This window comes from Rhinopithecus roxellana, chromosome 1, assembly GCF_007565055.1.
Source record: "Rhinopithecus roxellana isolate Shanxi Qingling chromosome 1, ASM756505v1, whole genome shotgun sequence".
NCBI lineage: Eukaryota > Metazoa > Chordata > Mammalia > Primates > Cercopithecidae > Rhinopithecus > Rhinopithecus roxellana.
The window spans coordinates 198,135,933-198,196,880 of NC_044549.1; the positions used below are offsets into that span (position 1 = coordinate 198,135,933).

Genomic DNA, 60,948 nt, shown 5'->3' on the forward strand with positions numbered 1-60,948 from the left:
CCCAGGTATGGCTTCCCTGTCCAGATAGGGTCAGATAATGGATCGGCCTTCATTGCTAAGGTAAGTCAGGATTTGGCTTCCATCCTTGGGGCAAATTGGAAACTACATTGCGCTTACAGTCCCCAGAGTTCAGGACAGGTAGAGAGGATGAATCGGACCTTAAAGGAGACCTTAACTAAATTGACTATGGAGACTGGTGCTAATTGGGTGGTCCTTCTCCCCTACGCTCTGTTCCGGGCCCGTAATACCCCTTACAGACTGGGCCTTACCCCTTATGAAATCATGTATGGCAGACCCCCATCCCTGGTTCCCAGCCTAAAAGATGATCTGCTCAAATCTGAAACAGAAAATGTCTCTGAACTCTTATTTTCCCTACAAGCCTTGCAGAAAATTCATCAGGAAGTCTGGCCCAAGCTGAAGGAACTATATGAGACCGGTCCCCCACCGACACCCCATCCATACCAGCCGGGAGACTGGGTCCTGGTTAAGCGACACCGACAAGAGACCTTAAAACCCAGGTGGAAAGGACCACTCCAGGTACTCCTAACCACACCCACCGCCCTGAAAGTAGAAGGCATCGCGTCGTGGATCCACTACACCCATGTCAAACCGGTGGACCCAACCTCCAACCTTCTTGGACCACTCACGGCAGCGACTGAAGCACCAACCACGTGGACTGTGGACAGAGCTAAGAACAACCCCTTAAAACTCACCCTGCGCCAGCAGCATAGCTCACTGCAAACATGCAGCTAAGCAGTCTAACCCTAGCGTTAGCCGCCCTAGTGGCCACTGGGGCAAACACAAAACCAGTTTCTAATCCCTTTGTCTGGAGATTCTGGCTTTATGAAAACCGAACCCACCCTGGGCAACCTCATAAACCCGGGAAATTATTAGCCAGTGCTGATTGTCCCCCCTCAGGGTGCAGTGACCCAATTTTGCTAAATTTTACTGGTTTTCAAATAGCCGAACCAAAGGTGCCAATAATATGTTTTGAGTTTGATCAGACTAAATACAATTGTAAACACTATTGGTGGCACCAAAATGCAGGCTGCCCCTACAATTACTGTAGAATGCATTCAGTCAGAGGGTGGCATGAGCGATCCGGGGGGAACTCTACCAACAGGGTAGAGGCGGCATCTATACTTGGGTAGTTAAAGACCCTTGGAACTCCCGCTGGACCAAGCCTCAACATGGAGCTGTATACTACTCCCCTTCCTCCACGTGGCCTAGCAGTCACCTCTATCTGTGGCGGGGCCTAGTTCAAGTACTGCCCCTGGTCCATGGGAATATCCAACGACAGGAAGACAGACTAACACAAGAGTTACGTCCTTTCTCCTGGTTAGAATTATTACGAGAAGGAGTAGAACTTGCTAACCTTACAGTACTTCATAGCTTGTCCGGTTGCTTTCTATGTGCCCCCCTAGGGCGCCCACCGCTAACCGCTGTCCCTCTGCCATGGGAATCCTCTACCCAAATTAACAACCTTCAGAATCTCACAAATGCCCCCATTCTTAATGTGCCACTGTACCTGAACCCCAATCAGGAGAAGTTTCCCTACTGTTTTTCAGGCACCAACTCCAGCCTCTGCAACATCACTGTAATGCCCCCCAACACCAACCTGAGGGCCCCGCCGGGCATATTCTTTTGGTGTAATGGAACATTATCTAAGAACCTATCTGGTCCCTCTGTAACTAACCAACTGTGTCTTCCCGTTACATTAGTTCCCCGGTTAACTCTCCTAACTGCCGGCGAGTTCTTGGGGTACACCGGTAACTGGACTAGTACTACTATTCACCCAGTCCCTAGACCGAGACCTGCACAAGCCATATTTCTCCCCCTCATTGCAGGAATCTCCCTCACATCATCCCTCATTGCGGCCGGACTGGCAGGGGGAGCCCTAGGTCACACCCTCATAGAAAATAACAAGTTGTACCAACAATTTGCTGTTGCTATGGAGGAGTCGGCTGAGTCCCTTGCCTCCCTCCAACAACAGCTTACATCCCTAGCTCAAGTAGCCTTGCAGAACCGGAGGGCCTTAGACTTGCTCACTGCTGAGAAAGGTGGTACATGCATGTTTCTGAAGGAAGATTGTTGTTTTTATAACAATGAATCAGGGCTTGTAGAGAACCGGGTCCAGCAGTTACGCAGGTTAAGCATAGAAATGAAAAAACAGCAGTTTGCCTCAGCTGCAAACCAATGGTGGAATTCCTCTATGTTTTCTCTGTTAGCCCCCTTCCTTGGACCCCTGCTAAGTCTGCTGTTTCTGCTTACCGTAGGACCTTGTGTTATAAACAGAATTTTGCGGTTTGTCAGGGAAAGGTTTGACACCATACAGCTCATGGTCCTCAGAGCTCAATACCAAACTGTGGACACTGAAATAGAGTCAGACCTATAGGACCCAAGATTGGCTCCAGAGGTACCTGAGAGAGGGGGAAATGAAAGAACACATTCCTCCATATATCACAGCCTTGAGCCCGACACATCACATCCCCCCATATGCCTCCACTTCCTGGGGCCGACACAAACACATTCCTCCATATATCACAGCCTTGAGCCCGACACATCACATCCCCCCCATATGCCTCCACTTCCTGGGCCCGACACAAACACATTCCTCCATATATCTCAACTTTAGAAAAAAAGCAACACCTGGAGAAGCTCCGATAAGGTTACCACCGTTTGTAAAAGCGCAGGAACCAATAAGAAGGCTGCTAAAAGTATAACTTAAAATGTAAACCAATTGTAATGCTGTAACCTAGAGAAATGCCTTGTTCCTCTGTAACCTGACAAGTCCTGTTTACCTCGAGCTATAAAAAGCAAGCGCACGCATTGTTCAGGGCCCTCTTGTATGTTATAGAACGGAGGGACCAAGTTCGAACTTGCATTAAAGATCCTTGCCTCTTGGCTTTGACTCTGGACTCTGGTGGTCTTCTTCGGGGAATAAACGGTCTGGGCATAGCATGAGATGAAATAGAATTCTAGTGATAGGGCTAGAAAAGTCCTAAAAGAAAGGATACAAAAAGTCTTTGGGGGCGTTTCTTTTAGAGAAGAGTTGTAGCATTTATCCTAGTGCAAAAAGCAAAGAGGAAACAAACCAAATTCCAATACACAACTGACCTTTTCACATAGAGTAGTTTCTACTAGAGCTTTACTCTCCAAGCCTTATTTTTCATCCCTCCCAGTAAACTTGATGCCAATGACTGAAAAATAAAAAACAAAAACAAAAACAAAAAAAAAAAACAGTCTCTTCTAATCTTAAACAATACTTAGGGAAATATCACAGAATTTTCTTCATGGTTATCACCTTTCCAAGTTCTGACAGCTTCTGGGGTGAAAGAAGCCAGAAATTACAGGGAATTAGGGTGAAAGGGGAACAGGCTTAACTCATTTCAGGTGAGCAACTGGGGCTAGGCTTATTCCAGGCCTTAGTAGTAGTAGGAAAAAGGAAACAATATTCCTGTCCACCTCTAATTGGGGAAAACCAGCCTGGCCCTCCAGAATGCCTACATTGAGGGAAGAGGAAACATCCCCTCACTTTGGGAGTTCTGCACACTTAATTTGTAGAAACATTAGTGTGTGGAGCATTGGTTATTGGGCATGGGGCAATCTTCTAGACACTATTAGAAGATATGGGCTTAGCCACAGAAGAGTTCTAAGGGCATATGGTGGCATCCTGGAGGGCTTATAGGTGAAGGGAATTTAAAAATTCACTAGGGTATCAGTTTCTACTTGGCTGTTGTCCACTGTTCAAGGAAGAATAATGAATGGGCCAGGGGCAGTGGCTCACGCCTGTAATCCCAACACTTCAGGAGGCCCAGGCGGGTGGGTCACCAAGTCAGGAGATTGAGACCAGCCTGATTAACACGGTGAAACCCCATCTCTACTAAAAATATACAAAATTAGCCAGGCGTGGTGGCAGGTGCCTGTAGTCCCAGCTACTTGGGAGGCTGAGGCAGGAGAATGGTGTGAACTTGGGAGGCAGAGCTTGCAGTGAGCGGAGATTGCACCACAGCACTCCAGCCTGGGTGATACAGAGAGACTGTCTCAAAAAAAAAAAAAAAAATGAATGAATGAATATAAGTATCACCTATTTTCTAAATCGATGGGAGAACCGGATCACCAGGGGACTTTATGGTGGCTTAAGGGCACACAAATTGTATGCATCTAGAGACAGAATCACTGTTTTTGTTAATTTTCTATAGCCTACAACAGGAAACAACTTGTGCTGAAATAATGACTCCCACCCCCACCCAGCAATTTGATCATGTTGTTCCCTCTGCCAAAAATGCTCTTCCCTCTTCCTCAAGGCCCAACTCAGTGCTATTTCCTTTTAAGCTGCCCCTGGATTAATCCCTTGTTTGGCTCTCTGAATTTATCTTATGTGGGGTGTCACATACCGACTTTGTTGGAGTCACTGGTATCTACCTGCCCTTGCCCTTGATATTTCCAAGGTCCAGAACTTACTGCCTTCTCCCTAGAATTCAAACAGTTTTTTGCATAGATGTCTTTGGTAAGTGATAATGTATAGGGCTTAATGTGTCAAGGCTCTCACCTTACCTCACTGAATCCTCCCAATTCTGAGAGGGTAGCAGGCATGGATATTTTTTCCATTTCACAAATAAAGAAACTTAAGACTCAGGGTGTATACATAACTTGCTCAAGGTCTCAATCCCAGGTGGGATGTGGCAGAGCTAGATTCTGCCATATTTACAGGCTGGAAAGAAACTCCAGTCTATGTTTGAGACCCTTCTGGAAGAATCTAGATTTCAAATCTGAGGTCTGACAAAACTCAGCAACTAATAGATTACAACCTATGATGTCAAGTTTATTATTTCCAAGAAAAAAAATCGTGTTTTTGGAGAATCAAACTCACAGAACTCTGGCCCAAAAAGAGACAAGGTCCCTACAGTGAGAGGCAGGAGACCTGGGTTCCTATCTCTCTATGTACCTGTTTCCCCACCTGTAAAATAGGAAGGTAGTGACTGGATTAGCAACTCTAAGGATTCTCCCTGCATGCATACTAACAACTGGTATATGGGAGCTGTGTGTAGGCTGACCTGAAAATGCTCCTTTCCCTTCACAGATTTGTACCAGGAAGGGCCAGAAGCTGAGCTCTAGGGCCAGTGGGGAGATTGGGAAAAGGACAACAGACCCCAGGACTGGGATTTAGTCAGGACAGAGTACCAGGAGTAGTATGGCTCAACCCTCCTCAACCCACCTCCAGAAGAACAATGTGTAGAACCCCCAGGAAGGAAGCACTTAGAGCAGGGGTGGTACTGGGTTAGGAGCCAGAGGCCTGTGGGGTCCCAAATGCCATTGTTACTGCACTGGGTCCCCAGCAGTTCGCCGCTGTTCTTTAGGCCTGTCTGTCCGCCTGTCATTGTGTCCAGAGTTGGTTCCTTCCAGTGGGTTCTTGGTCTTGCTGACTTTGAGAATGAAGCTGTGGACCTTTGTGGTCAGTGTTACAGCTCTTAAAGGTGGCATGGACCCAAAGAGTGAGCAGCAGCAAGATTTATTGTGAAGAGTGAAAGAACAAAGCTTCCACAGTGTGGAAGGTGACCCAAGCAGGTTGCCACTTCTGGCTGGGGTGGCCAGCTTTTATCCCCTTATTTGTCCCCACCCATGTCCTGCTGATTGGTCCATTTTACAGAGTGCTGATTGGCGCATTTACAATCCTCTAGCTAGACACAGAGCACTGGTGCGTTTTTACAGAGTGATGATTGGTGCATTTACAATCCTTTAGCTAGACACAGAGTGCTTACTGGTGCATTTACAATCCTCTAGCTAGACCGAAAAGTTCTCCGAGTCCCCACTCGACCCAGGAAGTCCAGATGGCTTCACTTCTCAATCCCCAACTCTAAACAGGATCCCCATCTGCTGTTGGCAATTGGGTGATGACCACTCTAGCTAATTCCTGCTGGATAGGGGTGAAGAAGGGGCTCTGCAGTGGTAGTGTCTCTAGGCCAGTAAGAGGGCCAGTGGGTCAATCCAGGGGTCCTCAGTAGAAGTTGTTAGTTGAGCTCATTTGGGGTTCCATTTGTAAGACCACCTGTAGCTTGATGGCCTCAATCCTGGAGGAAACAAATTTGACAAGGAGGTTAAAAATACAGGGCCAAAGGTGAGTAATAGCAAGATGACTGTCACGGAACCTAGAAAGGGGAGAAGCCATGTCGCCAAACTCCAGAGGTTGGTATAAGAGTTTGAAACGCTTTGCCTGATTTCAGAAGCCTTTTCCTGTAATGCCAGGCAGCATCTCATACTATCCTTGACTGGTTAGTGTAAAAGCAACACTCTTCTCCGAAGAAGGTGCGAAGTCCTCCTTTCTTAGCAGTGAGGAGGTCTAGGCCTTGGTGGTTTTGGAGAGTCACTGCTGCTAAAGAGTCTATTTGGGATTGTAGAGTAAGGATAGATTTTGTTATTTCTTGTAAACTGTCTGAGAAATCCTTTGAGAGTGTGTGGTAGTAGGATAATACGTGTTACACTGTTAACTTTTAGCAAACTTTACTTTTGTTGAAAACCTTGTAAGTTGACGATTTCAATTATTCCTTGGTATTAATAAAATCTTATTCAGTCCATATTGACTTAGAATTGGTATAGATGGCTCCTTCCTGATTCTGTAAGTACTTTAAGGTTTAACTGAGTGCAAACAGCTGGCATGTTTGAGCAGACCAATTACTAGGCAATTTTCCTAACTCTGCTTCTACAAGAGTTTCCTTATCACTTACTGAATACCCATTGTGTCTTTTTCCCTTAATCGCCCAGGAGGAACCATCTATGGTCCTGTCCTGAAGGGAGTTCCTTCTAGGTCTGCTCGGACCTTTGTATGATAATTAATTAAGATTTAGATCCCCTGTTAGAAAACCTGCTGGGTTAAGGATTTTTGATAGGAAGGCTATGGGTTGTCAGCGGCCTCAGTGCTTTCAGGCTACACGCTTGTTTACACTGACAAGGTGGTATTGGAGTGTTAAAGAGTTATGGAGAAGACCTTCAATTATAAATTATAGGTTTTACATTTACCCTGACTTTTAAAGGAATAGGGTACACTGTTTTTTCTTTACTACTTCTCTCTCTTTCTCTCTTTCTGTCTCTTCTCTTTCTCTTTTTCCTTCTCTCTTTGACTTTCTGTCTCTCTTTCTTTCTCTCTGACTCTCTTTGACTTTGTCTTCCCCCCGTCTCTTCCTCTCTCTCTCTCTGTCTCTGACTTTCTCTTTCTTTCTTTCTTTGATTTTCTGTCTCTATTTCTTTCCTTCTCTCTTTGACTTTGTCTGCCTCTGCCAGCTGCTTATGCTGCTGTTCTCCCCTCTCTTTCCCCTTTTAATGGCTTTGGCAGTGTAAGACTGCCACCTCCTTGGGTTTTTGCACTGTGTGCAATAACTCCATGATTTCCTTGTGGTATTTAATGGGGCTTCCACCATTAAAGGTTAGGTTTTCTATATTGCAGCATGGACATGTAGGATTAGATAAGCATACTTGCTATCTCTATACACATTTATTCTTTATCCCTTTCCCAGTTCTAAGGCTCAGGTAAGTGTCACTAGTTCTGCTGACTGGTCACTGGTCCCTGGGGGAAGAGGCTTACTTTCAAGTACTGTTACATCACTAACTGTGGCATAACCTGCCATTTGTATCCCATTCTCCACAAATGAACTTCCATTGGTATATAGGTTAAGGTCAGGATTAGCTAAGGGGACTTCTATGAAATCCTCTTGGGCAGCATAACTCTGGACTATAATTTGTTGGCAGTCATGCTTGATTGGTTCCCCATCCTCTGGGAGAAAAGTGGCAGGGTTGAGGGCCACACACATGCATATTTGAAGCACTGGTCCCTCAAGGAGTAGCACTTGGTATCTAAGCAGGCAGTTGTCTGAAAGCCATAAACTTCCTTTGACACTAGTATGCCATTTATGTCATGAGTAGTCCAGATGGTGAGATCCTTTCCTTGTATTATTTTGATAGCCTCTGACACCAAGACGGCCACCACTGCAACTACTCATAAACAGTGAGGCCAGCGTTTTGCTACTATATCAATTTCCTTACTTAGATATGCCACTGGCTGTGGGATTGTCCCACAAGTCTGAGTAAGAACTCCAAGAGCCATTCCTGCTCTCTCTGTGACATATAAAGAGAAGTTTTGTCCTGTGGGAAGGCTTAAGGCTGGAGCTTGTACTAGGGCCTGCTTTAAGGTTTTGAACACTGTTTCTGCTTCTGGTTTCCATTATACTACAAGAATATTTGCCCTCTGGGTCTCCTTGATTAGAGTATAGAGTGACCTATACTCCAGAGTATAGGTACTCACTCTATAGAGTGAGTGATCTTGCCATCTCACTGTATCTGGGGATCCATAGTTGGCAAAAGCCAGTGATTCCAAGGAACCCCTGCAATTGTTTTAATGTCTTAGCACAAGGATAAGCCAGTATAGGCTGTATTCATTCCTCACTGAAGGCCCTGGTTCCTCTGGCTAAGATTAGGCCTAGATATTTGACTTGTTGTCAAATATTTCCATGCCTTGTACCCTTGATTAGCTAGAAAGTTCAAGAGATCTAGAGTAGCCTGCTGGCATGAGGCTTCTGAACTGGTAGACAAAAGTAAATCATCCACCTACTGAAGGACCAGAGTGCTTGGACTTGAGAAGTGGCCTAGATCTTGGGCCAGTGCCTGACGAAACAGATGAGGGCTATCCCTAAACCCCTGGGGCAAGACCATCCACATAAGTTGGGACATGTGGTCTGTGCGATCCTCAAAGGCAAAGAGAACTGGGTGTCAGAGTGCAGGGGAATACAGAAGAAGGCATCCTTGAGGTCCAGAACCATGAACCATTCTGCTTCCTCTGGTATTTGAGACAGGAGGGTATTGGGGTTACATACAACTGGATATAGAGGAATTACCACCTCATTGATGAGTCTAAGATCTCGTACTAGTCTCCACTGACTGTTCGGTTTCTGGACTCCTAGAATTGGGGTGTTGCAGGGACTGCTGCATTTTCTTACTAAGCCTTGAGCTTTTAAATGTCTAATAATATCCTGTAATCCTTTATGAGCTTCAGGTCTTAAGAGATATTGCCTTTGATAAGGAAAAGTGGTGGAGTATTTTAGCCTGATTTGGACTGGGTGGGCATTTTTTGCCCTTCCGAATTATCCCTTCAATGCCCAGACTTCAGGGTTGATTCCCTCCTTAAGCAGGGGACAACAAATGAGTAACTTGTTCTCCATATTCACGTAGATAATAGCTCCAGCTTTGGCTAATATGTCCCTCCCTAATAAGGATATGGGACTTTCAGGCATAACAAGAAAGGCATTTGAAAAGAGCAAAGTCTCCCAATTACAACTGAGGAGGTGGGAGAAATACCTGGTTACAGGTTGTCCCAGGATTCCTTGGATGGTAATGGACCTGAGGACAGCTGTCTGGGACAGGAGATTAACACTGAGAAAGCCACGCCAGTGTTCAGGAGGAAGTCAATTTCCTGGCCCTCAATGGTTAAACGTACCCGGGACTCAGTGAGGGTGATGACATGAGCTGGTACTTGCCCTGGGCACCCTCAGTCCTGTTGTTGGATCATCTGGTTGGGGGCTTCTGACCCAGAGAATCTTTTTCTTCTGGGGCAGTGTACCTTCCAGTGATTGCCTCAGCATAGTGGACATGGGCAAGGGGGCAGCTTGTTTCTTGTTGGACAATCTTTATTAAAGTGTCCTTGCAAATCACGCTGATAAGAAGCCCTACTGGGTGATTGGCCTTCTCCATTTTCTGTCCTCTCTGAACCACCAAGGTTTGTTTCTCTGAGGGCCACAACTAAGGCTGCAGCCTTTCTCTGATCTTGCTTTTCCTTTTTGGCCTGTTCCTCTTGGTACCTATTATAGAACACCGAGGTTGCCAGGTTTAATAATGGTTCCAGATTTTGTTCAGGGCCCAGGGTTCACTTTTGGAGCTTTCTCCTGATATCTGGGGCTGAGTGGGTAATAAACTTATCTTTTAGGATCAACTGACCCTCGAGGGAGTCAGGTGACAGGGAAGTATATTTTCTTAAGGCCTCCTGTAGCTGCTGGAGGAAGGCGGTAGGATTTTTCTTCCTTTCCCTGAGTTATGGTGGACATCATTGAATAATTCATGTGTTTTTTCCTAATTCTCCTTAGTCTTTCTAGAACACAGGTCAGCAGATGTTTACGAGTCCAGTCCCCATGATCTGAGTCTAGGTCCCAGTAGGGATCCATACTGGGGACGGCTTGCTGACCAGTAGGGAATTTGTCCCTTTCTTCAGCTGTCATTCTATCATTTACTTGACTAAGATATCAGGTATCTCCAAACTCTCAGGCTGCAACTAAAGCCACATTCTTTTCATTAAAGGCCAGAGTTTGATCTAACAATAGCATGACATCTCTCCAAGTGAGGTCAAGGGTTTGCCGTAGACCCTGTAGGACATCTATGTACCTACCAGGATCATCTGAAAACTTCCCCAGATCTGCCTTTATCTGCTTTAAATCAGAGAGGGAGAAGGGGACATGTACCCGGGTTGGGCCAAATTCCCCTCTCCCTACAGCTTGAAGGGGACATAACTGATAGCCCGGGGTTTTTTGTGGTCCTTTGGAGATTTCTTTGCTTATTTCCTTCTGCGCTGGGGAGATTAGAGGAGGCTTATCGTTAATAGAAAGGGGAGCTATAGGGAGGCTAGGATATGGGGATAAGCTGAGAGGTCCTCTTGTGGGATGTAAATTGCAAGCTTTGCATAGTTGTGGATTCTCCTTCAATGAAAAGAAAGCTTGGACGTAAGGTATTTCACTTCATTTGCCTTCCTCTTACAGAAAAGGTCAAGCTGCAGGATAGGATAGTATTGTAATTTATACTTCCCTCAGGTGACCATTTTTCCCCATCAGAGAGAAAATATTGGGGCCAGGCCACAGTGCAGAAAAAAATAAGCCGTTTCTTTTTCAGGGTTTGTGGGTCAAATTGGTCCCAATGGCTTAGGATGCATTTCGAGGGTGAGCCTGTTGATGCCTGAGTGTTTCCCATGTGAAAGAAAAAAACTGCCCATGGTTTTGGTTTGTTTGTTCCCCCCACCCCCTCCCCAGCAAGAACCTGCAACAGTCCCTGGACCCTGCTGATTGGAAGAGTTGTGCTCACCAACGCAGCACCAGATCCCGCTCTTGACCAAGAACCCAAAATTGTCCCTGGACCCTGATGATCAGAATAGTTGTGCTTGGCCGGGTGCAGTGGCTCAAGCCTGTAATTCCAGGACTTTGGGAGGCCAAGACGGGCGGATCACGAGGTCAGGAGATCGAGACCATCCTGGCTAACACGGTGAAACCCCGTCTCTACTAAAAAATACAAAAAACTAGCCGGGCGAGGTGGCGGGCGCCTGTAGTCCCAGCTACTTGGGAGGCTGAGACAGGAGAATGGCGTGAACCCGGGAGGCGGAGCTTGCAGTGAGCTGAGATCCGGCCACTGCACTCCAGCCTGGGCGACAGAGTGAGACTCTGTCTCAAAAAAAAAAAAAAAAAAAAAAAAAAAAAAAAAAAAAAAAAAAAGAATAGTTGTGCTCACCAACACAGCAGCAGAAAAAATAGTTTTCCTCTTAGACCACAAAAAGGACCAAGGAAAGGCAGATTTAGTGGCCCTTACCAATGCATTCTCAAAAACCTGCACCTTGCCTGTCCTCTTAGACCACAAAGAGGACTGAGAAAAATCGGATTTAGTGGCCCTTATTGACGCATTCTTGAAAATTTGTCAGGTCTTCAGTGTTTTTTCCTGTTAGTATTGCGACCTTACTCTTGTCCCATAAAGATGTTATGCCTCAAAATGGAGTGGAGGGCCATATCCTGAGGGAGGGAAGGGATATCCAGGGTTGGAAGAGTGATACCTTTTGTCCTCAATTGTCATCATACAAATAAGAAGGATGTCATTTCTGAGGTTCCTCATATCCTAGCTTCAGGAATAGCTTTTGTTAGGCCTACTAATCTGAGGAGGGATCCTAAAATTCCAGATAGTCCCCCCCACCAATGGGACTTTGGGCAAAAATTATGTCTTTCTGATTGTTGAGCCCAGGTGCCTAAAGAAAGGAACAGAGTCCCGAAATTTATACTAGAAATCATTCTTATAGGAGAAACTAGAAAAGCACCAGAGACAGGGAATGGTTTTTAGAAGCAGGACTAGCCTTGGAGAAGAGAGGCAGGGGGAAGTTTGTCTGACAGGCAATAGAATGCAGGAGGCAAGGGTCGGGCTAGATAGGATAGATGGGCAAGTCTTGCTTGGGCTACGTGACTTTGAGAGCTCTGCTCATGGCTACAGGGTCAACCAACTTTCTGTCAGGACCCCAGAGCTGAATGGCTTTCCTCTCTGTTGACCCTCGGGCTCAGCCCAGAAGTACAGAAAAAGTGCAAGCTGGTTCCAGGCAAACCAATGCTCCCAACTCTGAAGAGTCAGGGGTTGTTAGCGAGTCCTTTCCCAGAAAGCCTGACACCCGTGTCTTTAGTCTGATGGCCACGCTAGTCACTTTTAACTGGCCAACAGGTGTCTGTTGTTTAGCCTCCGAATTCTAAAGAAAAATAGGATAGAATAGCAAGTGAAAGGGGCCCAATGGTACTCACCACTTGGCAATAGTCCCTTCGTGGTTGACAAGATGTGTCCGGAGTTGGTTCCTTCTGGTGGGTTCTTGGTCTCACTGACTTCAAGAATGAAGCTGTGGACCTTTGCCGTGAGTGTTACAGCTCTTAAAGGTGGCACGGACCCAAAGAGTGAGCAGCAGCAAGATTCATTGTGAAAAGCAAAAGAACAAAGCTTCCGCAGCATGGAAGGGGACCCGAGTGGGTTGCCGCTGCTGGCTGGGATGGCCAACTTTGATCCCCTTATTTGTCCCCGCCCATGTCCTACTGATTGGTCCATTTTACAGACTGCTATTTGGTCCATTTTACAGAGTGCTGATAGGTGCATTTACGATCCTCTAGCTAGACACAGAGCACTGATTGATGCATTTTTACAGGGCGCTGATTGGCGCATTTACAATCCTTTGGCTAGACACAGAGTGCCGATTGGTGCATTTACAATCCTCCAGCTAGACAGAAAAGTTCTCCAAGTCCCCACTTGACACAGGAAGTCCAGCTGGCTTCACCTCTCATCATGAGGGAGAAGCCATACCAGTGCCAATGACAAATGGGGGTAGCCTGGGGCCACAGCTCCCATGCTGGGGTTCTGGTAGGCTTGCCCACAGGCAATTGCCTGGGACAAGTCCTAAACTAAAGAGCACCAGAAGCAATTTGTATTAGTCCGTTCTCACACTGCTATAAAGAACTATCTAAGATGGGTAATTTATGAAGAAAAAAGGTTTAATCTCTTGTGGGAAGTCAGGGACCCCAAACAGAGGGACTGGCTGAAGCCACAGCAGAAGAACATAAATTGTGAAGATTTCACGGACATTTATTAGTTCCCCAGATTAATACTTTTATAATTTCTTATGTCTATCTTTACTGCAATCTCTGAACATAAATTGTGAAGATTTCATGGACACTTATCACTTCCCCAATCAACATCCTTGTGATTTCCTATGCCTGTCTTTACTTTCATCCCTTAATCCCATCATCTTTGTAAGCTGAGGAGGATGAATGTCACCTCAGGACCCTGTGATAATTGCATTAACTGCACAAATTGTTTGTAGAGCATGTGTGTTTGAACAATATGAAATCCGGGCACCTTGAAAAAAGAACAGGATAATAGCAATCTCAGGGAACAAGGGAGATAAGACTTGGAGTCTGACTGCCAGTGAGCCAGATGGAACAGAGCCATATTTCTCTTTTTTCAAAGGCAAATAGGAGAAATATTGCTGAATTCTTTTTCTCAGCAAGGAACATCCCTGAGAAAGAGAATGTGCCCTGAGGGTAGGTCTATAAATGGCCCCCCTTGAGGCGGCCACCTTTTACAGTCGAAGCCGAAGGGATGAAATAAGCCCTGGTCTCCTGTAGCGCTCCCAGGCTTATTAGGACGAGGAAATTCCCGCGTAATAAATTTTGGTCAGACAGGTTGTCTGCTCTCAAACCCTGTCTCCTATAGATAAGATGCTATCAATGACAGTGCATGCCCGAAACTTCATTAGCAATTTTAATTTTGCCCCATCCTGTGGTCCTATGATCTCGCCCTGTCTCCATTTTCTTTGTGATATTTTATTACCTTGTGAAGTATGTGATCTCTGTGACCCACACCCTATTTGTACACTACCTCCCCTTTTGAAAATCGCTAATAAAAACTTGCTGCTTTTACGGCTTGGAGATCATCATGGAACCTGTCGATGTGTGATGTCTCCCCCAGACCCCCAGCTTTAAAATTTCTCTCTCGTACTCTTTCCCTTTATTTCTCAAACCAGCCTAGATGCTTAGGGAAATAGAAAAGAACCCATGATAAATATCGGGGGTGGGGTTTCACCCAATATTAATCAACTTATAGTTCTGCAGGCTTAACAGGAAGCATGACTGGGAGGTCTCAGGAAATTTACAATCATGGCAGAATGCGAAGGGGAAGCAAGTACCTTCTTTATATGGTGGCAGGGGAGAGAGAGAGCAAAGGGGGAAGTGCTACACACTTCTAAATGATCAGATCTCATGAGACGTCACTCACTATCATGAGAACAGTAAGGGGGAAATCTGTCCCCATGATCCAATCACCTCCCACTGGGCCCCTCCTTCAATTTGACATGAGATTTGGGCAGGGACACAAATCCAAACCATATCACCACTCCCTCCATGGTCTTTGCACACTTGGAACAACTTCCATTTCCCTCTAGGAAGCTCAGAGGCCTGTGGGGTTTGGTGGTTCACTCGTGTGAAATCAGCTCCTCAAGGAAGTCCCTGAGACCCCAGCACCAAGAAAACCCTTCCTCTCACCAAATCACCCCCAAGGTGACCATCATTGACCCTCCCCACTCTCCTAACAGGGCCTGGCACATCGTTGGCAGGAAGAAGCCTGACAGGAATTAAAAAACAGGAATAAATGAAGGTCAGAGAAAGCATCTTGCAATAGAAAGAAGAGAAGGAGGAATGGTCTAAAGACCAGAAATCAAAGCCTAACTTACCCGTCTCAGCCAGTAAAATGTTACTCAGCTACTAGGCTGTTTGCCAAGCCTCAGGATCCTCATCTGCAAACCAATGATCCTGTGATACTGTTGTAGAGACACTGGGAGTGCAAAGCAGATAAGCAGCTATAAGGGATGTCCATGTCTCATTCCCTCCAAGCTCCTCAATATAGCCAGCCACCACAGGCAACTTTCTACAACCCAGACTGATCAGGTCATTCCCTGTTAAAAGCCTTCCACAGCAACCTGGATCACGGACACATTTCTTAGAAGCTAGATTGGACTTTGTTTGGATGCCATGAAAACAATGGTGGCCTGACCATAGGGCACTCACATCCAGCTAAGGGAACAGCCATGTCAAGAGTTAGTGTCAGGGGACTCAACTGTGAACCAGAGAGATATGGTGTCAGCCAAGATGGGGCTTACAGTACAGTAGGGAGGCCAGTAAGTAGACAGTGTTAATGCAGTATGTCCAATAGGGACCATAACCTATTGGTTATGGTAATAGCATAGCATGGCAGGCCACCACAGGAGCAAAAAGGAAGCCAGACCTAATCTAGGTGGAGTGCAGAAAAGACTTCCTGGAGAAAGGGCTTCTTGGCAGTGTTTTAAGGGATAAGTAGGAGTTTTTGAGGTGAAAGGAGGGTCTCTCCATTCTCTTAGTTAGGGCTTGGGCCCCATTCATTCCCATCACAGTGGACTGGGGTTTTCTTCCCATATCATGGTAGGTCCACCCACCCCATGTGTCTAGGGTCCCACCTTCTTTTCAGGGTGTGTAGGAGTGTTCTGGCTGTTGAAAAGGGACTATCCACACAGATGATGTCAGAACATCTGAGCAGTTTGGGGACAGAGACTCTCCAGACCTGTGCTCCTCTCTTTGTGGGGTTTTTTGTTTGTTTGTTTTTTGTTTTGTTTTGTTGTTTTTGACACGGTCTTGTCACCCAGGCTGGAGTGGCACAAACACTGCTCACTGCAGCCTTAACTTCCTGGGCTCAGATGATCCTCCCACCTCAGCCTCTGGAGTCGGTGGGACTACAGGCATGTGCCACCAAGCCCAGCTAAGTTTTAAATTTTTTGTAGAGACAGGGTTTCACCATGTTGCCCAGGCTGGTCTCAAACCCCTGGCTTCAAGTGATCCACCTGCCTTGGTCTCCCAGAGTGTTAGGATTACAGGTGTGAGCCACTGTGCCCAGCCTCTTTGTGGTCTGAAATCCAGGAAGTTCCTGGGGACACACTTCTCACAGCTGCCCTCACTCCAAGCAGGATTTAACACGGGAAGTGATAGTGATGATGCAGAGCAGCACAGTAATTGCTACAGATATTCTCTTTTTTAAATTATTACATATATATATAGGGCAAACGTGACAGGACTTAACATTAATATGAATACAGTGGTTAAACTGAGAGGAAACAAGGATAGTAAACACAATACTAGAAACACCTATAATACTTACAATGTGTCAGGCACCATTCTAAGTGCTTTATGTATTTTATCTCATCCAATCCTCATAACAACTCTACAATTCAAGTATATTATTATCCCCATTTTCCAAATAAGGAAGCTACCCACAGACAGGCTAAGTAACTTGTCCATGGTCACTCAGCTCATGGGATGACGCTCAGGGTTCTAGTTTGGGTCCCGGGGTTAATGATAATTTTCTTTTACAGTGATGGGAACATGGGTTGGAGCTTCAGGGCTGTGGATAGACAGTAAGTTTCCTTTCAGGCATGTAGAACTTGAGTTACCTATTTGTTAGCTCTCATACCAAAGCTTGGATGATGGTTTTTAAGAGAGATCGAGTTGGAGTACAGAATTCCTAAAGGCCTTCTGTGGTTGTCTTTAGCCCAAAGGTAGGTGTCCTAAGGTGCTATATTGAGGCATCATCGAGTGTCTTGCCCACTGGCACCCAACCCAGTCATGGTAGATCAGGCCAGGCCCACAGTGTTGGTCACAGAAGTGCCTCTGAAGTCTAAACACACTGCTCAGATGGGCCTGGTCCTTACAGCCAATGAAAGACAACTACTTGAGCATGAAACAGCTCTGAAGAATAAAAAAACCTCAATCTTGGTTTCCAAATCCTTGTGTCTCCTATACTAGTAAGCCAGGACTGCAAGACAACACATGGTTAAGGAGACCTGAAAATCAGGTCTGAGAGCATTTAGCATGGCCTTGGGAGATTTCCTCCTAAAGAATCCTAAGCTTCTGGGGCCTTGATTTGCCTTCCACCTCAAGAATCCTAAGCTTCTGAGGCCTTGATTTGCCAGTAGGCAATGTCTAGCATCAATGTCAGGCAGAGGCTGGGGTTCCTGGTTTTAAATAGCCAAAACCTCCTTGTGAGATATCCAAATGGAGAGGGGGACCTTGATGACGGAAAACCACCCATTAGGATCAATGGACAAAGATTGCTCCAAGACATTACTTTTAAGCTTGTGGAAACTCTGGAGCAGGACTTCTGGTGTCTTTGTTTCTATCTTGGCTCATGCAGATATATGAGGAATATATGTCAGGGCCAGGGTCAGGCCCAGGACACCTTTGAAATATTGCCATCCCTAGACAGTCCAAGAGACTGTTTACTTTGGGCCCTGTAAAGGACCTACCTCCTGCGCTATAATAAAGATACACAGTTAACCTTATCATACCCTTTGCCCTTCACCCATGGTCATTAGCACACAGGGTCTGCTCAATCGTGTTTGTAACAAGGACCTGTTCATATCCTACTTCTGTAGTAAACCATTCTTCAAAGTGAAGTTCACCTGGGTACCACCTGCCACCCAGAAGCTAGACAACTGCCTCCTAGGTTACAAACTGTCCCCACACCTTCTCAATTTATCTGCTCCTTGGTCTCCCTAGGAACCTCTACATGGACACCAGAATACTGGTGCTGTCTTAGGAAATATTAACTACATTTATGGGCCAAAATATCACAATTTCTAGACATGCTTCTTCATTTTTAAGATGGGAGATGCTTGCTGCTCCCTTCACTGAGACTTCAGATTGGGCATCACACATGGTATAACTGACTGCTCAGGATATGCCAGGCCTTTTGCTGTGTAGTGTCTGTTAACTCGTTCGGTGCTCCCAGCCCTGTGAGGTACGCATTATGCTCTGCATTTTTTCAAATGAGAAAACAGGCTTGGACGTTGGGTATATTTCCCAAGGACACCTGGAGGAGTGGGGGTAGAGCTGGGATGCGTCTGGATTCCCCGACTATGTCCTGAGAGCGGGATGTGAGTGACCTGAGCCCTCGCGAGACCCCGCCCCCGCCCGCGGCAGGTGGCCGGGCACAGCCGAGAAGAAAGCCCTGCCAGCTCTCCCGGGTGCGGGGACGCGCGCGCCCACCTTCGCGGAGACTTCCGGGATCCCGGAGGGGGCGGAAGTCGAGGCCTCTTTCGCTTCCGGCTCGGCCATTGTTTTTACTTTAACGGGCAGTAGAGGTGTCCGGCTTCGGTGCCCAGTGCCACTGCTAGTGGGCCGGGGCGCGGAGGGAGGCGCGGCCGGAGCTTGGGTGGCCGACGCTGGCCCGTACCGCGCTTCTTCCCGGAGGCAGGCGGCGCGGTCCCCGTGACTCTCAGAAGCCGCCCAATGTGGAGCCGCTTCTTTGTCCCATACCCCTGACCATTCGTGTGTGGCACGGAGCCGGGTATCTGCGGGTACAGCGATGAACAGGGCAGACGTGGCCAGGTGAGCGGCGCTGCTGAAGCCTGGTGTAACACGAAAGGTAGATCGCTGTTTTCCCAGCTCTTGCATTGGGAAACTGTATGAACCGTCAGATTTGGGTCAGACCCAGGCTCAGAATCGCAAACGTGGAGCGTGACTTGGAAATGCAAAAATCCAATTGAGGTTTTAAAGTGCTGAGCATTCGGAACACTGGGAAGTAGGAGAATGGCCTGAACTTTCTACACGTGTGGGATCTTAGAGCAGAGTTTACAGATTATTTTAAAGTCCTTCTTTGTCTTTTTAAAGAGATTGAGACAGGGATCTGGGACGCTTGGTGAATTGGAAGCACAGCACAGATGCCCTAGTTACCAATAAGGTGCTGATTTTCAAACGTTCAAAGTTTTCCTCCACTTCAGTGTCAGTTAAATGTATCATATTCATTCGTTTCCCGATTATGTGTGCCATGTACACATGTGGACAAAGATGACTGGAAGTTAGCTCTGCCCTTTGTATACTCTCAGAAAGCAGGGGAGACAGTCGTGTAAACCACAAACGATTACAGTGTGAGACGTGCTCTACTAGAGGTTTGAATGAAAAAGGTAGTTTGGGATCGCTGAGATGATAACCACCCGTCTAAGCCTAGCGTGATCAGGAAGGCTTTCTAGGGGAGGTGCATTGAGTAAAAAAAAGGTCTGGTATTTTCTGATTACGTTTGGTTCCTTTCCTTTGGTGGCCATCCAGCAGTTTGGAGGGTGAGAGTGGTGAGTTGTGCATAAACCATTTAAAGGGTTATAGTGAGAGGTACACAAAGGGAAGCTACCAGCACTCTTCCTGATGGGGCAATCAGAAAAACCAAGAAAAAATTGCCTTTGTTCATGATCTTGACAGACAAGTTTGTCAAAAGTTGAAGAAGAAAAATTCAAAGAAAGAGTATGTGTGGCTTCTAGCTGTGTCTCTAGAGCTCTAGCTCCAAAGTTTCTTTATTTTGCATTTCTATCAGAAGAGGTTTGATCACCTACTCCCTACATTGGTTTATTTGTAATTTAAACATGGGTACTACTATACAAATTGTAATGCACATTATAAAACATACATTAAATAGGAGTTAAATAACTTATATTTTCTCTTGCACCCTTTGGGGTATCCTGCATTTCCCACATTGGAGACCATTGCTGTCTTTCTTGCATGGGTACTTGGGGTGAGTGGTTGGGGGTGTGACTGGTTGTGAAGGGGGTAAGGCCAGGTGGTGAAGGGCTGTGAATGCGAGGCATAGACCTTTAGATTTTATCCTGTAGGTAATGGGAGCCACTGAAACTTTAAGAAGGGCATCATTTGGAGAGATGCTTAGCGAGAATGCCCAGTTGTGTTCTTTTTTCCTGGAACTTTGTTTTTTAACTCAGTAGAGGATTGTCATCAGCCTGGGGCTGAATATTCCAAGAACTCTGATTTCACTCTTGTTTCTGTAGGCAACACTACCATCACCCCTTTGTCCAACCCTGAAAAACAGCTCCTGAGACCTGAACTATAGACCATCATTTTAATCGGACCAATTGCAGCTGGAACAAGCTTCTCTTTGGGGTCACAATGACCACTTCAGGCAGGGGAAATTTAGGCCTTATCCCCAGGAGTGCTGCTTTCCAGAAGCAGGAGGGGCGCCTGACGGTGAAGCAGGAGCCAGCGAACCAGACCTGGGGGCAAGGCAGCAATCTCCAAAAGAACCATCCTCCTGTCTGTGAAATCTTCCGGCTACACTTCAGGCAATTATGTTACCACGAGATGTCTGGGCCGCAGGAAGCGTTGAGCCGGCTCCGGGAGCTCTGCCACTGGTGGCTCATGCCAGAGGTGCACACCAAGGAGCAGATCCTGGAGCTGCTGGTGCTCGAGCAGTTCCTGAGCATCCTCCCTGGGGAGCTCCGTACCTGGGTGCAGCTGCATCACCCTGAGAGTGGTGAGGAGGCTGTGGCTGTGGTGGAGGATTTCCAGAGACACCTCAGTGGACCAGAGGAGGTGAGCAGCTGGGTCTAGAATGGCGGCCTGATGCTTCTGTAATGCTTGGGTTAGCCTAGGCATGGACATTCTCCACTTCCCAGGCCCTAGGCCAGTTTGCCTTAAGGATTCCTGAACTTGTCGTGTGGATAGAGGGAAAACAGTTTTGTGCTCCAAGCCATAAATACAAATGCACATCCCAGCTAAGCTGTGTGATTCACCTTGTGAGATACTGTGTTCTGAGCCTAGCTTCATCCTGGGGATTTGCATGGTACTCCTGGCCGGCAGGGGATCTTCGTGCTGGTTAGAATAGGGTGATCAGGGAAGGCGGGCTTTTAGGTATGCTGATAATACGGGCCTTCATTTGAGACATTCTCTTTGCTCACTTCCTTGGACTTCTCAGAGTCAATTTTCTATTTTCCTGCCTCTTTGATTCCTTGAAAGGTGACATTTTGGGGCCTTGTAATTATTTATTCCTTTTGCTAGCTCTCCAAACCTAACTGGAATCTTTTTGCATTTTTAAATCTAATTTAAGTTTTCCCTATTGCCTGGAGTTCTCACAAATGTAATGGCAAGGTAATTTAAACCAGAGGGATAGTTGGGAAGAGTGAGCAGTAAGACACATTGGAAAATCTGGTTTCTAGGACCATAATGCCCTCTAGCTCTGTGATCATGTGTTTCAGTCAGGGTTCAGCCAGAGAGGCAGAATGAGTAGGAGAGAGGTGTGTGTGTGTGTGTGTATGTTTGTGTGTTTGTGCACGTGCATGTGCATGTGTAAAGAGATTTATTGCTGACTGGGCACGGTAGCTCATGCCTGTAATCCTGGCACTTTGGGAGGCCGAAGGGGGTGGATCACTTGAGGTCAGGAGTTTGAGACCAGCCTGGCCAACATGGCAAAGCCCAGTCTCTAACTAACAGTACAAAAATTGGCTAGGTATGGTGGCATGTACCTGTAATCTCAGCTACTGAGGAGGCTGAGGCAAGAGAATCACTTGAACCCAGGAGGCAGAGGTTGCAGTAAGCCAAGATCACGCCAGTACACTCCAGCCTGGGTGACAAAACGAGACTTCATCTCAAAAAAAAAAAAAAAAAGAGAGATTTATTGCTAGTAAGTGGCTTATGTAATTGTGAGGCTGGCCAGGCAAGTCTGAAACACATAGGCAGGCCATCGACAAGGGCAGCCCAAAACAGTGGCACAAGCTGAAGTTGCAGTGCACAGGTGGAGTTTCTTTCTTCTTTGTCCTTTCCTCTTTTGTCTCCTTTCTTCTTCCTCTTTTTCTTTTTTTTTTTTTTTTTTGAGGCAGGGTCTTGCTCTGTTGCCTAGGCCAGAATGCAGTGGCATGAACATGGTTCACTGCAAGCTCAGCCTCCCGGCTCAAGTGATCCTCCCACCTTAGCCTCCTGAGTAACTGGTACCACAGTCATATGCCATCACACCAGGCTAATTATTATTATTTTTTTTTTTTGTAGACATGCAGTCTTGGTATGTTGCCCAGGCTTGTTCTTGAATTCCTGGCTTCAAATCTTCTTGCCTTGGCCTCCCAAAGCACTGGGATTACAGACATGAGCTACCACACCTGGCCTGGAATTTCTTCTTCATGGAACTTTTAGCTCTGCTTTTAAGGGCTTACAATTGATTGAATCAGGCTCATGCATTCATTCATTATCTAGTATAATCTCCCTTACTTAAAGTAAACTTATTATGTACTTTAATCACATTTTTAAAATAGTGTACAGCAACACCTGGATTGATGTTTGATTAGTACCAAGTTGACACATCAAAAGATCATCACACCATGGATAAGTTAGTTCTTCCTAACGAGTTTTAAATTGTTCCCCTATAATAGAAGCAGGGTAGACTAGAGGTCCCTTCTACTTTATCCATTTGTACTTTATCAGGGGAAAACAGTACAGAAAATTTCCCAAGTTCCTAATATATCATTTTATTCAATGCTTTTTTTCCTGAGATAATCTCACCCTGTTGCCCAGACTGGAGTGTGGTGGCACAATCTTGGCTCAATGCAGCCTCTGCCTCCTGGGATCAAGTGATCCTCCCACCTCAGCTTCCTTAGTAGCTGGGATCATAGGTGTGAGCCACCACACCTGGCTAATTTTTGTATTTTTAGTAGAGATGGGGTTTCGCCATGTTGTCCAGGCTGGTCTTGAACTCCTGAACTCAAGAGAGCCACCTGCCTCATCCTCCCAAAGTGCTGGAATTACAGGTGTGAGCCACCACACCCAGCCTATTCAATGCTTTTTAAAAAATGATTACATATCACTAGGGAATCACTTCTAGTTGATCAGGATCCTGGGGCTAGACATTTTTCCAGGATTATCAGCAGTACACATTTGTCATTATCAACCATCATTTTCTTTGTGTAAACAAGTAAGCACATATGAGTAAATCAGCTGTCACAAGGGTCTAGAGAGCAGCTGAGCCAGCCATGGCAATGACAGGTGACTGAAGACATATTTAGAGAACCATTTAGTGAGGGTGGCAGAAGAAAATTTCCCTATTTCTTGCTTGGTTTTGCAAGTGAATGCTTCCTCCATTAAAATTTCCAGCTAGCCTCAGAAAAGGGTGACTGTTGAGTCACAACCCAAGAAAATGACTAACAGTTGACAGGTGAGGCAGCTGAATGCTCATGGCTCCAGCCTGGGAGTAGGGTCTTTGGAGTCCATTTCTTACTCTCCCACTACTGTCAGTGTTGTTTTCTGACATGAAGACATAAGGGCAGTACTGTCTTTCATCAGTAGGGGTTCAGAAAATGTTTATAGAATGGCTAAATGAATAAACAAAGCTTTTCCATGGAAGTTTGCCAAGAGGAGATAAAGGAGGGTCCAGGTAAATTGGAGTCATTTTGCTTATCAGGAGCAAGCCACTTTATTGCTGCAGAAGGAGCATGTACATGTGTGCACATTGTGGCTGGGAAAGGGTTGTACAGTGATCCCTACTGGGCTGTAGAGTCATACAACTTGCAGAATTCTTTTGTTTCCTGTATCTTTTTCTTTTTCTTTTTTTTTTTTTTTTTTTTTTTTTTTTTGAGACAGAGTCTTACTCTGTCACCCAGACTGGAGTGCAGTGGCACGATCTCAGCTCACTGCAAGCTCCGCCTCCTGTGTTCACACCATTCTCCTGCCTCAGCCTCCCGAGTAGCTGGGACTACAGGTGTCCACCACCACGCCCAGCTAATTTTGTGTAGTTTTAGTAGTGACAGGGTTTCACCGTGTTAGCCAGAATGGTCTCGATCTCCTGACCTTGTGATCCTCCCGCTTCGGCCTCCCAAAGTATTGGGATTACAGGTGTGAGCCACTGTGCCTGGCCTGTTTCCTGTATCTTTTTTCATCTCCTGCCAGGGTTACAAAACAGGCAGTGCAGTAATCATTATCTCCATTTGACAAGTGAAGTGAGCATTCCCTTGCCCAAAAGATTTAGCTGAAGTGTGGTTGTTTCTGATTACCATCAAATGTGAGGACCAGGATTTTCCATCTCCCTAGTTTCTAAGCCAACAGCTTTTCTCTAGGGTCTTGCTGTGGAATGCTGTATTAGAATGAGTTTTTCATGTTTTCAAGGAAAGGAAACCTATGATTCTGTATTAGTCTGTTTTCACACTGCTATAAAGAACTACCTGAAACTGAATAATTAAGAAGAAAAGAGGTTTAATTGGCCCACAGATCCACAGTCTTAACAGGAAGCATGACTGGGAGGTCTCAGGAAACTTACAATCATGGCAGAAGGCAAAGAGGAAGCAAGGACCTTCTTCACACTGTGGCAGAAGAGAATGCAGGGGGAAGTGACACGTACTTTTAAATGATCAGATCTCATGAGAACTCACAAGAACAGCAAGGGGAAATCCAACCCATGATCCATTCATCTCCCACCAGGCCCCTCCTCCAATTCGATGTGAGATTTGGGTGGGAACACAAATCTAAACCATTATTATTCTGCCCCTGGCCCCTCCCAAATCTCACGTTCTTCTCACATTGAAAAATACAATTATCCTTTCTCAACAGTCCCCCAGACTTAACTCATTTCAGCATTAACTCAAAAGTTCACAGTCCAAAGTCTCATCTGAGACAAGGTAAGTCCCTTCCACCTATTAGCCTGTAAAATCAAAAACTAGTTAGTTACTTCCCAGATGCAATGGGGATATAGGCATTGGGTAAATGCTCCCATTCCAAATGGGAGAAATTGGCCAAAACAAAGGGGCTACATGTCCCATGCAAGTCCAAAACTGAGCAGGGTAGTCATTAAGTCTTAAAGCTCCAAAATAATCACTTTTGACTCTATGTCTCATTTCCAGGGCATGCTGATGCAAGAGATCGGTTCCCAAGGCCTTGGGCATACTAGCCCTTGTGGCTCTGCATGGTATAGCCCCCATGACTGCATTCACCAACTGACATTGAGTGCCTGCGCCTTTTCCAGGCAGATGGTGCAAGCTGTTCGTGGATTTACCATTCTGGGGTCTGGAGGATGGTGGCTGTCTTCTCACAGCTCCACTAGGGAATGCCTCAGTGGGACTGTGTGGGGGCTCTAATCTTACATTTCCCCTTCACACTGCTTTAGTATAGGTTCCCCATGATAGTTCCACCCCTGCAGCAGACTTCTGGCTGGACATCCAGGTGTTTCCATACCTCCTCTGAAATCTAGGAGGAGGTTCCCAAACCTCAACTCTTGCCTTCTCCACACCCACAGGCCCAACAACATGTGAAAGCTGCCAAGGCTTGGAGCTTGCACCCTCTGAAGCCACAGCCTGAGCTATACCTTGGCCTCTTTTAGCCACAGCTGGAGCTGGAGTGGCTGGGACACAGGGGACCATGTCCTGAGGCTGCACAGAGCAGCTAGACCCTGGGCCTGGCCCATGAAACCACTGTTTTCTCCTAGACCTCCAGGTCTGTGATGGGAGGGACTGCCGTGAATGTCTCTAAAATGCCCTGGAGACACTTTCCCCATTGTCTTGGCCATTAAAATTTGGTTCCTCTTTACTTAAATTTCTGCAGCAGGCTTGAATTTCTCCTCAGAAAATGGGTGTTTCTTTTCTACCACATGGCCAGGCTGCAAATTTTCCAAATTTTTATGCTTTGCTTCCCTTTTAAATGTAAGTTCCAGTTTCAGATCTCTTTGTTCACAAATATGAGTGGACACTTTTAGAAACAGCCAGGTCACTTCTTGAATGCTTTGCTGCTTAGAAATTTCTTCTGCCAGATACCCTGAATCATCTCTCTCAAGTTCAAAGTTCCACAGATCTCTAGAGCAGGGGCAAAATGCTGCCAGTCTCTTTGCTAAAGCAGAGCAAGAATGACCTTTGTCCCAGTTCCCAATACGTTTCTCATCTCCATCTGAGACCACCTCAGCCTGGACTTCATTATCCATATCACTGTCAGCATTTTAGTCAAAACCATTCAACAAGTCTCTAGGAAGTTCCAAACTTTCCCACATCTTCCTGTCTTCTTTTCAGCCCTCCAGACTGTTCCAACCTCTGCCTGTTACCCAGTTCCAAAGTTGCTTCCATATTTTCAAGTATCTTTATAGCAGTGCCCCACTTTCCTGGTACCAATTTTCTGCGTTAGTCCATTTTCACACTGGTGTAAAGAACTACCTGAGACTAGGTAATTTATGAAGAAAAGAGGTTTAATCGACTCACAGTTCTGCAGACTTAACAGAAAGCATGACTGGGAGGCCTCAGGAAACTTAAAATCATAGTGGAAGGTGAAGGGGAAGCAAGGACCCCCCCTTCACATTGTGGCAGGAAAAGAGAGAGCACACAGAGGAAAGTGCCACACACTTTTAAACAATCAGATCTCATGAGAACTCGCTATTACAAGAACAGCTAGGGGAAAATCTGTCCCCTGCCCCACCACCGTGATCCAGTCACCTCCTACCAGGCCCCTCCTCTAATTCAACATGAGATTTGGGTGGGGACACAAATCCAAACCATATCAAAGTCCTAGATAATGAACAGGAACTTTACCAGGATTAAATTATTAGTGAATTACAAAGTTGAATTATCACAATGCAGTAAGTTCTATCTTATGCCAATACCCAAAGCTCCTGTATTGAAGAACTGTGACTCCCATTTTAGAGAGTCTTTCAGTTTCAAAGAACGTTTCAGTGGGAGAGCTTGGGAACTACAGAATCCAGGGGGCCTGCTGGTCCTACCACTACACTGGTGAGGTGTATATTAAAGGCGAGAGTCCCTTAACATCTCAGCAGATGCAGCCTAATGGGGGAATCCTGTGTGGTTTATTGAAGAACTTATTTTTACCTTATGGTGTGCTGTGTACATACCAGAGCAAGTGAACTTTAAAGTGTGCCTTATTTAGATAATAGTTTAGGTTTTTCTGCCCTTCATGCTGTTAAAAGGAGTAACCATGAGATTGTGAGGAGTCGGTTTGGTGACAATAAGCAAGGGTTAGAAATAAAATGTCTATGTTCTGAGGTATTCTCAAGGTTTCTACAGGTTAGTGTGTCTGATCTTATTTGGCTTTTTATATATAAATTATTGGGGAAAGGTAGTACATATTGAAAACTGAGTTTGCAGATAACCTTAAAGTCTTAGCAAAATATCAAGAGGAAGTCAGTCAGCAGATATTAATCAAGCACCATTGTAGGGCTATATGTTGTTTTGGAGCTAGTGATCAAGACAAAAGTTCTTACCCTCAAAAAACGTACACTCTGTTGGGGAAACATAGACAATAAAGACCTAAGTAAGATTACTTAAAGATTAATACATGCAATCTAGAAATTATAATTGGTTAATTGAGTCTGACTATCCCTGCTTTGTCAGTGTGCTCAGGGAAAGCTTCTCTGAAGAGGAGACACTTTTGCTCAGAGAAATTGGAAAAGCTCTCCAGGTTTGCCAGCCACTGTTCTGGGTATTGCTTCAGCTGTTAGTGTCAGTAGCATTATTTGTGCTCATGCACATACACACATTTATCTTTTTTTACATCCTTCGTACTTCCTTTTTTGTTTGTTTTTGTTTTGTTTTTGTTTTTTTGAGACAGAGTCTCACTCTGATCTGATCTGATCTTGGCTCACTGCAACCTCTGCCTCCCAGGTTCAAGTGATTCTTCTGCCTCAGCCTCCCAAGTAGCTGGGACTACAGCTGCATGCCACCACGCCCAGCTAATTTTTTTGTACTTTTAGTAGAGACAGGATTTCGCCATGTTGGCCAGGCTGGTCTCGAGCTCCTGACCTCAGGTGATCCACCCACCTTGGCCTCCCAAAGTGTTGGGATTACAGATGTGAACCACTGCGCCAAGCCTATCCTTTGTACTTCTGATTGTTCCTTTCTGTCAGCTAAGACCCTAGAGAATGTACTGAATTGCTCTCCTGGCTCTCTTTTTAAATGGTTCTTCATAAGAAAATATGTGTCTGAAGACCTGACACAAAGTGGAAATGGTTATAGAATCTGGTCCTCAGGCTCCTACCAAGAGGGTCAACAGAGGGATGGCAAGTAGAATTGCAAACTTTAGATTCTGCTGTCAGCTTTTTTCCCCCAGTAGGCTGTAGTGGTGGGGCTGGAAGGACACTCTGGCTCTTCTTTTCCCTGGCCTTCTTTCTGGAGGGAGCTGCTTAGAGGTTTTGGGTTCAGTACCTTCAAGGATGCTCTTTTGAACCCAATTGTATTTCCCTGTCTCTAGGTTTCAGCCCCAGCACAGAAACAGAAAATGCATTTGGAGGACACAGCAGCTCTGGGTGCAACAAAGGAATCCCCTCCTACATCACCCCTCAGTGGGGGCTCAGCCCCTGAAGCCCACCAAGAGCCTTCTTATGACCCAGGGACACACCACCTCCTCAATGGGGACTTCGGTACTTATCTCCCCAGTTTTGGCCCTAAGTCATGCCTCCCTTCTCTCCTGTGGAGTCTCTTTTCCTTTATCTGCCCATCTCCTACTCCATGGAATCCCTCATTGCCCTGCTGTATGTCCTCCTTCCCTAGTGACCCTGTTTGTTCCTTTTGCTTATTCTCTAATCATTCATGTAGTTAGTAAGTTTTCATCAAGGACATGTCATGGGAAAGGCACTGTCAGAGAGATGTAGTACATCTATTATCACTGATTTCAAAGAGCTTGTTATCTAGGTGGTAGGACGAGTTAGTCATGTGTAAGAAGAGGCAACCTCATAAGATGCATGTGAATGATATCTGTCCTCAAGCATTTGATCCTATCACAAATGAGCAATGTGGGCATTGGAAAAAGTGATCACTGGGTAAAAAGCAAGATCATTGTGGGCTGGAACTGGTAAGGGATGCTTCATGAAGGAGGTAGCAGTGTATTGGGCAGTAAAAATGTGGAAGAATTTTGAAGGGGAGAAAAAAGTAGTGGGCATGCCATTAGAAGATACAACAAGGACCCTAAACTGTGGATTCCTTGAGCCCTGATTGAGCTGGAGTTAGGGAAGACTGTATTTGGGAACCTGGGCCTTGTTTGTACAGGACCTTGAGACTGAGGCAGGAATATTTTGGGAGTTAGAAGATAATGTGTTAGAAACAGTATTTCAGGAGGATTACTCTGGCACAGGTGAGCATTATGGATTGAAGGGGAAGGAACCTTAGTTAAAGGCTGGTGCAGTAGAATAGATGTGAGGTAATTAATGCCTGAAGTGCAAAGAGAGGAATGGGCAAGGATAAATATGAAAAATGTTATCATGGAAACATCTATGGAACTTGAGTTTGAAAGGAGAGGCAGGGGAATTAGAATGTTTTGGCCAATGATGGAATCATTGAGGGAAATAGAGAAATCTGAAAGAAAGGTGAAATCTAAAAGAACATTTTATTTATTTATTTAATGTTTTTTTTTTTTTTAAGAGAGATAGGGTCTCGCTCTGTCACCCAGGCTGGAGTGCAATGGCACAATCATAATAGCTCCCTGTAGCCTTGAACTCCTGGGCTCAAGAAATCCTCCCACCATGGCCTCTTAGAACTGCAGGCATGCCACGATGACCAGCTCTTTTTTTTTAAACTTTGTATAGAAATGGGATCTCCTGCTGGGAGCAGTGGCACACACACCTGTATTCCCAGCACTTTGGGAGGCTAAGGCAGGTGGATCACTTGAGGTCAGGAGTTTGAGACCAGCCTGGCCAACATGATGAATCCCTTCCTACTAAAAATACAAAAATTAGCCAGGTGTGGTGGCAGGTACGTGTAATCCCGGCTACTCCAGAGGCTGAGGCATAAGAATTGCTTGAACTTGGGAGGCAGAGGTTTCAGTGAGCCAGGATCATGCCACTGTACTCCAGCAGAGTGATACTCTGTCGAGAGAGAGACAGAGAGAGAGAGAGAGAGAGAGAGGGAGAGAGAGAGAGAGGGAGGGAGGGAGGGAGGGAGGGAGGAAGGAAGGAAATTGAAAGAAAGAGACAGAAAGAAAGAGGAAAGGAAAGGAAAAGAAAAGAGGAGGGGAAGGGAAGGGAAGAGTGAAGGAAGAAAAAGAGGTCTCCTTATGCTGCCCATGGTGGTCTTGAACTCCTAGCCTCAAGCCAGCCTCCCTCCTTAGCCTAGAACATCCATCCGTTCTAGACACTGAACTTAAGATGTTGCAGGACCCCCAAGTGAAATGTCCCATAGGCAACAGGAAGCATGTGGTAGGGGTCTAGGAGAGAAGTAAGAACTGTGAGAGCAGTATTAAAGCAATGAGAGTTGGTCAGATTGCTGATGGAAAGAACAAGGAAGCACTGGGCCCTGAGTTTTAAGGGGTCTATAATGAGAGGGCAGAAGCAGGAAGAGGAACCAGGGCATGAGGAACCACAACTATGAGGGGAAAATCAGGGCTGGCTGGTGCTAGGGAAGCCATGGGAGAGAGAGTGTGGCCAGAATAGCTTCCTTGAAAAAGGTTGAAGAGAGTGAGGGCTTGGAGGAACACCTAGTTCTCAGCTTGATACGGGACCTTGTACTGTGCCCTCCAGGGAAAATTCACAGCACTCTTGGGATAATGCCTTATGGAAGAGGTTAAGAGTCAGTGTGTGTGGAGGTGCCTGGGTTCTCTTGAATCCACTTATTGGGAATATAAATCTTATGGGAGCCAGAAGCAGAGTTTGTCCCACTCATAGCTTTCTTTCCTCCCTCAGCTCAATGTGCTTCTCCAGTTCCTACCCTTACTCAAGTGGGGAACTCAGGAGACCAAGCAGGGGCAACTGTACTTCGGATGGTCAGGCCCCAGGTGAGCTTGGTTCTTTGTGTTTTTACCACATCCCCATTAGTCTGGTCCAGGAATGGCTAGAGGTCTCACCCCCAGGACTCTGCCCCATCTAAGACTGTTCCTGTGGCTCTCCTGCCTCATTGCTTCCCCTGGAGGTAATGGACTCTATCTTGCGCTGGACTTGTCCTTTTGGGGTGTCATCTCAGCTCCTCTCTCCCATACTTTTGCCCACAAAGAGCCCATACCCTGTGCCCTCTTTACCCCTGATGACTCTGCCCCTCAGGCTGTGAATGTTACTGAGCAATCGGAGCTTGTCATTCCAGGATACTGTAGCGTATGAGGACCTGTGTGTGGACTATACTCAGAAGAAATGGAAAGGTCCCGCACTCAGTCAGAGAGCCCTGCAGTGGAACATGATGCCGGGAAATGACCGTATCATGGCCTCCTTGGGTAATAGATTCTGTTTCCTAGTCACTTAGAGTCTGCATGCTGCACATTCTCTTTTCTATATTCCTTGTCTCTTGAAGCTTTTTACTATGAAAATTTCCAAACATAGATAAACTAGAGTGGATAATATAGGGACCCTGTCTGCATTCATCACTGAGATTCAACAATGATCAGCATTCTCTTCACCTCATTATGAATTGATACAGTGTGGTTTAGGTAGGGCTTCTTAGTTGTAAGGAATAGAGAGCCATTCAAGTTATTGTTAAATAAGGAGCTGTGAGTCATAGGCTTAAAGGAATGAGAACCTGGAAGAAACTGATCAGCTAGACCAGACTGTGGGAAGCAGGGCCTTGACCCTGGGAGCCTGAACAGCAAAAGCAAATGCATGTTGATGCCCATGTTCTGGTGTGAATGTAATGCAGCTGCTCGCAGTGTATCTGTTTTCTCTCTGCTTGTCCTCCTCCTGCTACCCATTTTCTTCGCTGTGAATCTTTTGTCCTTTTCATAACTCTTTTCTAATTGTACTTTCTGTTCTTTTATACTTGTTGCTTGCTGTATCTCTCAATGGCTTGGCTTCTCTCCATGCACCACTTCAGCTTCCACTGCTACTCACAGTGCCTTAATTTTGCCCTACCTCCAGTTCCAAATTTCCTCAGAGATGGACTTCCATTGCTATAGCCATTACCCATCATCTCATTTGGGCAGAGCTTTGGCCCAGGCCACAGCAGAGGCTGAAGCCTAACCTACAGATAAGCTGCCATTAAGTCTAGTACCTGGTGCCTATCCAATCACCTGTGGCCCATCATGGGATGCTCAGGGTCACTTGGCACAAAGCATGGTTGCCTAAGCATCCCTCTCTGCAAACACTGGGGCAGAGCAGTTACCTGAAAGGGCTTCTTGGAAAGGCAGATCCTGTGGTTGATGAGTTTATCATATAAGATCTGTTCTTCTTGTACACTTTTCTTATCATACCACCATAATAGAAATTTCCAGTCAATTCACTCTCATATTTTTCCCTGTCTCTTTCTTACATTTGGCTTGAGGTATTTGCCAGCCTCCTCTCTCCCAACATGTTTTCTGATAACAATGGAACCATCCAATGTTATGGTTGGAAGGGATCTTAGAGTTCATCACTTTACTAAGGCGACATAGCACGAGAGTAACTTCTGTAAGATCACAGCATGCTTTGCAATCCAGTTTTTTGCTTTCCAATGGCCCTTCTGACTTGATTGTGCTGGCTTAGTATCTTTTTTCCACCCATCTTCACTGACCATCTTCCCCTTCCTTGTTTTTCTATCCCTAGGGAAAAAAATGAGCTATTAATATTTCCCATTTTGCTCTTGTTCTCAATGTGTCATCTCATTTCTTAACCATAATGTGACTTTTTTTCAGGTACGTTAGCTCTTAATGATTCTGTTTCTTAAACAGGATAAGAAATGGGTAAAAGTTGTTGTCTTCTTTCTTTTGGCAGCAGGTGAGAACATGATGAAGGGTTCAGAGTTGACTCCAAAGCAGGAAATTTTTAAAGGATCAGAGTCATCTAACAGGATGGGACTCTTTGGGGTGGTTCCTCGGGGAGCAGAGACTGCTGATGTTTGTAAAGATACTTCCAAAGAGTTAGAAGGACAAATCTCAGATGAAGAAGGGAGCAAGCTAGAAAATGATTTCTTGGAAATAACAGATGAAGATAAGAAAAAATCCACAAAAGACAGATACAACAAATATAAGGAAGTTGGGGAACATCCACATCTGCCCTCCAGTCCTGCTGAACATGAAGGAGTTTTAAAGGGACAGAAATCCTATCGATGTGATGAATGTGGCAAAACTTTCAATCGGAGTTCTCACCTTATTGGCCATCAGAGAATCCACACTGGAGAGAAACCCTATGAGTGTAATGACTGTGGGAAGACCTTCAGGCAAACCTCCCAGCTCATTGTTCATCTCAGAACCCACACAGGGGAAAAACCCTATGAATGCAGTGAGTGTGGAAAGGCGTATAGGCACAGCTCCCATCTCATTCAACATCAGAGACTCCATAATGGGGAGAAACCCTATAAATGTAATGAATGTGCAAAGGCCTTTACTCAGAGTTCCCGACTCATTGACCACCAGAGAACCCATACTGGGGAGAAACCTTATGAATGCAATGAGTGTGGAGAGGCATTCATTCGAAGTAAAAGTCTTGTTCGACATCAGGTCCTGCACACTGGTAAGAAACCTTACAAATGTAATGAGTGTGGGAGAGCTTTCTGTTCCAATAGAAATCTCATTGACCATCAGAGAACCCACACTGGAGAGAAGCCTTATGAGTGTAGTGAGTGTGGCAAAGCCTTCAGTCGGAATAAATGTCTTATTCGACATCAGAGCCTCCACACTGGGGAAAAGCCATACAAATGTAGTGAATGTGGGAAGGCCTTCAATCAGAACTCACAACTCGTTGAGCATGAGCGAATTCATACTGGAGAAAAACCTTTTGAATGTAGCGAGTGTGGTAAGGCATTCGGTCTGAGTAAATGTCTTATTCGGCACCAGAGACTTCACACAGGTGAGAAGCCCTATAAATGCAATGAGTGTGGAAAATCCTTCAATCAAAACTCACATCTTATTATACACCAGAGAATTCACACTGGTGAGAAACCTTATGAATGTCATGAGTGTGGGAAGGTCTTCAGTTATAGCTCCAGCCTTATGGTACATCAGAGAACCCATACTGGGGAAAAACCCTATAAATGCAATGATTGTGGGAAAGCTTTCAGTGACAGCTCACAGCTTATTGTGCACCAGAGAGTCCACACTGGAGAGAAACCTTATGAATGTAGTGAATGTGGGAAAGCCTTTAGTCAGCGTTCCACTTTTAATCACCACCAGCGAACTCACACTGGAGAGAAGCCCTCAGGTCTGGCTTGGTCAGTTTCTTAAGGTGTGATTCTCTGAGACAGAGAGCAAGGACCTTTGAGTTAAGCTTTCTTTATAAGAAGGATGCTCTTAGTGGTTTCCCAGAGCCGATAGTCACAGTGGACCATTTCCTACTTGCTTTTCCTTGGATCACTAAGGTGGGAGAGTAGGAGTAACTTATTCCAGTTCTTACCCATTATTAAGACGGTAAGGACTACACATGTCATTTAATTGTAGATTTCCTTTTTTTTCTTTACTTTTAAATTTTAACTTTTAAAATCTATTTCGTTTCTTAGTTATGCATCTCATAATCAGACTCCCCAATTTTCAAAGACAGAGATAATATCTTCTCTATTCTATTCTACTTCCTACATTTCACCATTTTTACAAAGTCATTCGACAAGGTTGATTCATGCCTTTCTGCCTCTTGGCTATGGCCCTCCCCATCTACTCTTTAAACTTTAATCTATAGCCCTTCATCAATTTCATTCCCTATCTAGAAAACATTTCCTTCTGTTTGCTAATCTTTGTCCCTCACAATTTTTGAAATCCATCTCATCTCTGAAATAGTTCCTTCTTCAAGTGCTTTTTTATTTTTCTTCAACTTCTCTTGATTTGACCTCAGTGCTTTGAATTCACTGGTGCTACAATATGTAACTATTGTTAAATTGCCTTGTAAATTTTGCGTGTCTGTATACTTTTATACCAACTTATTGTAGGCTCTTTGAGGTCAGGTAGGTATTTCTTTTCCATATAGAGAGTATTTTGTACATACCAGTTGTTAAATAAATAATTTTTAAAATCTCAACTGTCACATTGAATTATCCTTAAAGTATGCATGATCTTTCTCTCCTCCCCAGCTGGACCAGCTGATTCTAAAGATGGAAGTCCATCTCATCATAGAATATCACATACAGAGATCTTACTGATACCTTTTGCATATACTCCCCGAAGTCTTACTACTGTTACTTCATCCTCAAAATGCAAATGGATTTGTGTGTGTGTGTGTGTATGTGAAAGAGAGAGAGTGTGTGTGTGTGAATGTGTGTGTATCTAGGTGTTGGGTTGGGCAATCATATCCCACTGATAGGGACTTTCCCTCCGTGCTGATTCTGGTTCTGAATTTGCTAACTGTACCCTGCTTCCTAAATCAACAGATTAAGAACTTTGTCAAAATTTACTGCACAGAAGACTTGACTTTCATAGCAGTGGTACAGACGATTGAAAATCCAGCTAGCTAGCCACATTCCCTGATGCTTAGAATTCACTATGACTAGACTTGTGGCAAGATAATAGATTCACAGTAATCTGTTTTCCTTATCAACTAGTCCTATCTACCTACAACTGCCATCTTAATTTAAAGAAGAGAGCTATACCTTTAATGATCATAATTGTCTTCTGGACCATCTTTCATTCCCCAAAGACATAAGAAAAGAAATCTCAGAAGATTTTCTCTCCTTCTGCCATCACATGTCAATTCATGAACTTGAACAACTTTTCCCTTCCACCCTTGCAATATGGCCCAGATCTGGGGGAACTTTGCCTCTGGTGTCCACCCCCTTCTCTTTCCATCCCCTAAACTTAACAGGTTTACAGGATCTACAGTGTGACAGAGTAGAGGTGGAGGCTAGAGGAACCATGTGAGTTATATAATCTGGAGGGGAGATTTTTTTGAGGTGTGGTGTATGTTTTAACAAAGAAGAAAGAGTGGAGTTGAGGCATAAGAAAATAAGATTAGATGTGATTCCAGGGCGACATCTCAGGCAAGTCTAGAAAGAATAGGAGTCCTGAAAACATTGAACCCAGGACAGAACTGGAAATTTGCCACTTATGAATATATATTTTAGATTTGTTTTCAACGATATGTTTAGTATGTGTTTCCGTTTTCCTTTAGAAGATATGCAGATAGGACTTTTTCATTGTTTTAGTTTGGAAGCTCCCAGATCCCAGGGACAAGCCCAACCCTATATGAGCACATAGGTCCAGCCCTCCACCCTGAGCTGGACATTTCTGGTTAAGTCTTCAATAGAACGATCCTGCTTATTGGATGTTGCAGTTTTACCTTCTGGTTCTTGTCTGCTCATCGCCTACCACACTAACACTTTAGAGGTTAGGAACCTGCACTATTCATAACTAAGGTGGGAATAGTAGGGAAAAAAAAGAGTAGATGTAGGGAATACTATACCAATGTGGTGTAGTTGTCATTAAACATTGCCTTGACATCCTTAAAAGCCTCAGGCTTTTGGATGGAGGAAAATTGGCTGCATTTGGAAGCCATACCTCAAATTACATTGGTTATTGCTAGTATAAACTTTAATTTTAAAAATTTTAATCTGGATTATTGTGTTGCTGAATTATTTTTAGTTTTAATTGTTTTTTGGTTTCATTTTCTAGGTATATAATAAATTAATGGCTCCTTTAGCTTTAAATTTTCTTTTTTTCTTGGAGACAGGGTCTCACTTTCTTGCCCAGGCTGGAATACAGTACTGTGATCATGGCTCACTGCAGCCTCAACTTTCCAGGCTCAGGTGATTCTCCCACTTCAGCCTCCCGAGTAGCCGGGACTACAGGCACATGCCACTATGCCCAGCTAATCTGTTGGTATTTTTTGTAGAGATGGGTTTTCACCATGTTGCCCAGGCTGGTCTCGAACTCCTGGGCTCAAGTGATCCGCCTGTCTTGGCCTACCAAAGTGCTAAGATTACAGGTATGAGCTGGCCTTATTTTCAATCTTATGCCACTTGTGCATTAGCAAGAACTTCCAGAAATGTTGAGTACTAGATAACAGGTCTTCTATGTCTTGTTCTTAAGTCTCAGGAGGGATGTTTTTAGTATTTCACATTTTCATTTGCGGTCATTGTTGGATATTGATAAATATTCTGTTGCATTTAGGAAGTTTCCTTCTAATCTTATTTCTAGAGGAAGCAGGGTAATATAGTGGTTAACGACACAGGTTTGGGCTGGGCACGGTGGCATGTGCCTGTAATCCCAGCACTCTGGGAGGCTGAGGCGAGCGGATCACTTGAGGTCAGGAGTTCAAGACCAGCCTGGCCAACATGACAAAACCCTGTCTGTATTAAAAATACAAAAATTAGCTGGGTGTCGTAGTAGGCACCTGTAATCCCAGCTACTTGGGAGGCTGAGGCAGGAGAATTGCTTGAACCTGGGAGGCGGAGACTGTAGTGAGCCAAGATCGCACCATTGTACTCTAGCCTGGGTGACAAGAGCAAGACTTCATCTCAAAAGAAAAAAATAAAACCACATGTTTGTGCCCAGCAACCTAGGTTCAAATTCTGGGTCCAGTCAGGTGTGGTAATTCACACCTGTAATCCCAGTGCTTTGGGAGGTGAAGGCAGGAGGATCACTTGAGGTCAGGAGTTTGAGACCAGCCTGGCCAACACGTCAAGACCCTGTCCCTAAATAAATAAATAAAAATATTAGTTGGGTGTATTGGTGCATGCCTTTAGTCCTAGCTACTCAGGAGGCTGAGGCAGGAGTATTGCCCGAGCCTGGGAGGTCATGGCTCCAGTGAGCTATCGTTGCACCACTGCAATCCAGCGTAGGCAATAGAGTGAGACCCTGTCTTAAAAAAAAATCTGCATGTCCACCGCTTTGTTAGGTGTGTAACTGTGGGAAAATCACCTAGCTTCCTTGTGTCTCAGCTCTTCCATCTATAAAGTGGAGCTACTTCATAGGGTTGCAAGGATTAAATTAGTATGTGTAAGGTACTTAAAACAATGCTTGACACCTAGTATACACTGTAATAAATATTATATTAAAGTTTTATTAGGAATAGTTGCTAAGTTCTATCAAGTTATAAAAATCTAAAAGTTCCCAAATAATTGCAATTTTCTTGTATTCCTGGGATAAATCTATTTTATTTATTTATTTATTTATTTATTTATTTATTTATTTCGAGACAGAGTTTTGCTCTTGTTGCCCAGGCTGGAGTGCAATGGCACGATCTCGGCTCACTGCAACCTCCACCTCCAAGGTTCAAGCGATTCTCCTGCCTCGGCCTCCTGAGTAGCTGGGATTACAGGCATGTGCCATCATGCCAGGCTAGTTTTGTATTTTTAGTAGAGACAGGGTTTCTCTATGTTGGTCAGGCTGGTCTCGAATTCCCGACCTCAGGTGATCCAACCACCTCGGCCTCCCAAAGTGCTGGGATTACCAGCGTGAGCCACTGCGCCTGGCTTTTTTTTTTTTTTTTTTTTTTTTAAGTTCAGAAGTAGATTCAATGTGCCAATGTTTTGCTGGCTGTGCAAAATGAATTTGAAAGTTTTTTTTCTTTTATTACTCTGGAAGACTGTGTGTAATATAGCAGTTATTCCTTGAAGGCTAGCTAGAAATGACACATCATATATACATACATTTTTTTACTGGTGTTTGGATGTGTCAGGGTAGAGGGACTTATTTAGCATCCTTGCAGATTTTTTCCATGGTTTTGTTCTTCAGGTTTTCTACTTCTGTGTAAATTTTTCTAATATGTATCTGGAAATCATATTTACTATTCTGTCAAACATTGGCATAAAGTTACACCTAGTATTCTGTAAGATTATTTTCCTCTGTTCTGTATATGTAATTAGACCTCCTTTTCCATATATAGTTGTTCCTCCGTATCCACAGGGAATTGGTTCCAGGATGCCCCTACCTCGGATTTCGAAGCCCTCAGATGCTCTCTTACAGTCAACCCTCCATATCCTCAGAATATGTGGATGCAGAACCCACAAATACAGGGGGCCAACTGTATAATGTTTTACATTTTGGTTTCCTTTCAGTTTTGTTTTGTTTTTTTTTTTTGTTTTTTTTTGTTTTTTTACTTTCAGGATTACCGAAGGCAGTGCATTTTGTTTCTCTTTTTGAATTTCATTTTTCTTGAATTTTTTTTCATATGTTCTTTTACTACCTTAAGTTGCTGAGGCTTTGCATTGCTTTACATGCATTTGCTTTTTCCTTATTAGTGAATGATGAATGCAGTCCTAATATTTGTCTGCAAATACAGAAAGTGGATTTCCTTTTACATTCCAAGTAGGTGCTGTTAAAACTGTCCCTTTAGATCTGAAGCTAGAAGGCTAGTTGTAAATTTACGTAACTATGCACTTCAGCAGTAGAGAAGCAGCTTCACATTTTGCTAAGCTGGTTGAAAATTTTTCACTCAGGGCCAGCATTTATATCTAGCTTTCTTTTTGGCTCAGCCTCCAGGCTAGTTATCCAGTGGAGCCTCCTTCCAAGTTCTCTGTCTCATTGGAAATAGCTTGGTTGTGAAAGAACTGAATGTGGAAAACCCTTCAGTCACAAGTCATTGCTCCACATTGGAAACAAAATCTTCTTTTTTTTTTTAAGTGACAGGGTCTCACTCTCACCCAGACTGGAGTGCAGTGGTGTGATCATGGCTTGTTGCAACCTCAACTTCCTAGGTTCAAGGGATCGTTGCACCTCAACCTCCTGAGTAGTTAGGACTACAGGTGCATGTCACCACACCTGGCTAATTTTTAAAATTTTTTATAGAGACAGGAGTCTTACTATGTTACTATGAACTCCTGGCCTCAAGCAACCCTCCTGCTTTGGTCTCCCAAAGTGCTGGGATTACAGGTGTAAGCCACCATGCCCAGCCCAGATAACCTATTCTTAAGATATGTGAAAAACCATTCAGTTGTAGCAAACATCATACACAAGAGACTTTGTTTGACATCAGATAAATCATATTGGTTAGAGAAATTTTTGGTTTTTAGAGGTGAAGAAATCATTCATCATGAGCTTCCATATTTTGCACATATTTCTGAAAAATATTCCTAAAGTGGAAAAGTTTTGTTATACAACACATAGTTTCTGGTACATGAAGGAACCCACGAAAAAGGGTATCAGTAAACAGTGTTACAGAACTTCCAATTTAATATGTATATATATTTTTAGTCAAACAGAATTCAAACCCAGGAGACAGTTTAGGTGGTCAGACATGGTAAAGGTGCTAGGAGTGGTATACTTACTCACTTATCTCTTAAACATGCAATGAAAATATTCTACAGCCAAACCCTTGTCATAAACTCCAGCCCTGGTCATTCAGCTTCTGAATCCAGTAGGAAAGGTCAAGAGATGGTAGATGTTAACAAGTGATTGAGTACTGTCCCATGTTGGGAGACAGTTCTGTCAAGGTGTTGACCTTTTTCTGGAGTACTACAAAGCAAGCATTCCTGAAAACCTCTAGGGGTTAGGGACAGATTGTGAATTTGTCCATTGTGAATATGCACATGGTGGCACTATAAAAAAATTGAAAGTAAATCCCCTATCCCTAACATCAGGTCATGTTCTGCCCTGATGGGGACCAGTAGAATTTGCCACAGTTGGGTACAGGAAGGTGTTATGATTACAGCTGGCTCAAGAAACACCTAGTGGTGCTAGTACTTGATCCAGGATAGGACATTTTAGATTTATTATTCACCAAACCATAACAGGCCTCCACTGATATATGCACAGAGTCACTTTACCCAGGTGGATGCCAAGTAGGGTGAGATGCAGGTTCCCTTTTAAGGCATGTGAGTGCTTTACGTGAAAACACAATAGGAGAGCAATGTAGGATGGCCCACCTTTCTGGCCTATGGGTATTTCTGAAATTATACCTGGTTAAGAATTGTCAACTGACTAAAATCACAATGTTTTTTCCCCTTAGATGGCGCAGTCCACAAACTTAAAAAGACCTGACCAGCTAGATGTTTATTTCATTTACTCAAATGAGTTAGAATTTCCTTGGCAGATAGATATCATAATAAATATTGAAATTGCTGAGTATTTAGGCAATTATGACACACAAAAAACACCCTGATTTCTGAGCAGTGACATTATACTTGACTGAATAAATAGATTTTTGTAGGAAAAAGTATGCTTGTGGATAAGGGCAATAGAAGCTGGATACAGGCAGGCTGGAATCTATTTTTAACATATATTCTAGTGACCCTTATGTTCTCTAAAATTTGAGAATGACTGGACTAGAATTTTGGGAGTAATCATTCCTCCCTGGGACCAGATGTGGGGTTAGCAGCTTGAATCAGAATGAATGGTCCCACCCACCCAAAGAGTAGGTGAAAGGGAAGAATAAGTAAGTTGAAGATCACAGCTCCCCTAATGTACATGAATATTCTTGTGTGTGTGCGCACGTGTGTGTGTGTGTGTGTGTGTGTGTGTGTGTGTGTGTGTGTATGACTGAGTTTTGCTCTTGTTCCCCAGGCTGGAGTACAATGGCGCGATCTTGGCTTACTTCAATCTCCAGCTCCTGAGTTCAAGTGACTCTCCTGCCTCAGGCTCCCAAGTAGCTGGGATTATAGGCGCCTGCCACCAGACCCAGCTAATTTTTGTATTTTTTAGTAGAGACAAGGTTTCACCATGTTGGCCAGGCTGGTCTCGAACTCCTGACTTCAAGTGATCCACCTGCCTTGGCCTCCCAAAGTGGTGGGATTACAGGCGTGAGTCACCACACCCAGCCTATTTAAGTTTCTTGATGTAGTGGCAATAGTCTTGTGCTCTTCAGCACAGTGTCCTGAGTTCTACATCCCACATCAACTGAGGGTGTGAACTTGTGGAGGACTTAGGTCCAAATCTCTTTTTCAATCTCTATGCAATGTGGTGGAGTTGTGCCACCTACATGAGCCAATGGAGAAGAAAGCTCCTGGTATACTTTAAGTATTCAACAATATTAAATATTAAATATTTGTCAATTGATGAAGTACCTCAAAAGCTTGATTCTCAGACTCCTTCTTAGATAAATCATTCCCTAGATTGTCTCATCCTGTCCTGACAACTTCCAAATTTACATCTTTAGCTGTGATCTCTTCACGGAACTCCAGACTCCTATTCCAACTGCTTGTTTGGCATTTCCTCTTGGATGTTTAATTGGCATCTTTAACTTAGCACATCCAAAACAAAACTACTAATCCCTCTCCCTAAACCTGTTCCTTTCAAGCTACTCCATTTCTAAAAGCCCATCCCATGCTAGTTGCTCAGATCAATAACCATGGAGTCATCAGTAACGAACATACAATTTATTAGTAAATCATGCAGGCCATGCCTTCAAAATATATGCAGAACCATTTCTCCCTACCTCCATCACTTCTAAGCCTGTCCAAGCCACTATCATTCCTCATCTGGAATATTGTAATGGCCTCTTAATCTCCCTGCTTCTACTCTTACCCACCTTCAGACCGTTCTCAACAGGACGGTCAACGCAAACTAAAAATATAAGTCAAAGAGCAAAACTCATGCAAGGTTTATGTTAGAATGGCTAAGGACAGACAGCAAAGAATTCACAGAGTTTATAGTAACAGGCTTCTTGGCTTCTTTCATGTCTCATAGTTTACACGTCTTTGAATATGTGGTAAGGGAAAAAAAGTTAGATCATGTCATTCCTCTGCCCCCAAGCCCTCCAACTGTTATGCAGAGCAAATCCAAAGCCCTTATCACAGTCTACAAGGTCCTAATGTGCACCTCTCCATCCCACTCCTGATTAAAGAATTTGCTTCTAATAGCCCACTGTGGGAATACTCTTTCCCCAGATAGCCACATGCGTCAATTGCCCACTTCTGTCTCTGCCCTCCCTGTCATCTATAAAATAGTCCCACCACAATCTCCCTCTCTCCCCTTACTACTACTTTCTGCATATTTATTTATCATTGTCTCCCTTGACTTGAATGTAAACCCAATGGGGCAGAGAGTTCATTTTCTTCACTACGGTATCCACAGCGCCTGGAACAGTGAGTGACATAGTAGGCACCCAAAACATTTTTTCATATGCTGCCAATAAACCATAGCTGATCCTGGCTTTGAGGCTGAATGACCCAGATCTGTGGAAGGAAAGATGACCTCTCTGCTCAGCAACCGGAGCTGGGGGTGTAACTTCAGGGAGTCTCAGCCTGAGGCTGGCAGCCTGGCCACCCAGTTGCTCGGTCTCTTTCCGCCCTAAGCAAGCACCCTGCCCAGATTCCACGCTTTCCAGGCCCTCCTCACATTGGCTGAAGTCGCCAAGCCCTCTCATCCAATGATAGGGCAAAGCCCGGAAAGGAGGCAGGGCCAGAACGCCGGCAGACCGCGCGGGGCTTCTGAGGGGCGGGGGGACTCCAGCCCGCGGGCACAGAGATGTGGAAACCTCTTGAAGCCTAGAAGGGCCGGAGGGAGAGGCTGGGAGTTAGCTGGGAGTTGCTGACGCAGTTCCTTCTGCGCTTTGTTCAAGATGTGGGTCTGGCGCTTTCGGTGAGGGGTGCTCTACAGCCTGACGTGGGGGGTCGGGCCGGGTTCTGGGAGCGTGTGGGAGACGCAGGCCAGGAGGCCAGGGCTCCTCTGCGGCTGCCCACTGCTGAGATGGGCGCGGCAGCCAAAGGGTCGTTGTGGGCCTCCCACTTCTCTCGTTCACTGCTGCCCCTTTGTCTCCAATCTAGTCTCAGACTCCTCGTAGCTGCTCGCTTGGACCAGGCTGGCCGTGGTGACAGCACTGTGTCGTCCCCGCTCCTAAGCAGTGGGCCGTCCGGGTAATACCGGTCGAGTCCCGCCTAGGCTCTCAGAGGACTCCAGAGCCCCTGAGTATTTGACTCACATCACCAGTCCAATATCCCTCCCCTTACCAGTGAGGAACCTGGGGCCCAGAGAGGAGAACGGAGTCTTGCCCAAGGTTACTCATTCATTCATTCATTCAACAAATATTTATTGAGCACTAACCCAGTAGTGTGCTAGGTCCTGGAGTTATGGTTGTGTACAGGGCAGAACTAAATTCTGGTAGGGGAGAAATGGAACAAGCTTGAAGGGTTAGAAGCAGGGTCTGGGGATCTGGAGGAGGAAACACAAAACATATTTGAGGCTTAGTGATCCTAAGACATGGGTAAACAGAAAAAGAGACATTCTTTTTGTAGTGCTCTTTTAAAGCCTTGTTTCTTTGTCTTCCTAAAGACACTTGACTCAGCAAAGTTCTCTCTCTCATCCCCCTTGTGCAGACTTTCTGTGGAAAGCTGGATTGCAAAGAAGTTCTCCACTGCACTGTATTTTGCAGTTAGATGAGAATATGGAAGCTTTTAGATATCAATGGAGTGGGTGAAAAGGGGAGGCTGTGGTGTGATGGAATTAGGATTTCCTGCAGACACAGAAGGCTTTTTAATCACTCACTAGCTATAGGACCCTGGGCAAGTCGTTCAATCCCTGGGAACTTCATTCCCTCATCTTTACACTGGAAATGATCCTTCTTACTGCCCACAGTTCTATAGGAAGGGAAGTTACCCAAAGATGGGACACTGCCCTGAGTGTCCACTTGGAGTTCAGGTCTCAGAGAACTCAGTCATTTATGTCTGTTTACAGTGACTCAAGACCCTCTTAGGAACTTCTTCACTGAACTCAAGGAGGAGATCAGGCAAGATCTGTGCTGGGCAGATCCTTTGGATTGAGGCTGCTGTGCACAGGAATATGGGTGAGTCATTCCATTCTCTTCTGGGCAGGTGAGGCCTAGATTGTGAAGTTGGTCTGGGCACAGGAATCCTGCTTGTGGGCACCAGGGTTGAAAGGGAGCTTTTCTCAGTGGTTATTTGTCAAATAGGAGAAAGGCACTAAAGTGGGCAGGGGACCTCTGGACCTTGAGGAGTAGAGTTTTGAGATGGGAATAAGGGTGATGTAGTAGAACTCAAAATTGGGTGTCATGGGACTTGGATTTGAGTCCCAGTTTTCCTCTGATTTCCAAGTTTTCCTTCTGTACATTTGGATATAAGACTGGATAGATTGGGAGGTTACTTCCAGCTCTGACATACTGAGAGTCTCTGAATAGTGGGACCAGGTCAGTCTCTTAGGGAATTTAGTCCCTGGGATGGCTCTGTTGAGACAGAATTGCCAAGAATGCAAACACACCATTATGGTGTTTCCCAGATAATATGAAGCACAAAAAGGACAAACATGTAGAGGAGGGATGGTAGTAGTGATGTGCGGATTTGGCTGTCAGCATCCCTAGGTGCACTCCAGGTGTTAGATAGAATCTTAAACTTGTTTAATTTACCATTTCAAATCAAACAATGCTGACTGAGCCCTCTTTGTGTCAGACACTGTGTGGTAGCTACAGGCAAATCTCACGGGATCTGCTATCTGAGGGCGTAGAGCTTAATGTATGCGTGTGAGGAAGGACACAGACATACACACAAGCAATTCCAGTATAAGGCAAACTCTATATTATAGATTTGTTGTGGCATTTTTTTGGAATAGAGAAATTTTTATGTGTCAGATATATCAGCTTTTCACATGGTGTTAGCCTTTGTTTTATGCTTGAGGCTTAGGCCTTTCCCTGAGATCAAGTAGTCCCTTGATATTTTCTTCAATTCTTTTTTTTCTTTCAATGTTTACATTTCACTTATCCATCCCTTGAATTCATTTGCAGGTATTGCCTCTTATTCCTTACTCCATTGCACCTAATCAATAACCAAGGACCATGTAACCATTGCTTAGAGGGACTTGAACAGGCAGATGATCCTGGTGAATTAAAGGAAGACAGCCTCCAAGTAAAGCCTCTCTCTCTCTCTCTCTCTCTCTCTCTCTCTCTCTCTCTCTCTCTCTCTTTCTCTCTCTCTCTTTCTCTCTCTCTCTCTCTCTCAGTAGGACTGTACTCTTTATGTATTTGTCACAGCCTGAAATGGATGGTGGTCCTAGGATTAGAAAACTTACCTACCAGTCTCAGAGATTTGTGGGTTAGAGATCTGCAGGGCCTTATCAGTCCTCACACATTCACTGGCTATCTGAGATATTGCTTTTCTGTACAACTGTACAGATACCCCTAGTGTCCTACTGGCCCATGACCTCATGTTTCCCTCCAAACTTCCCCAGCCAAGACCCTACTTCCTTAGTACCTAGAAATTCTTCCAGGATTTCTGAGGGAATTTCCTATTCAATCAGGCAGAAGGGAGCAAACGGGTTTCTTTTTGATCAAACTCTCCTCATTTGGCCCTCTTTGATCTCCTGTCTGGTCCTGCTTCCTCCTCAGCTCCTCCATCACCACCCTGGGCTTTCTCACAGTGCATTACTGTGCATTTCTCTTTCTCCCTACCTGCCCCTTTGTGTTAGGTTGTTCTTATGTTGCTATAAAGAAATACCAGCCGGGTGGGTGGCTCATGCCTGCAACCCCAGCACTTTGGGAGGCCAAGGCGGGCAAATCACCTGAGGTTGGGAGTTCGAGACCAGCCTGACCAACGTGAAGAAACCCTGTCTCTACTAAAAATACAAAAAATTAGCTGGGCGTGGTGGCGCATGCCTGTAATCCCAGCTACTCAGGAGGCTGAGGCAGGAGAATCACTTGAACCCAGGAGGCAGAGGTTGCGGTGAGCCGAGATCACACCATTGCACTCCAGCCTGGGCAACAAGAGCGAAACTTCGTCTCAGAAAAAAAAGAAAAAAGAAAAGAAAGAAATACCTGCAACTGGGTAAATTGTAAAGAAAAGAGTTTAAATTGATTCACGGTTCTGCAGGCTATACAGGAAGCATGGTGCCAGCATCTGTTCAGTTTCTGGGGAGGCCTCAGAAAGCTTTTACGTATAGTGGAAAGTGAAATAGGAGGAGGCAGAGCATGGTGAGAGTAGGAGCAAGAGCAAGGCGGAGGGATACCACACACTTTTAAACAACATGATCTCACGAGAACTCACTCACTATCACAAGGTTAGAACCAAGAGGATGGCGATAAACGATTCATGAGAAATCTACCCCCCCCCATGATCCAGTCACCTCCCAACAGGCCCCACCTCCAACATAGAAGATTACATTTCAATGTGAGATTTGGAGGGAACATCTAAATGATATCACTCTTCTAACCCAAATCCCTTTCTCAGTAAGCTTATCTGTTTTTTCTTTTCTAAATGTATTTATTTATTTTGAGACAAGGTCTCACTGTCTCCCAGTCTGGAGTGTGGTGGCATGATCATGGCTCATTGCAGCCTCAACCTCCCTCAGCCTCCCAAGTAGCTGGGACCACAAGGCATGTGCCACCACACCTGGCTCACTTTTTAAAATTTTTTTACCCATGCTGATCAAACACCTGGGCTCAGGCAGTCCTCCCACCTCACCCTACCAGAGTGCTGGGATTATAGAAGTGAGCCACTGTGCCCAGCCCTCAGTAAGTTTATACATTTTCTTTTTTCTTTTTTTTTTTTGAGACAGAGTCTTGCTCTGTCGCCCAGCCTGGAGTGCAGTGGCTGGATCTCAGCTCACTGCAAGCTCCGCCTCCCGGGTTCATGCCATTCTCCTGCCTCAGCCTCCCGAGTAGCTGGGACTACAGGCGCCCGCCACCTCGCCCGGCTAGTTTTTTGTATTTTTTTAGTAGAGACGGGGTTTCACCAGGTTAGGCAGGATGGTCTCGATCTCCTGACCTCGTGATCCGCCCGTCTCGGCCTCCCAAAGTGCTGGGATTACAGGCTTGAGCCACTGCGCCCGGCAAGTTTATACATTTTCATGACTTCCTCTGTCCTTTCTGTCTTATCATTCTCAAATTTGTCTTCGTGATATATTCCTCTTCCCCTTGTCTAAAATGTTTCTGTGTGTCCCTCTCTTGCTTAGTGACACTACCATTCTTGGTATTCAGACATGGATCTGATGGCCTTGGATTGTTTCCTTCAGTCCATCCTCTGTATTCAAAGGATATGTGGATGTGTGCGTTATACATGTGGATGCGTTCCTGAAAATAGCTAGACTTTATTGTTCTCTGTTCTCTCATCTTGGATTAGGGTCTTGCTATCTTCTTCATTTGTTCATTCATTCAAAAAACATGTATTGGGTACCTACAACGTGCCAGACCCTCCAGTGTTCACCCATACTACATTCCTAGTGTTGTCTCCTAATTCATTTCCCTTCCTTTTTTCTTTTTAACCCCCTCTAATCCACCTGGGCTAATCTTCCTAAAGAGTTCTTTTGCTAATTTCATTTTTGGGTAGGGTAATGCAAAATTTATTGTCCAAATGGGGATATTTTTGTGAGTTAAAGGGGCCACTATTAAATATGCAGGGATAGTAGGCTTAAACTAGCACTCTTCTGGGAAAACCAGGATGTATGATTGCCTTCCTTGACATCTCTTCGATTCTTTACTTCTATTTCCCTCAATTTACTCCCCATGGGTTATCCCAGCTGCCTCTCTCCTCTGTTTTCCATTTCATTAAGCTGAGAGAAATGTGAATGTTCTGGGAGGTGGTAAGAGAGGAACTGTGGGAACTAGGGGAAGTGCATGGTAATGCTTGAAAAACTATATTGTTAAGTGAGAGAAAGAAGGAAAATAACAAGAGTGGAAAATAGCAAGGTAGAAAAAAGAATATAGAATGGAGAAAGAAAATTAAGGGGCCGGGTGCGGTGGCTCAAGCCTGTAATCCCAGCACTTTGGGAGGCCGAGATGGGCGGATCACGAGGTCAGGATATCGAGACCATCCTGGCTAACACGTTGAAACCCCGTCTCTACTAAAAAAATACAAAAAACTAGTCGGGCGACGTGGCGGGCGCCTGTAGTCCCAGCTACTGGGGAGGCTGAGGCAGGAGACTGGCGTAAGCCCGGGAGGCGGAGCTTGCAGTGAGCTGAGATCCGGCCACTGCACTCCAGCCTGGGAGACAGAGCCAGACTCTGTCTCAAAAAAAAAAAAAAAAAGAAAATTAAGGATAGATTTCAGTCTTCTGTTTAGAACTGGTTTCCCTTTGACCATCAGTTTATATCCATATTTTTCATCTTGTAATTTCAGTATTCTGGTTGGAATCACTTCAGGCAGCTTGATTCTTTCTTAATTTGTTCATTCCAACAACAAGAAGTGTTGAGCACTTACCATGTGCCTGGGACTATTGTAGTACTAGGAATACAAGGTAAGCAGGGTGGACAAAATCCCTGCCTACATGAAGCTTATATAATATTATGATCTCCCATTTATTTTCATGTATATCAACTCTGTGCCTTTTTTTTTTTTTTTTTTTTTTTAGAAAACACTGCTTATTCTCCAGGGCTCAGCCTAAATTCTGCCTTTTTAAAATGCTTTTCTTCATCATTCCATGCCTTGGTAATTGCTCCCTCCCTCCCCTAGTCCCCTTCATCTCCTGCTTGCGTAAATTGTAAATTTGAATTTGCTCTCTTATTGTTTTGCCATACTACTCCATTGTAAGCTTTTTAAAGGGTGTATGATATTTCATGCTTGTATTAGTCGGCTTGAGTTACCATAACAAAATGCCATAAACAACAGAAACTTATTTTCTCACGGTTCTGGAGCCTAGAAGTGTGAGATCCATGTGCCTTGCCATTTCCGTTTCTGGTAGGGGGCTCTCATCCTGGCTTGTAGCTGGCCATCTTTTTGCTATGTATTCTCATGGCCTTTGTGTGCATGTGTGTGGAGAGAGGGAGAGCATGTGAGAGAGCTTTTTTGTATTTCTTTTTATAAACTCACTAATTTTGATGGATCAGGCCCACCCTTATGACCTCATGTAACTTTAATTATCTCCTTAGAGGCCCCATCTCCAAATACAGTCACATTGGGGATTAGAGCTTTAACATGCAAATGTTAGGGGGACACAAACATTCAGTCCGTAACAATGCTTCTTTAAATTTTCCCTGTGTTAGACCCAGAACAGGGATATATACAGAGTAGGGTGCTCATTAGTTATGAATTTAAGAAATGTATGAAGAAAAGAGAAGTTCCAGAGAAGATTAGAAATTGAAAAGAAATTCAGAAAAAACTATCAACTTTCTCACAGAACTTTGAAGGTGAATTCACTTGCTCTCCTGCTCTGCATTGCAGTCCCCTGGCTTTGCACTGTTTTCTCCACTTGCTTCATCCTTTATGATTAGGAGAGGTAGCAGCAGCTGAATGTGAGTGAGCCCAGGATCCTGGCAAGAATCCACCCTCCCTCACCATTCTCTCGTCCTATCCCTCATATCTTGGGCATGAGTTTGTGTGTATGTGCCTGTGTATAGAATCCGTGGCCACCTGCACTTCTGAGATGTGAACTTGAATATGTGCAGTTATCTTTTTGCCAATCTCGAGTACTACCATTTGCTATTTCCATTCTCCAGAAAGTGTGACTCCATTTATCAGAAAGCTATGGGACAATGGGAATTGGTCAAACTTTTTTTTTTTCTTTTGAGACAAAGTCTTGCTCTTTTGCCTAGGCTGAAGTGCAGTGGCATAATCAGGGCTCACTGCAGCCTGGACCTCCTGGGCTCAAGCAATCCTCCCACCTCAGCCCCCTGAGTAACTGAGACTACAGGTGCACACCACCATGCCTAACTAATTTTAAAATTTTTTGTAGAGATGTAGTCTCCCTGTCTTACCCTGGCTGGTCTCAAACTTTTGGTCCCAAGCAATTCTCCCATCTCAGCCTTGCAAAGTACTGGGATTACAGACGTGTGCCACCGTGCTCAGCCCATCAAACTTTTTTGAATAGCAGCAAGCAATACTGCACAACAGTTGCACTCCTTCTGACCCAATTAACTCATTTGTAGAACTTTTGTCCTAGGAATATATTTTAATAGGAAGGAAATTTTGTGTGTATAAAGAGATTATGATAGCATTATTGATAGTAGTTAACTTCAAGGAACAACAGAAATGTCCAACACTAGCAAAATGGAAGGAAATTACAAGGAATTCGCTGATCATATGAAGATTAAATAGCAGTGTGGAAAAATATGCATAAAAATTAAGTGGAGGCCGGGTGCAGTGGCTCACACCTGTAATCCCAGCACTTTGGTAGGCCGAGGCAGGCGGATCACCTGAGGTCAGGAGTTCAAGACCAGCCTGGCCAACATGGCAAAACCCCATTTCTACTTGAAAAATATAAAAACTAGCCAGGTGCGGTGGCAGATGCCTGTAATCCCAGCTACTCAGGAGGCTGAGGCAGGGAGAATTGCTTGAGCCTAGGAAGTGGAGGTTGTAGTGTGCTGAGATTGCACCACTGCACTCTAGGCTGGGTGACAGAGCGAAACTCCGTCTCAAAAAAAAAAAAAAAAAAAAAAATGTGAAGCAGGGATTAGGGAGCTGTTGATCAAAGCATACAAAATTTCTATTAGGAGGAATAATTTCAGGAAATCTATTGTATAACATGGTAATTATAGTTAATATCAACATATTTAGACTTGAAAAGTGCTAAGAGAGATTTTAAATGTTCTTACCACGAAAAAATAATAAGTATGTGAAGTAATGGATATGTTAATTAGCTTGATTTACCTGTTCCACGTGTAAACATTTATCAAAACATGTTGTATGCCATAAATATATATACTTTTTTTATCAACTAAAAAATAAATAAATGAAATGAACTGCAAGAAGTAGGATGCGAAATAATATCTACCATATATTTAATTGTCTGACAATATACATATGGGCAAGTCTATAAAGGACCATAGTAAGGAAAATTAGTCATGTGTTAGTATCATGTAGTTATCTTTTTGCTTTCTTTTACATCCCAACTCCCTCTAAGGTCTGCCATGGTTACCTGTATGTCCAGAGTTTCACATCAAACCAGTTGGGAAATCCCTGCTTATTCTGATGTTTGGTTTCATGTATTGTCATCTCTTGGTTATGCTGCCCCTACTGTGATGCTTTTGCCATCCTTAAATACTTTACTATTATGCCATGCAAGGTCCTATCAGAGTTTCATCTGCCATGCTTTAACTAACCTTCTTTCCCAATTTAGCCTCTCAGATTCACCCCTTAAGTAGTCTCAGTCTGTCAGAGTGACAGCATGGTGAAAAGAAGACAGACTAAACTTGCATATCAAACTGGATCCAGCTATAGGCCAGCCCCTGTGAAGTAGGCTGTGATGTTACTAGGCTCAATATTGGAAGAATTGTGTCACCACTTAACAAGATAGGGCTTACATGCAAGGATGTAGACTGGGATCTAGTACCTGGACCTTGAGCAAAAGATGTAAGTAAATACAACCTACTTACAACCTAAGACAGAATCCTAGTTGCTATTCTGTAAAACCATTTTGAGCACCTTTTACATACTAACTACAGTATCACTGGTGCTAGGGGAATAGGTTAGCAAGAACTAAAAGCCAAACTGATCTAAAGTTCAGTCATCTTTCAATTCACTTTTTCTAGGGCCAGATTATAGTTGAGCCTGCCATTAGGAGTTAGATGGCTCTGAGCTGGGCGCAGTGGCTCATGCCTGTAATCCCAGCACTTTGGGAGGCTGAGGTGGATGGATTGCCTGAGGTCAGGAGTTCAAGACAGCCTGGCCAACATAGTGAAACCGCATCTCTACTAAAAATACAAAAAATTACCTGGGCGTGGTGGCGGGCGCCTGTAATCCCAGCTACTAGGGAGGCTGAGGCAGGAGAATCGCTTTAACCTGGGAAGCGGAGGTTGCAGTGAGCCAAGATCGGGCCATTGCACTCTAGCCAGGGGCAACAAGAGCAAAACTCCATCTCAAAAGGAAAAAAAAAAAAAAGGAGCTAGATGGCTCCAATTCAGGGAGTAGAGGATGAGGCAGGAAGGAACTAGGGTGGATTTTATACGATTCATTGCTTATTCTGATCCTGGACCTGTTGGGCTCCCCTCAGCCCTGGCTTTCCATAAGCCTTTACATTGGCTTCTATGTTTAACTTCATTTTTGTCATCTTTTTGATCTGTTGCCCTGCCCTTGAACACTTAACCCTTCCATATGTCTACCACATCTGGTCCGTGGATAGTTCTCCTTCCTCTGGTACAGAGAATAGGTGACATGTGCAATTTCTGTTTCTCCTGTCAGATGGTGAAACTGGGACTGAGGCGGAGTTAATTCCAAAGCATCATTCCTGAAAAGTACATACTTTCAAGAGAATTCCACAGAGACGTTGCCCAGGAAAGTCAAAATTTAGAAGGCTCTTCTGAAGGGAAAGAGAAGACTAGAGAAGACACTGGTGTGTTCCAAGCAGGAGAAAATGAGGAGAAAAACAAGAAATTTCAAACATAAGACAGTTAAAGACAATAAAGTACTCACAGAAGGGAGTGACCAAGAATCTGAAAAAGACAATAGTCAGTGCTATGACCGTGCAACAAACAAGAGAGTTCAGGCTGAAAAGAGACAGTATGTATGTACTGAGTGTGGGAAAGCCTTTAGTCAGAGTGCAAACCTCACGGTACATGAGCGAATCCACACGGGAGAGAAACCCTATAAGTGTAAGGAGTGTGGAAAAGCCTTCAGCCATAGCTCTAACCTTGTTGTTCATCGGAGAATCCACACTGGACTGAAGCCCTATACATGCAGTGAATGTGGGAAATCTTTCAGTGGAAAGTCACATCTTATTCGGCACCAGGGAATCCACAGTGGGGAGAAAACGTATGAATGTAAAGAGTGTGGGAAAGCCTTTAGTCGGAGTTCGGGCCTTATATCACATCACAGAGTTCACACTGGAGAGAAGCCCTATACTTGCATTGAGTGTGGGAAAGCCTTTAGCCGTAGTTCAAACCTTACTCAACATCGGCAAATGCACAGAGGAAAAAAAGTTTACAAATGTAAGGAGTGTGGGAAAACATGTGGTTCAAATACAAAGATTATGGACCATCAGAGAATTCACACTGGGGAGAAGCCTTATGAATGTGATGAGTGTGGAAAAGCTTTCATCTTAAGGAAAACCCTTAATGAACACCAGAGACTTCATCGTAGAGAGAAACCTTACAGATGTAGTGAGTGTGGGAAGGCTTTTACTTCTAATCGAAACCTTGTTGATCATCAGAGAGTTCACACTGGAGAGAAACCCTATAAATGTAATGAATGTGGGAAAACCTTCAGGCAGACGTCTCAAGTTATTCTACACTTGAGAACCCACACTAAGGAGAAACCATATAAATGTAGTGAGTGTGGGAAAGCCTATCGGTATAGCTCACAGCTTATTCAACACCAGAGAAAACATAATGAGGAGAAAGAAATGTCGTAAGTAACAGATATTCTGGGTAGTAGGGCTGACTGCTGCTTTTCTAAAAAGTAGTTCTTTAGTATCAACTTTTTAAGTCTACTTCTAAGAATCATACAGGGAAAATAATTAGAAGTAGGCAAAGATTAATGAAAGGGATGTTCATGGCAGCATCATATATGACTGAAAGAAGAAGACCAAATTTTCAGCATTACAGGGTTGAAATGAATGATGAGCTATCTGTGTGATGGTTCTGCAGCCATTATAAACATTTTTAAAGACAATTTAATGCCATGGAGAAATGATTTGGATAAGACAGAAGATAAAACAATGACATTCAATCCAAAATTTAAAAAAATATTTATGCATAGGAAAAATTGGGAAGTAAACCAAAATGTTAACAGTGATCATCTCTGGGTGATAGGATTATAGGTGATTTCTATTTTCTTCTGTATACTTTTGTATGCTTTCTAGATTTTCTACATGAGAATATACTGATTTTATATTCAAGAAAAAAAGCACAGTATTTTTTAAATGCAATGAAGGCATGCTCATTTTCACTCAGCAGTGTTATGAAAGGCACATACTATATAGAGCCTGAACCCTGGGATTACGCCCTGACATTGGCATTTAGCAGCAGTGGAACCGCGAGCAAGTCCCTTCCTTTTAGAGCATGTTTCCTGTTCAGTAAAATCATAAACATCGATCCTTTGTCTTTTTTAGTTTTAAGACAAGCTGACTTTAGAGTTGTCAACAAAATATATAATAACACTGTTAGGTTAAAAGAACACAGCAAAAATTCACTGAACCCTCCTTTCCCACAGTTGTGGAAGGATCTGCAGATGATGGAAAGCAACCTAGGCTTCATCTTTTCAATATATGTCTAGACAACCAGAAAAAACTGAAATTGAAACAACTGTAGACTCAAAAACTTTAGATACATATAAAACTAGTGGGAGACTCTGCCTTCACATGGTATAGAGAGCTGAAAGGCTAAAAGAACAAACTTTGGGGTTGGAGAGATCCATGTTCTAACCCCAGTTTTGCCATGAACTAGCTTATCAGTTTTGGACAAGTCACTTAACTGCTCTGAGCCTCAGACCTGTGTGTAAAAAAGGAGTAATTACCTACCTTACAAGGTTGTAAGGATTAAGTGAGTAATGCATGAAATATATGGTAAGCCAGACAGATGGTAAATGATAAAATCTTAAGTATAGGACATTGGAGCAGTGTTTCTAAACACTTTAGGGAGAGTGATTAAAGAGAATTTTTGTGTAAGGTAGTACTTAGGATATTTTCAGATGTAATGAACGGAATACCAAGTACTAGCAGCCTAGACCTTAAGAATATTGATTGATTGCTTAAGGGGAAGTCTAGAAGTAAGCAGTGCTATGTTTGGTTTGGCAACTCAGCACTTCATCAAACTTCTCTCTTAACTCCATAATTTTCAGCATATTGATTTTCATTTTTTCATAACCTCATGGTGGCAAGACAGTGGCCACAACTGCATCTTGCCTTCACACAACTCCTTCAAATTGGGAAGTGGAAAAGGAGCTGAGGCTTTCTCATCTGGTTTATTTTGTCACTGAGAAAAATCACCCTGAAGAAGGGAGGGAGGGGTGTTGAGCAATCAGTACAACAGATGTTTTCTGCCTTCGTCTGCCTTTCTTTATGACCAGCCCTCCTTGAAGGTCTCAGCCTATCTTCCACCAATATTTAAAACATTTTAAATGCTTAGCTGAAAGTCAATCTGGAACACTTAGAATCTCCCTATTTTTAACTCAGCCATTCCTCTGGTATACAGTGAATCCCTAAGCCCACTGCTGTCTGTCTTATGCACATAGTGAATTGTTTGGGGAATTTTTGATAATACATTATTTAGTCCCCCCACTATTATACAAGAAAATTGAGTGTCAGTGAAGTTAGGTGACTGGCCACTAAGTTGTCAGAGCCAGGATTTGAGCTCAGATCTGACTTTGAAATTCATGCTTTCTTCATTATACCAAAGTGTCTCTGCCCACCATGGTGGTTCTGTAATGTGAGTGGGAGACCAGTTGGCATTTTCCCGGGTAGCTGCCTCTATGAAAGGTGATTGTATCTAACAATTATTTGACCATGGTTTTATAGGGAAGATGCCATCAGTGTTCTGTGAATGAGATTTATGGCCTATCTCTGTACCTCGTAATTTAGTTTTAAGGCATATATATTTCTTTTTGCTGTTACTGGAAAGAAAGAAGTGAAGGGTGAAGGTCATATATTTGTATGAAAAAAATTACTTATTTTGTCCTATTTTGATAGGATAGTGGTTTGCACATAATTTGTGATATAATAATCCTTTGTATGGTCATTGCAAGCAGGGTTTGGAGGGCCTGGGACAGATTTGCTCCATTCATGGGACAAACCTGGTATATCATTCCTGAGCAGAATTGTTGATGCTTTATATATTGCTGAGCAGATATTCTCTGACCAAAACATTTTTTCATCACCAGGTCATAGTGCCTAAAACTTTCTTTAGATAGGCTTTCTTTTTTGTCTTAGAAGACTTTATGATCTTCAACAGTATATATCTTCAAGGAAGGATATGATGCCATCTCATACCTAGAGATCTGAAGATAGGAGAGCTTCATATATCTTGCCCCGGGCAAGTGAGGATTATAGTCCCTTGAGGAGGCCATCACCCATCTTCTAGGCTAATACCTGCCTTGAGCTGTAGGAATAAACATTTGACAACAGGTCCTTGCATCCTTTCAGATAAACATTCTGCTATAATTTGAACTGATCACCCATCTTTCTCTAGGAGCCTCCCAGGGCTACCAACTTTTACCTCAGTCAGAGTTTAGGCATGCAGCTCTTACTGTCCTTTCAAGCCCTTTCATAATACCCTCTGGAAACCAGGAACTGTCTCTTTGAATGTTTTTTTTTTGTTTGTTTGTTTGTTTTGAGACAGAATCTCGTGCTGTCGCCCATGCTGGAGTGCGGTGGTGCGATCTCAGCTCTCGGCTCACTGCAACCTCTGGCTCCCAGGTTCAAGCAATTCTCCTGCCTCAGCCTCCTGAGTAGCTGAGATTACAGGCACCTGCCACCACGCCCGGCTGATTTTTGTATTTTTAGTAGAGATAGGGTTTCACTGTGTTGGCCAGGCTGATCTTGAACTCCTGACCTCAGGAGATGTGCCTTCCTCGGCCTCCCAAAGTGCTGGGATTACAGGCATGAACCAGCACGCCTGGCTTTATTTATTTATTTATTTATTTATGTATTTATGTATTTATGTATTTATTTATGAGCTTGAATTTTGCTCTTGTCGCCCAGGCCGGAGTGCAATGGCACGATCTTGGCTCACTGCAACCTCTGCCTCCTGGGTTCAAGCGATTCTCCTGCCTCAGCCTCCTGAGTAGCTGGGATTACAGGTGCCTGCCACCACACCCGGCTAATTTTTTGTATTTTTAGTAGATACGGGGTTTCACCATGTTGGTCAGGCTGGTCTTGAATGAATATGTTTTCTTCACATTCTTGTTCCAATGGAAACCTGGCTGTTCCCCAAAGGCAGTCCTTAGTCTGCATTGCTTAGTTGCTAGTTTATGTGTCTCTCAAGTCATGTACCTCTCTGTACTGCCGTTTCTTCTCTCTTCATCAGAAACTCAGCTCTAATCAGTCCTGGTTGCATACACCTGTAGTCCTAGGTACTCAGGAGGCTGAGGTGAGAGGATCACTTAAGCCCAGGAGTTCACTGTTAACAGTGAGCTATGATCATGACTCTGCACTGCAGCCTAGGCCACGGAGCAAGACTCTGTCTCAAAAACAAAACAGAACAAAACAAAAAAACCCACAAAAACCCAACCCAGTGCTTTTGAAATACACATCACTAAACTACTGTGTATTGCTCATTCTTGTTATTTGGTTTCTTGTCTACTCACATTTATTCACTTATGATTTTAGTACCCTGAATATCCTGAGGAATATAAAGAGGCAATAATTTTAGCCACAGACATCCTGGTTATATAGAATTGCTCCTGTGTAGAATCAAAATATATATGCTCTTTTTAGTTGAGAGGAAAATACGAAAATCTTATTTTATATATGCTTGATTAGAGGGCAATATGTAAGACAAAGAATTCTGCTTAGAGAGGAAGGTGTCACCCTGGACTTAGAAATCTTTTTTCACAGATGGTGCGTCTTGTGTTAGGTCTTACTTGGAAGAAAATTGAAGTAAAAAACAGCTTTAAGTAGCTGAGTAATTAGGATTAGTTAGTAGCTGTTGAATCTAAATCCCTTAAGACTAAATTTCATTGCAGCTCTGTACCCTCAGCAAGACTTCCTTTCTTGATTGTTTTTCCCTTTAATATAAAATTTAAAAGATGCCCATATTGTCAGGTTGTTTTTAGTCACTAGACTGTCTTTAATAGCCTCTGATGTTACAAAACTGGAGTCATGAAATTATTTTCACAGGAAATAGTGATAATTCCTTCAATAAACATCTGCTATTCTTATAAATATCACTCTTTTTTTTTCTTTTTGCTTACTTTCTTTGTTCAGAGTGGGAAAAAATAGTTCAATCTGCTTTTCTTTAAGTAGCTATATTAGGGTTCTTTCTCCAGAAGGACGGAATGAATAGGATGTATGTATATATAAAAGGAATTTTACTAGGGAGAATTGGCTTAAGGCGAAGTCCCACCATAGACCATCTGCAAGCTGCAAAAGAGAGAAGCTGGTAGTGTGGCTCAGTCCCAGTCTGAAAGCCTCAAAACCAAGGAAACTAAAGTGCAGCCTTAGTCTGAGGCCAGAGGCCCTAGAACCTCTAGGAGGCTGCTAGTGCAAGTCCCGGAGTCCAAAGACCGAAGAACCTAGAATGTCTAAGGGCAGGAAGAGAGGAAGCAAAGCCCTTGGCATGGGAAGAGACAGGAGACCCAGCAAGCTTCTTATCCCCCTTTTTGCACCTGCTTGCTTCTAGCTGTGCTGGCAGCTGACTAGGTGGTGCCCACTGACATTGAGGGTGGGTCTTCCTCTCCCAGTCCACTGACTGAAATGTCATCCTTTTCTGTCATCACAGACACTCAAAGAAACAGTGCTTCCCCAGCCATCTAGGCATCTCTGAATCCAGTCAAGTTGACACCTAATATTAAACATCATAGTGGCTGTTTTTAGAATAAAGAAGTGATTCTGGCTGGTTTCTCATTCAAACACTACAAGAAGTTTGTAATTTTCACACTAGTAATACATAAGTAAGCACTCTAGCTATTAGAAATTTTCCTTCTGTTATTTTTTGAGAGGGCTATGTGCCATACCTTCTCTCTGGCCACATACATGCTTCATACCCCCACTACTCTGCAGACCTCAGATGGCTGTGTAAAAACCAGCCATCTTCTCTGAAGTCCCTGTCTGCTCCAGAAGGTAGGTTTGAGAGGGTAAAAAAGAGATGGCAGACTCCTTTCTGTGCAGCATAGTTACAGGACCTGACTAGTTCCCACTCCTCCCTATGATTATTTCAAATCCAGATGGCACAATTTGACTGTATGGATTACAGATACATAAAGGCTGTAACCAGTCTCTGAAACCAAGGCTAGTGGACTCCAAGTTTGGGATGCACAAGAGGTAATTTTATACCTACAGATAAATTTCCCAGGTCCACCAAATCAGCATATCTATAGTGGGGCCTTGGAATTGATATAAAACGAAACTTTGCAATGGGGATCAGAGAAAATTTTCCATTAGGAGCCTTGAGATTTTTTTCTTTTTTTCTTTTTCTTTTTTTGTAGAGAAGGAATCTCACTATGTTGCCTTGCCCAGGCTGATCTTGAGCTCCTGACCTCAAGCAATTCTCCCACCTTGGTCTCCCAAAGTACTGAGATTACAGGTGTGAGCCACTGTGTCCAGCCCAGGAGCCTTGACTCTTTACATGACTGTTTTTATACTGATTATCCATTTTCCTTTGGAAGAACAGAAGACTCTTCCCACAGAAGATTTGTGACAAATTACAAAATTATTGAGACTTATACCAAAGTTTGTACAATCATATGACAAATTAGCAGTTAACTGAGTCAGAAGGAAAATGCTGTCACATTTGCAGTTAGTTTAATCACAGAATTTAGCATGTTTTTAAAAAGTAGAATAGGCCAGATGTGGTGGCTCACGCCTGTAATCCCAGCATTTTGGGAGGCCAAGGCAGGTGGATCACTTGAGGTCAGGAGTTTGAGACCAGCCTGGCTAACATGGTAAAACCCCGTTTACTAAAAAAGTACAAAAATTAGCTGGGAGTGGTGGTGCATGCCTGTAATCCCGGCTACTTGGGAGCCTGAGGCAGGAGAATCACTTGAACCTGAGAGGCAGAAGTTGCAGTGAGCAGAGATTGCGCCACTGCACTCCATCCTGGGTGATAGAGTGAGACTCTATCTCAATAAATAAATAAATAAATAAATAAGAATAAAATAACATGGCAAGCTGGGCATTCATAAAGCCCTTTGGCTACAAGCACACAGAAATGCTGAATAAAATTTAAACATCCTTTTAAAGTATATTCAAGAAAGTGAAATAAATCCTTAGAGCCAAAAATGAAGATGAAATGGAAATTAGAAAGGTAAGTGTGTGGATGGTGTCTTTGGTTGCCAAGAGGCAGTTTGGTGATTTGATATCCAATGGACTTGAATTTTATCAGCCATGCAAGAAGAGGATTTGAGTCTTTGGGCTTGCAAGAGGTGGAAAGTTGGAACTGAGTTCTCCACAAGAAGCCCAGATATTTACAGGGCTACACCCTCAGTGAAAGTATGCATTAGAAAAAAGTCAGCCAGCAGCAATGCAAGCAATGCAAGAGGATTGTGGGATTTGTCCTGGGCTTTAAGTGGGTGAGGTAGATTAAAGCTGAGGATAGTTCCTGGAGAAGGCTGACATTTGATGGCTTTTGGCCTGCCCCTCTGAAGAGGAATCCAGA

The 60,948-nt window shown here is 44.1% G+C and overlaps 3 protein-coding genes across 9 annotated transcripts; 2 read left to right on the forward strand and 1 right to left on the reverse strand.

Moving 5' to 3' along the window:
- Positions 1–17,528: 17,528 nt before the first annotated feature.
- Positions 17,529–18,794, reverse strand: LOC104670998. Its single transcript, XM_010374391.2, has one exon. The coding sequence runs from the start codon at positions 18,792–18,794 to the stop codon at positions 18,255–18,257; it is 540 nt and encodes a 179-aa protein (XP_010372693.1). The 3' UTR covers positions 17,529–18,254.
- LOC104670974 (zinc finger protein with KRAB and SCAN domains 7) lies at positions 18,421–41,900 on the forward strand. Of its 7 annotated transcripts, none has more exons than XM_010374362.2 (6): positions 18,421–18,728; positions 20,171–20,711; positions 28,335–28,503; positions 30,757–30,848; positions 31,151–31,277; positions 41,394–41,900. In XM_010374362.2, the coding sequence occupies exons 2-6, from the start codon at positions 20,289–20,291 to the stop codon at positions 41,441–41,443; spliced, it is 861 nt and encodes a 286-aa protein (XP_010372664.1). In that variant the 5' UTR covers positions 18,421–18,728; positions 20,171–20,288; the 3' UTR covers positions 41,444–41,900. The 7 variants fall into 7 exon arrangements, with proteins under 7 accessions (XP_010372664.1, XP_010372661.2, XP_030791643.1 ...); XM_010374359.2 differs by lacking the exon at positions 41,394–41,900 and adding an exon at positions 32,746–34,977; XM_030935783.1 differs by lacking the exon at positions 41,394–41,900 and adding an exon at positions 32,749–34,977.
- Positions 41,901–43,337: 1,437 nt separating this feature from the next.
- ZNF660 (zinc finger protein 660) lies at positions 43,338–58,517 on the forward strand. The gene is made up of 3 exons (XM_010374357.2): positions 43,338–43,409; positions 44,502–44,610; positions 52,883–58,517. The coding sequence occupies exon 3, from the start codon at positions 53,055–53,057 to the stop codon at positions 54,048–54,050; it is 996 nt and encodes a 331-aa protein (XP_010372659.1). The 5' UTR covers positions 43,338–43,409; positions 44,502–44,610; positions 52,883–53,054; the 3' UTR covers positions 54,051–58,517.
- The last annotated feature ends 2,431 nt before the right edge of the window (positions 58,518–60,948 follow it).

What these genes read in the sequence shown, in the direction of transcription:
- ZNF660 (XM_010374357.2), top strand. Translation starts at nt 53,055, where the DNA reads ATGAGGAGAAAAACAAGAAATTTCAAACATAAGACAGTTAAAGACAAT.
- LOC104670974 (XM_010374359.2), top strand. Translation starts at nt 20,289, where the DNA reads ATGACCACTTCAGGCAGGGGAAATTTAGGCCTTATCCCCAGGAGTGCT. An exon ending in CCTCCTCAATGGGGACTTCG is followed by an intron (nt 28,504 to 30,756) that starts GTACTTATCTCC and finishes TTCCTCCCTCAG; the next exon opens with CTCAATGTGCTTCTCCAGTT. An exon ending in CCGTATCATGGCCTCCTTGG is followed by an intron (nt 31,278 to 32,745) that starts GTAATAGATTCT and finishes TTCTTTTGGCAG; the next exon opens with CAGGTGAGAACATGATGAAG.
- LOC104670998 (XM_010374391.2), bottom strand. Translation starts at nt 18,794, where the DNA reads ATGCAAGAGCTGGGAAAACAGCGATCTACCTTTCGTGTTACACCAGGC.